We start from the raw sequence: 72,089 nt of genomic DNA, 5'->3' as shown, positions 1-72,089 counted from the left end.
AGTGGCTTCAAAATTCAGGTCTCCCAGGCATCTCTCCATCAGCCGCTGGAAGGTTCCAGGGGCATTAGTCAGTCCGAATGGCATCCTGTTGAATTCAAATAACCCCATGGGGAGTATGAATGCTGTCTTTGCCTTGTCCTGCTCAGCCACTGGTACTTGCCAGTACCCACTTGCTAGATCCAGGGTGGAGAAGTATTTGGCTCGTCCTAGAGCCGTCAGAGACTCCTCGATGCGTGGCAGAGGATATGAGTCTCGCGCAGTGCAAGCATTCAACCGCCAGTAATCCACACAAAATCGAATAGTGCCGTCCTTCTTCTTGACAAGCACCACTGGGGCTGCCCAAGGGCTCTGGCTTCCCCGCACCACTCCGGAATCTATCATATGTTTCAATAGCGTCTTCACTTCCTGGTACAACTTGGGCGGAATCTGTCGATATCTCTCCCGAATTGGTGGAGTGTCCCCCGTCGGTATATCATGTGTGATAGCATTCGTGCAGCCAAAGTCATCGGCGTGGCGGGCAAACGCAGCCTGATTCTCCCACAGCATGGTTTCAACTGCTCGCTGTTGGTCTAAACTGAGAGCCTTAACATCTATCTCCATTTGATCCAAGATGGTTCCCCCATTCCATTCTGGGGTCGGCGCCTCTTCTGCACTGGCAGTAACTGCCAGGGTCCAACCAGCATCCCCTACCGGAGCTAGAGTCACTTCTCTCTGACTCAGGATTTCTCCCTGATGTAGGTACACACGAGCCAGTTCCACCCCTGGCGTCAAGGGAACTTCTAGATATCCCACATTCACAGCTCTTATGGGTACTCGTCCATTCTGGACCACTCCCAGTGTCCGGGCCACCAGGACGTCCTGACCCAGCTCTCCTAGGCCTGTTGGTTCAACGAACACCTCCATGCCTTCAAGATTACGGAAAGTTCCCACGGGTAACGTCAGCACGGTCTCCCGACCAGGGGGAAGGGTGAAGGTAGCCTTTCCTGGCGCTCGGATCGTTCCCACCGCCTGGTGTGCTGGTACACTTTTCTGTGTTCCACAAAAACGGATTAGCCGTTGAAATGCTTTCTGGGTAGGTTTGTGCGGGGTGGCTTGTTTCCAGTAACCCGGCCCCCGTTTGGTGAACATGATCTGATCCAATTCTCGCAGGATATTCATGCCCATTATCACCGGCACATCTTCTTTGAATGTTTCAGGGACCAACAAGATACCTTTCCGCCCCACTTCCTGTCCACATAGCCGTACATTCATCCACACGACCCCTGTGACAGGAATCTGTTGTTGGTTAGTCGCTGTAACCCGGACCAGTGTCTCTCGTTCTGGCTTGGCCAGCGCTTGAAAGTAACGGTAGAAGAATGACTCGGGCATAGTTGTCACTTGAGACCCAGTATCCACTAAGCAGTCGACAGGAACACCTTCGAACTCAGCTCGTATAGTGGGGCACCCTGCGACCAGGTGTTCGGAGCTTTGCTGGGTAACTTGGCTCTCCACCTCCCCTGCAGTACGCCCCACTACTGCAGGGGTCGGTAGTTTAACGGCGGCTCTTGGCGTCCAGCTGGATTATTCCGACACTCTCTGGCGAAATGTCCTAGATCTCCACACCGCCAACACTGTGCCCCTTGACGGCCCACTTTTTGCCTGCGAGTGGGAGGTGCCCTCAGAGCTTGGCTGGATGGCCCCACTGAAGGGTAATGAGGGGCTTGATGGTATGGTAAACTAGCATAAGGGCATTCGGGTGTAGGAACCCACGGAGTCGCCTGATAGGTTTGTTGTCGGGCTGGATAGGCAGCCTCAGTAGTATGGCGCGACTCTATCCGTTTCTCCAGGTGTGTCAACTTTTCGTGCATGGCACTCAGGGAGCTCTGCAAGTCTTGTACCACTCTGACCAGGGCTTCCTCATTTCTTGTAACCCCGGGGGGTGTAACGGTCTGGGTCCGTATTACTCCAGAAGCATAGCCGTCTTCTTTGTTTCGCGTCACGGCCTCTGCCAAAATTTGTCGAAAGGTTAGGGTAGGGTCTACTCTGACTCGTTCCCGCAGAGCCTGTTTCAGGGGATTGCTGTAGAGCCCCAGAATAAATTGTTCCCGCAGTATCCGGTCTATGGGTCCCATGCCAGTAACCCCATCTGCCTCTTTTTTTTGTACCTCGGCCAACACTTCCTGTAGGGCTGTAGCGTACTGAGAGACACCTTCGTCTTCCCGTTGAATCCGGTAAAAAAACTTCGCCCGGAGGTGCCCTGCACTGGCTGTTTCCCCATACATTTCTTCCAGGAATCTCACCATCTCTTGCAATGTATTGCGCGTGGCTTCTGGTTGTAGGAGAACATTTCTTCGGGCCTCACCCTCGAGAGCGGCCAAAGCAATTTCTACTTGTAGTTCTGGGCTGACATTGTAAATCCTAACAGCACTCTGTAACCTTGTCACCCAGTCTGACAATGTCATGTTCTGGCCATCAAATTTGGGTAGCAAGTTGAACAACGTGCCAATAGGAAGGGCCCTTGCAAGGGTTCCACCATTGCCTGAGGTACTCACATTAACATCATGCACATTGCCTTCAGCCGCCTCCATCTCTGTGACTGTACCCTGCTCGCAGCGCCACTTGTAACGGTCAGCAGAGGAAGAGACCGTAGAGCAGGACTCAAGTACAGTGCAGCAGACAAGGAGGCTGAAGTAGAAACCGGCTTTATTAAAGGAGAACTCTAACTGCCGGAGAAGCAGATTTACAATATGAACAGCTTGAGAATTCACAACAAAGATAATGGAAATTTGCATAAAGAAAACAAATGAATCACAAACACAAGTACAGACGATAGCAGGCTACTCTCTTCTAGGTAGTCCTATCTGTCCCCGCTACCCGGGGTGCACCTCTACGGTGCACTAAACTAAATCCTATTCCACTATGTCCTAGCTCCGGTTAGCATCAGTGCACTCACAGTTCGGTGTCCGCACATGCAGGCAGATACAGTCTGGGTCCCGATCTGGTTGGTTGGTTGCTTGCTTGCTTCAGCGTGGCTCAGCTCTGGCCTCTCTTTGTAGTCTCTGTAACTCTGGTTAGAGATAATCAGCAGCTCTGGACGTGTAATCAGGCAGGGCCTGGAATTCACTCACAGTTCCTCTGGTAAGTGCCTCACACTACAGCAGTCTCTCTTCTGCACCAGGAAACATCAGCTCAGTCAGGGAGCAAACACTCCAATGTCTCAGATACTGTGTCACAGCAGGTTGGCAGGGAGAAATCACTCTAATCTTCCCTGTGGATCTCCCTCTCAGTGCACAGCGTCCTTCTTCCTGTGTACTCAGACACCTGCACCCCAGGCTTTCTGCTCAGCCCGGGAAAAACACTTAACTCCTTGTCCTCTGGAAACAACTCCTCACACTGTCCTACTCAGCCACAGTGGCCTCTGGTGGCTGGAGGGAAACATGACAGTCTGCTATATATATATGTGTTGGAAATGTTGCTGGATGATCAGGGCTGCCTCTTACAATTGGATTATTCCTCGGGTGTCGCCAGGGCAGAGAGGAGAAAACCATAATGCATTGTGGGGATGTATTGTCTCTGTAGTGCTGCATGTCTGTCCTGTGTCCCAGTCTCCATTCTGGGCCCCTAGGGGCGTGTCCACCAGATAGGGACCTGCATAAAAATGGGCGGGTAGCCCTCAATAAATCATTCCCTGTTTGACTTTCAAGACGGAGCTTGGTCTCGTTTATGGAGGGATTTATTATTGGGACAGCGCTTTCGTATATTGCTAGCTGTGGAAGGAGTTCGACTGATTACTGATCGGGAGTTGCCACGTTCGTATGCTTCATTCGGGGGGTTGATGATCGGCTGGATTAAAAACTGCATTCCTGGAGAAAGGGGCTTATTCACTAACCAGTGGCGTCATCTACCTGGCGGTGAGTGTCGTAACAATTGGTGGCAAGCAACGGGATGAATCCTACCGCCCAGAAGGCCAGCTACAAATCCCAGGGTGGAGATGCAGTATGAGGAATTAAGACGTGCTACCCTTAAAGATATATTGGAACGCAGAGGACGATCAGCGAGTAATCTCAAGAAGAGAGAGATTATTTCTATATTATTGGAGATGGATGCAGCACAGGGAACGGAGAGAGCTAATGTGCCTGGCATACCTGGATGACATTGCGATCTACAGTGGGTCTTGGGAGGAACACCTAGTACATGTAGGGGTAGTTTTGGATAAAATTCGGGCTGCTGGCCTGACATTGAAGCCAGAGAAGTGCCATCTAGGCATGGCTGAAGTGCAATACCTGGGTCACAGAGTGGGGTGTGGGAGCCAGAGACCGGAGCCGGCTAAGATAGAGGCAGTAGCTAACTGGCCCACACCTATCACTAAGACCCAGGTGTTAGCCTTCCTAGGGACAGCAGGGTATTACAGACGCTTTGTCCCAGACTACAGCACTATTGCTAAGCCCCTGACTGACCTGACCAAGAAAAACCTCCCTAAGCAGGTCCTGTGGTCTCCGGCTTGTGAAGCTGCGTTTCAAGCACTCAAACAGGCTCTTGTAAATGCCCCTGTCCTGGCTGCCCGTCCCTAACAAACGTTTTCTCGTCCATACAGATGCTTCCATGTATGGACTGGGGGCTGTGCTGAGCCAGGTCGGGGAAGATGGAGGAGAGCACCCTGTCGCATATCTCAGTAGAAAGCTGTTACCCCGAGAAGTGAGTTATGCGGCAGTGGAGAAGGAATGCTTGGCCCTGGTCTGGGCATTGAAAAAGTTAAGCCCTTATTTGTATGGACAGGCATTTTCCCTTGTGACGGACCACAATCCCCTTGTCTGGCTTAACCGGGTCTCAGGAGACAATGGGAGACTGCTGCGGTGGAGTTTAGCTTTACAACCGTATAACTTCACCATCAGCTACCGACCCGGTAAGCAGAATGGGAATGCAGATGGATTGTCCCGGCAAACCGACGTTCTTGCTACCTCCTAGTCCGGTCATCCCCAAGTTGACCCGCTAAAGGGTCAAGCCGGGTCTGCCGGAGTGTCCCACAAGGGGGGAGCCGTGTGACAGATCCATCTGTATAGACCTATATTGCTGGTTGGTCTGTTTGCCCTCATTTCGCTGGATTTCCTGTCCGTATGCCCCTGTTCGTGTGTTTCCCCACATACCGATTGGAACTACTGAACAGACGGCCACCCAGGAGAGGAGTGTGCTGCTAGTAACCCAAATGGCCTCATTGTTCACAAAGGACTTGAACCAACTTGACCTCCTGGACTAATTTGTGCCATTGTGGGATATGTTAAATGTCTGTGTATTGAAAAGGGTTGTGACATTGTGTGTGTAAATGGTGATGTCTGTTCTGTTGTCCCCACATGTGTATTGGTGATTTCCCTCTGTCTTGGGAGATAATTGGATTATTCCTCGGGTGTCTCCAGGGCAGAGAGGAGAAAACCATAATGCATTGTGGGGATGTATTGTCTCTGTAGTGCTACATGTGCTACATGTCTGTCCTGTGTCCCAGTCTCCATTCTGGGCCCCTAGGGGCGTGTCCACCAGATGGGGACCTGCATAAAAATGGGCGGGTAGCCCTCAATAAAACATTCCCTGTTTGACTTTCAAGACGGAGCTTGGTCTCGTTTATGGAGGGATTTATTATTGGGAAAAGCGCTTTCGTATATTGCTAGCTGTGGAAGGAGTTCGACTGAATTGCTGATCGGGAGTTGCTACATTCGTATGCTCCATTCGGGGGTTTGATGATCGGCTGGATTAAAAACTGCATTCCTGGAGAAAGGGGCTTATTCACTAACCAGTGGCGTCATCTACCTGGCGGTGAGTGTCGTAACAACACCCATCCTCCTCGGCCTGTTCTCTATATATACACCCCTCCTCCTCCTCGGCCTGTTTTCAATATATACACCCCCTCCTCCTCTGCCTGTTCTCTATATATACACCTCTCCCCCTTGGCCTATTCTCTATATATACACTCCTCCTCCTCGGTCTGTTCTCTATATATACACCTCTCCTCCTCCTCGGCCTGTTTTCTATATATACACCCCTCCTCCTCCTTGGCCTGTTCTCTATATATACACTCCTCCTCCTCAGCCTGTTCTCTATATATACACCCCTCCTCCTCCTCGACCTGCTCTCTATATATACACCCCTCCTCCTCCTCGGCCTGTTCTCTATATATACACTCCTCCTCCTCCTCGGCCTGTTTTCTATATATACACCCCTCCTCCTCCTCGGCCTGTTCTCTATATATACACGCCTCCTCATCCTCCTCGGCCTGTTTTCTATATATACACCCCTCCTCCTCCTCCTCGACCTGTTCTCTATATATACACCCCTCCTCCTCCTCGGACTGTTCTCTATATATACACCCCTCCTCCTCCTCGGCCTGTTCTCTATATATACACCCCTTCTCCTCCTCGGCCTGTTTTCTATATATACACCCCTCCTCCTCCTCGGCCTGTTCTCTATATATACACCCCTCCTCCTCCTCGACCTGTTCTCTATATATACACCCCTCCTCCTCCTCGACCTGTTCTCTATATATACACCCCTCCTCCTCCTCGGCCTGTTTTCTATATATACACCCCTCCTACTCCTCCTTGGCCTGTTCTCTATATATACACACTCCTCCTCCTCGGCCTGTTTTCTATATATACACCCCTCCCCCTCGGCCTGTTCTTTATATATACACTACGCACAAAAAGTTGAGTTTATTTGGCTTTTCGGTGATATCTGCAGAAAACGTAAAAAGTTCCAGCTTCTGATCTCAAACTATTTATTGAAGAAAAAATAAATAAGCCGACCCCAGTGCTGGGTGTACCGCCACAAAATACCAGCGTCTCAAGAACTTTTCCTGTGGCAATTCCAGCTTGACAACGACGTCTCCTGCTGTTCTTAAGTCACCTTATTGTCTCCTAAGACATGGCATATTATCTACAGCAGAGGGAGGGGGTTATATATCATATACGGCAGAGGGAGCGGTTATATATTATATACGGCAGAGGGAGGGGTTATATATTATATACGGCAGAGGGAGCGGTTATATACTATATACGGCAGAGGGAGGGGTTATATATGATATGCGGCAGAGGCAGGGGTTATATATCATATACGGCAGAGGCAGGGGTTATATATCATATACGGCAGAGGCAGGGGTTATATATCATATACGGCAGAGGGAGCGGTTATATATCATATACGGCAGAGGGAGCGGTTATATACTATATGCGGCAGAGGGAGCGGTTATATACTATATACGGCAGAGGAAGGGGTTATATATCATATACGGCAGAGGCAAGGGTTATACATTATGTACGGCAGAGGGAGCGGTTATATATTATGTACGGCAGAGGGAGGGGTTATATATCATATACGGCAGAGGCAGGGGTTATATATCATATACGGCAGAGGGAGGGGTTATATATCATATACGGCAGAGGGAGGGGTTATATATCATATACGGCAGAGAGAGGGGTTATATATTATATACGGCAGAGGGAGGGGTTATATATTATATACGGCAGAGGGAGGGGTTATACATTATGTACGGCAGAGGGAGCGGTTATATATTATATACGGCAGAGGGAGGGGTTATATATCATATACGGCAGAGGCAGGGGTTATATATCATATACGGCAGAGGGAGGGGTTATATATCATATACGGCAGAGGGAGGGGTTATATATTATATACGGCAGAGGGAGGGGTTATATATTATATACGGCAGAGGGAGGGGTTATATATTATATACGGCAGAGGAAGGGGTTATATATTATATACGGCAGAGGGAGCGGTTATATATTATATACGGCAGAGGGAGGGGTTATATATTATATACGGCAGAGGCAGGGGTTATATATCATATACGGCAGAGGAAGGGGTTATATATCATATACGGCAGAGGGAGGGGTTATATATTATATACGGCAGAGGGAGGGCTTATATATTATATACGGCAGAGGGAGAGGTTATATATTATATACAGCAGAGGGAGGGTTTATATATTATATACGGCAGAGGGAGGGGTTATATATTATATACGGCAGAGGGAGGGGTTATACATTATATACGGCAGAGGGAGCGGTTATATATTATATACAGCAGAGGGAGGGTTTATATATTATATACGGCAGAGGGAGGGCTTATATATTATATACGGCAGAGGGAGAGGTTATATATTATATACAGCAGAGGGAGGGTTTATATATTATATACGGCAAAGGGAGGGGTTATATATTATAAACGGCAGAGGGAGGGGTTATACATTATATATGGCAGAGGGAGCGGTTATATATTATATACGGCAGAGGGAGGGGTTATATATTATGTACGGCAGAGGGAGGGGTTATACATTATAAACGGCAGAGGGAGGGGTTATAAATTATATACGGCAGAGGGAGGGGTTATACATTATATACGGCAGAGGGAGGGGTTATATATTATGTACGGCAGAGGGAGGGGTTATACATTATAAACGGCAGAGGGAGGGGTTATAAATTATATACGGCAGAGGGAGGGGTTATACATTATATACGGCAGAGGGAGGGGTTATACATTATATATATACGGCAGAGGGAGAGGTTAATAATTATATAAGGCAGAGGGAGGGGTTATATAATATATATGGCAGAGGGAGCGGTTATACATTATATACGGCAGAGGGAGGGGTTATATATTATATATACGGCAGAGGGAGGGGTTATACATTATATACGGCAGAGGGAGGGTTATATATTATATACGGCAGAGGGAGGGGTTATATATTATATACGGCAGAGGGAGGGGTTATACATTATATACGGCAGAGGGAGGGTTATATATTATATACGGCAGAGGGAGGGGTTATACATTATATACGGCAGAGGAAGGGGTTATATATCATATACGGCAGACGGAGAGGTTATATATTATATACGGCAGAGGGAGGGGTTATACATTATATATATATTATATAATATAGGTTATACATTATATACGGCAGAGGGAGGGTTATATATTATATACGGCAGAGGGAGGGTTATATATTATATACGGCAGAGGGAGGGGTTATACATTATATATATATATATATATGTATATGGTAGAGGGAGAGGTTATACATTATATACGGCAGAGGGAGGGTTATATATTATATACGGAAGAGGTAGGTGTTATATATCATATACGGCAGAGGTAGGTGATATATATTATAAACGGCTAAGGGAGGGGTTATATATCATATACGGCAGAGGTAGGTGTTATATATTATATACGGCAGAGGTAGGTGTTATATATCATATACGGCAGAGGTAGGTGTTATATATCATATACGGCAGAGGTAGGTGTTATATATCATATACGGCAGAGGTAGGTGTTATATATCATATACGGCAGAGGTAGGTGTTATATATTATAAACGGCTAAGGGAGGGGTTATATATTATATATGGCAGAGGGAGGGGTTATATATTATATATATATTAGACGGCAGTGTCAGATATTTTTGTCGATTTTTCACTTATTTTCCTAGAAGAGGACCAGTCCCTTGTCCTTCTACTCATTGTGGCCCCTCAGCCTGTGGCCCCCAGAGGATTTGTCATGCTGATGGAGGTCACTCTTCATGTGGCCTGTGCATAAGCTGACATTGCAGTAACACGCTCCGTTTCTCATTGGTCTGTATGGTGATGTTCCCCTTTTATTTTAGGGGTGTCACGTTTGATTTTTCTGTCCCCCTGTAATTTGGGGATGTCATGTACTTTCTCCTGTCCCCCTGTAATTTGGGGGTGTCACGTCCTTTCTACTGTCCCCCTATAATTTGGGGGTGTAATGTTCTTTGTCCTGTCCCCCTATAAATTGGGGGTGTCACGTCCTTTCTCCTGTCCCCCTATAAATTGGGGGTGTCACGTCCTTTCTCCTGTCCCCCTATAATTTGGGGGTGTCACGTCCTTTCTCCTGTCCCCCTATAATTTGGGGGTGTCACGTCCTTTGTCCTGCCCCCCTGTAATTTGGGGATGTCATGTATTTAGTCCTGTCCCCTTGTTATTTGAGGGTGTCATGTCCTTTCTCCTGTCCCCCTGTAATTTGGGGATGTCATGTACTTCGTCCTGTCCACTCATGGGTGTGTGAAGGACACGGTCTCCATGTCATACAGTGATGTATGAGTGCAGCCGAGCACATTACCGGCTGTCACCTCCGCCACCTTCCCCTGCCTGCGGCCATCAATCTGAGATGTTGTCCCGCTCAATCTGCCCAGTGGGACCCACGAACACGTGAAGGGCACGACATCCATTTCACCTCAGGACCCGAGGGATTCCTCTCATTTCCTACATCTGTTCGTGTCACACAGGCCGCCCGCAGCATTCAGTCCTGGGGCCACCGCTACACACTCGGAAGAAGACTGAAGGTCGCGGCTTCCGGTAACGAGAGAAGCATGGCGTCTGTATGTGTGAGGAGAGAAACATGGCTTCTGTATCTGAGGTAAAGAGAGAAGCGTGGCGTCTCTATCTGTGAGGAGAGAAACATGGCTTCTGTATCTGAGGTAAAGGGAGAAGCATGGCGTCTGTATCTGTGAGGAGAGAAGCATGGCGTCTGTATCTGTGAGGAGAGAAGCATGGCGTCTGTATCTGTGAGGAGAGAAGCATGGCTTCTGTATCTGAGGTGAGAGAGAAGCATGGTGTCTATCTGTGAGTAGAGAAGCATGGCTTCTGTATCTGTGTGGAGAGAAGCATGGCTTCTGTATCTGTGAGGAGAGAAGCATGGCGTCTGTATCTGAGGTGAGGAGAAAAGCATGGCTTCTGTATCTGAGGTGAGGAGAGAAGCATGGCTTCTGTATCTGTGAGGAGAGAAGCATGGCTTCTGTATCTGTGAGGAGAGAAGCATGGCTTCTGTATCTGAGGTGAGAGAGAAGCATGGTGTCTGTATCTGAGGTGAGGAGAAAAGCATGGCTTCTGTATCTGAGGTGAGGAGAGAAGCATGGCTTCTGTATCTGTGAGGAGAGAAGCATGGCTTCTGTATCTGTGAGGAGAGAAGCATGGCTTCTGTATCTGTGAGGAGAGACGCATGGCGTCTGTATCTGTGAGTAGAGAAGCATGGCTTCTGTATCTGAGGTGAGAGAGAAGCATGGTGTCTATCTGTGAGTAGAGAAGCATGGCTTCTGTATCTGTGTGGAGAGAAGCATGGCTTCTGTATCTGTGAGGAGAGAAGCATGGCGTCTGTATCTGAGGTGAGGAGAAAAGCATGGCTTCTGTATCTGAGGTGAGGAGAGAAGCATGGCTTCTGTATCTGTGAGGAGAGAAGCATGGCTTCTGTATCTGTGAGGAGAGAAGCATGGCTTCTGTATCTGAGGTGAGAGAGAAGCATGGTGTCTGTATCTGAGGTGAGGAGAAAAGCATGGCTTCTGTATCTGAGGTGAGGAGAGAAGCATGGCTTCTGTATCTGTGAGGAGAGAAGCATGGCTTCTGTATCTGTGAGGAGAGAAGCATGGCTTCTGTATCTGTGAGGAGAGAAGCATGGCTTCTGTATCTGAGGTGAGGAGAGAAGCATGGCTTCTGTATCTGTGAGGAGAGAAGCATGGCTTCTGTATCTGTGAGGAGAGAAGCATGGCGTCTGTATCTGAGGTGAGGAGAAAAGCCTGGCGCCTGTATCTGAGGTGAGGAGAGAAGCATGGCTTCTGTATCTGTGAGGAGAGAAGCATGGCTTCTGTATCTGTGAGGAGAGAAGCATGGCGTCTGTATCTGAGGTGAGGAGAGAAGCATGGCTTCTGTATCTGTGAGGAGAGAAGCATGGCGTCTGTATCTGAGGTGAGGAGAAAAGCCTGGCGCCTGTATCTGAGGTGAGGAGAGAAGCATGGCTTCTGTATCTGTGAGGAGAGAAGCATGGCTTCTGTATCTGTGAGGAGAGAAGCATGGCTTCTGTATCTGAGGTGAGGAGAGAAGCATGGCGTCTGTATCTGTGGTAAAGAGAGAAGCATGGCGTCTGTATCTCAGGTGAAGAGAGAAGCATGGTGTCTGTATCTGAGATGAGGAGAGAAGCATGGCTTCTGTATCTGAGGTGAGGAGAGAAGCATGGCGTCTGTATCTATGGTGAGGAGAGAAGCATGGCGTCTGTGTAGTGAGGAGAGAAGCATGGCGTCTGTGTAGTGAGGAGAGAAGCATGGCTTCTGTATCTGTGGTGAGGAGAGAAGCATGGCTTCTGTATCTGTGGTGAGGAGAGAAGCGTGGCATCTGTATCTAAGGTGAGAAGCATGGCTTCTGTATCTGTGAAGAGAGAAGCGTGGCTTCTGTGTCTGTGGTGAGGAGAGAAGCATGGCTTCTGTATCTGAGGTGAGGAGAGAAGCATGGCTTCTGTATCTGAGGTGAGGAGAGAAGCATGGCATCTGAGGTGAGGAGAGAAGCATGGCATTTGTATCTGTGAGGAGAGAAGCATGGCGTCTGTATCTGAGGTGAGGAGAGAAGCATGGCATCTGTATCTAAGATGAGTAGAGAAGCATGGCGTCTGTATCTGTGAGGAGAGAAGCATGGCGTCTGTATCTGAGGTGAGGAGAGAAGCATGGCGTCTGTATCTGTGAAGAGAGAAGCGTGACTTCTTTATCTGTGGTGAGGAGAGAAGCATGGCATCTGTGTCTGTGGTGAGGAGAGAAGCATGGTGTCTGTATCTGTGAGGAGAGAAGCATGGCTTCTGTATCTGTGGTGAGGAGAGAAGTGGCATCTGTATCTAAGGTGAGAAGCATGGCTTCTGTATCTGTGAAGAGAGAAGCATGGCTTCTGTATCTGTGGGGAGGAGAGAAGCGTGGCTTCTGTATCTGTGAGGAGAGAAGCACGGTGTGACGAAAGCATCTTCGTCACTGGGATTTGGAGAGGCCTGCTTGCCAGCCTCTTACCCTGTGACTATGGCCCCTGGGACATTATTTGGGCATATTGGATTTTAATGGCACTGGCCTTGAGTCCAGTGTGGGTGGAGGACGGCGAGACCCCAACCTTGGTTCGTGGGGTCTGTGATGTCGAGTGGAGTGCTTGGAGCCCTCAAGAAGCACTAGGAGCATCCATCAACGGAGGTACCCAGTCGGGGTGCTAGGCGTTCCATTACACTGGTGGCAGCGGTGGAATAGCATCCTAGTGTGAGGAGAAGCAGCTCGGAGACACCAGTAACGTGTGGAGTATATTGAGGGCAACGCTAGTATCTGTACAGCGCCCCTGGCTACAGCAGGATGGAATCGGCTAGTCTTCGGACAGCGTTCCATGAGGAGGAGGAGGCGGCTGTGGACTACAGGGATGTAGACAGAAAGGAAGTCTGGTATGATGCCCTGGAAAATGCCCAGCGGAAGCGGGGTGAGAGTCTCCCCAGTTATAAACAGCAGCTACAGAAGCGTGTGGCGATGCGCATGGGTCTCTTGGGAGAGCAGCCCCTGGACGAGTGTGTAACAGAGCTCCAGAGCCTGGTATGTAAGGAGCTTTGGCTAGAGGACGCTTACCATGCCCTAAGATGGCATGTCATTCAACATACCCCCTGGACGACCAAGGACGACTTACCCGAAGGGGAGGATTATGATGGACCTGGATTACTATGGGAGGCCTTGGAGGAGGACATTGATCTTGGCAGCACTGAGGAGTCTAGGTTTTGTGACATCTACGACTACCGGATGGGCATGCATGTTTATGCTGATGCATGGGAGATGAGCAAAGACTATGACCCACCTGGTAACAAGGATGTGGGAGCTTGAGCAGACCTACCAACACCTGCTCAGCTCCGTTCAGCCCCAACCTACCTGACAAGCAGAGCCAGACCTGCCATCCTGCAACTGGGAAGACTGGGCAGCGATACCCCCTGCTTCCCTACCATCGACTGGTTCTGGGAAGACCTCCCGAAGGCAGGTAGAGATGGGACTGAATTCTCTCCACTGATCCTACAGGGATGCTGGGCAGCTGGCCCAGATCCCCAACTACAGCCAGCGTTACCCGGAGTCCAGACAGTCGGTCTGACTCCCCACTGGCAGCTTACCTTACATGGAGACATGACAACAGGCCCCCCTCTCCAGCAGCAGCTGCTCAACCGTGTCATGGGGTAGTGGAAGAGAAGTTAATACCCACTGACCCCCTTTCAGCAGAAGAGCTGGCATCCGGGCAGAGCGATGTAAGCCTCTGCCCGCCACATACCTATAGCTCCATGCCTGGGAACACAAAGGAGATCAGGGGCAGCAGATGTACCCTCTGCAGCCTAGGACAGACTGAACAAAGCTGGACACCCGAGAACTACAGGTGCAGTACTTGGTTGTGGGTGGGCTGCTCGACTAACTCAGGTACTGACTGACAGGAGGTCAAGTACCTGGTTAGTCTCCCCCTGGGAGGGAAGATGTGTGACAAAATTCCGTGTATGGAACGATTTTGGGCATGAGACCATGTGCACGGTGGGTAAAAAATAAGACTTCCAGGAAATACCTGAACCCCTGAATCTGGGTGATTTTTGGATAGTTTGTTCACCCAGTTCGAGGCTATCAGAGGATGTGACTTTTATGGGGATATGTGGTGTTTTGGGGTGTTTTCTGTCTTTGGGAAAAATGTGTGTTTTCTGCCTTTGGGTGATTAAGTCAATTGTGTTTGTTAATTGTGTCACAGGCAATGACCATTGTATTTTGTTAATTGTATCATAGGCAGAGGGAGGTTTGTGTACATTAGCTGGGAGTGTCTAACTGTACAATACTGTGTTGATTGGATGTTGTGACTGTTGTGTCCTGTGCTCCACAAGATCGACGTGGATGGTAACCTGGTGGGGAAAACTGTATATAAGAAATGCCTTTGTGCTCAGACCTGCTTTACCCCTTCATGTAGTCTTGGCTCATGTTTGGGGATGGGATAAACACACTCTTGGGGATTGCCATATTACAATACTCCCCTGAGTATAAGCTCTTGTAAGAGCTTGTTCCTGGTTCCTGCTCTCTGGATTTAGGAGGGGTTCACCCGCTGGAAGCTTAATCCCAGTCTTAGGCCCAGCATGGGTGGAGGACGGTGAGACCCAAACCAAGCTGCAGAGGTTCCTGGGGTCTGTGGTGGTTACGGTGTCGAGCGGAGTGCTTGGAAGCACTCGGAGCATCCATCAACGGAGGTACCCAGTCGGGGTGCTAGGCATTCTGTTACATATGGCTTCTGTATCTGAGGTGAGGAGAGAAGCATGGCTTCTATAACTGTGAGGAGAAAAGCATGGCATCTATAACTGTGGTGAGGAGAGAAGCATGGCATCTGTATCTGTGAGGAGAAAAGCATGGATTCTGTATCTGTGGTGAGGAGAGAAGCATGTCATCTGTATTTATGAGGAGAGAAGCATGGCTTCTGTATCTGTTGTGATGGAGAGAAGCGTGGCGTCTGTATCTGAGGTGACGGAGAGAAGCGCGGCGCCTGTATCTGAGGTGGAGAGAAGCCTGGCTTCTGCATCTGAAGTGGGGAGAGAACCATGGCTTCTATATCTGTGGTGAGGAGAGAAGCATGGCTTCTGTATCTATGGTGAGGAGAGCAGCGTGGCTTCTGTATCTATGTTGAGGAGAGCAACATGGCTTCTGTATCTGAGGTGAGGAGAGAACCATGGCGTCTGTATCGGAGGTGAGGAGAGAAGCATGGCTTCTGTATCTGTGGTTAGCAGAGAAGCATGACTTCTGTATCTGAGGTGGGAGAAAAGCATGGCTTCTGTATCTGTGGTGAGGAGAGAAGTGTGGCTTCGGTATCTGAGGTGAGGAGAGAAGCATGGCGTCTGTATCTGAGGTGAGGAGAGAAGCATGGCTTATGTATCTGTGTTGAGGAGAGAAGCGTGGCTTCTGTATCTGAGGTGAGGAGAGAAGCATGGCTTATGTATCTGTGTTGAGGAGAGAAGCATGGCTTATGTATCTGAGGTGAGGAGAGAAGCGTGGCTTCTGTATCTGAGGTGAGGAGAGAAGCATGGCTTATGTATCTGTGTTGAGGAGAGAAGCGTGGCTTCTGTATCTGAGGTGAGGAGAGAAGCTGGGGTTCTGTATCTGAGGTGAGGAGAGAAGTGTGGCTTCTGTGTCTCTGGTGAGGAGAGAAGCATGGCTTCTGTATCTGTGGTGAGGAGTGTAGCTGGCCAGCTAAGACCTGTTCTAGGTAGCTAATATAACTTGTGTGTTTATACATTTAGACCTGCCAATAACCTAAATACAGTTCCTATTTTTGTGTGTTAAATACAAAAGCAGAGTTATTTTCAGTGACTTCATGTTTGGATGTCATATAACTGTTATATTTTGTGTTCACAGAAGCAGAAAATATATTATGCCTTTAAGATTCATTATATATGTAAGGTAAGCTCAGTAACACAGCAGAAACAACAGCAAGCATAGAGTTAAACTGTTGTTGCTGAGCAGGAGTCTTGACCAATCACAGCCAGCCTCACACACAGCAGGAGATTTGACCAATCATAGCCAGCCTCACACACAGCCTGTGTGGGAAATTCCCCTAGCAGTAGTTGCTGGAATCGTTATTTGCGAAAGACAGGAGCTGAACAGACATTCACTCCAATAAGAGCTGTGTTTTATGGAAGCAGAGAGGCCAAAATAGGTATTTAAAACAGTTATATAATGTTCCTACTGTTAATATAGTGATTAGAACTGTAAACTGAACTGGTTATATGTATGTTTACTTACAGTTCCACCATACAAACTAACTACTGAGCCACACAATCCAAACAAATTGCATACAAATGTGAACTGCTTATACCAGATCATAAGCAATTGTATAGAGCAAACTAAAAACCAAGTAGAGCAAGTTAATTATTGTTTAACCTCAGATACACCTCTCAGAGAGATCATAAACTGCTTAAATAACTTAAAGTGAGAGTACAGGAACTGAAGAGAGAAAAATATCCACCATTTTATGTTGAATGACAAGATTGAACAGTTGAACCACTATCTTATGCATACCGCCATTTTATGAGACTTTATTCAACACGTGTTTTGTACATGGACTTGTTATATATGAAGAAAAGTTGAAGTTAATAAAGAAGTTATTTCAAGCATTTGGTGTGCTCTTTAAACCTACTGTTTCCATAGAACGGTGCTAGAGGAATTACAGAGTAATAGACAGTCTGGTTAGACTAAAAGTCAGAGATATCAAAATTCTTCTAATGCCACAGGCAAAAGGCACTTCATAGTGCTGCGCCTGTCACAGTGGAACTATTACCCTCAGAGGGCTAAGTGATAGCGCTCCTCAACTTGCACAGTAAAGAGCGCATTAGAGCAGCAGAGCGTCCAGCATATACAGCCGAGCAGCAACTGTTCCCTGAGTGAGTAAGCAAAGACACCTCAGCGGAGCTACCATAGAGGCCATAGAACGTGTGCATTAGTCAAACTGCAGCCGACTCTTAAAGTGGCAGAACTGGCAAAGGCAAAATAGTCAGAGAAAGAGCGCCAACCCTCCTGCGATCCCTAGATAGAGAAAGAGACACATGGTGGGAGGCCAAATTCCAGAGCTAGGGTGCCCACACTGCTATCCACGGAGAGACCACGTACTGCAGCCAGCTAGTTTCCCGCCACTAGGCCCAAAGCCTGTAGCAGCGTATCCAAGCCAGCGCATAGCAAGTCTGCACAGAGCATCACAAGTCATCACAGAGCATCGCAAGTCATCACAGAGCATCGCAAGTAATCATGGAGCATCGCAAGCCATCACAGAGCAGAGCTTTATCAAGAAAAGACACGTGTCCTTTAAGACAGACATTTGTTCCTGCTCTTCAGAATAAGGTCAGAGCTTTCTATATTACTTATCATTGCACATAGGTTTTGGTATAAAGTGACATTTTCGCGTTCAGAAATAAGAGACTTTAAAGTAAAACAAAGGACAGTTTGTAGTACACGGACTCTAAAGTATTTAAAGTGAAAGTCATTTATTTCTGCATTTGTCAGTATTGCATTTAAAGCGAAAGGCATTTTATTATTATTATTGATTGTTATAGCATTAAAGTAAAATGTCTGAGCCTAGTATTACCATGCCACTGTTAGAGGATACATAGATAGATAGAGTAGAAGTTGAAGAGCAAGGGAACCTGTCTGAGGTAGAAGAGTCTGATGCAGCACTAGTCTTGCCTCAAACAAATATAGTCCAAACAGATGAACTAAGACGTTCATCACGTGCCAGAAAACCGACCTCAAAGATGCTGTAAAATGTGGAGCAGGAAGCAGCATTAAAAAATAAAAAGTTTGCCCAGATGTATGATAGGGTGGATATCATACATCAAAGACATTCGTAGAAAGCTAAAGCAAGAAAGTATAAAAAGGAACTTGAGTGATATGGTAGAGATGGTAGAAGAATCTGAATCAGAGCTTATGGCAGCATATGTCAACCTGCGGTCGTTTACGACACCTTCAAGATATTGTAAGGAACATGGAATACTGCGGTCACAAAAGATTTGGTAAAGCTCATGAGAGAACTAACATCTGCAGCAAACTATGATGAAGTTAAAGAGAGACTATGCTAAATCCTTAGGTGGTACCACAATCTCAAGTGTGACATCCTTCGCTAGCAGAAGTGCCACCCACATATCAGAGTCCTCAAATACTTCAGCCAAAAGAAAGGAATTAGCTGAACAACTTGCTGTCAAGAGAGCAGAGATTGAGATGGACGCTGCCATCAAGGCACAGCGTCAACTGATGGCTGAAAAGGAAGCTGAAATGGATGCACAATGCCATCAGATGGAAGCTAAAATGGAGGCACAGCTCCATCAAATGGAAGCTGAAATGGAAGCACAGCGCCAACAGATGAAAAGTCTGGAAAGGCAGAAAGAAGCTAAGATCATAGAAGCCAGGCTCAGAGTACATGAGGAGGATATGAGTCAGAGTAGTCATAGGTTCAAATCTGTACTAAGTGAAGAAACAGACTCTTACTTTCCTTCATACGCCCAGGAGAATGGAAGGAAATCTCCATCTTGTAGTGAGGAAATAAGTAATTATCCTTCCATCCCTGCTCAGAAAAACAAAGAGAAGCCTAGTCCAAAGTTAGGAAAAAGGTGTGTGAATTTACCCTCTATCTCTACCGGAAAAGATGAAGAAAGGGACTCACCTAATTCAGAACTAAGTGAGAAAATAGAACCGGATGATTCTATTCCTAGATGCCACGACAATGCTCAGGAGAATGTTACAATCATTGTCCCAGCAAGACCACAGAGAACAGTCCTATCTAGACTTCCCATTCCAGGAACCTACTGTATTTTCTGGAGACGTACTGAAGTTCATAGAGTGGACGGCAAGTTTTGAGATGATCATTGAGCATCATTGCTTCAGTCCAGTTGACAAGTTATTCTACCTTCAGAGATATGTTGATGGAGAAGCGAAGGAAGTTCTTGAAGGTAACTTCTATAGAAAAGACAAAGAAGCCTACAAGCAAGCTTGGGAAAAATTGAATGCAAAATATGGTCATCCTTTATTAGTACAAAGAGACTTCAGAGAGAAACTGAATAACTGGCCTAAAATAGGTCCTAAAGAACACTTCAAACTCCAAAAGTATGGTGACTTCCTGCAAGCGTGCAGCAATGCCATCCCCCAGGACTAGAAGTACTGAACGATTATCTAGAAAACCACAGGATGCTAACTGAGCTACCTGAAGAAGTGGCTTCTAGATGGAATTGCTATATGACTGAACAGTTAGATCTAGGTAAGGACTTCCCAAGTTTTAAAGAGTTCTCTGAGTTCATCAATGAGGGAGCACAGATGGCATGTAATCCAGTAACAGCATCTTACGTCTTAAAATCCTTAGAAGAAAGGCCTGTGAGAGATATAAGACGTGCAAGAGCAACAAGCTTTGCAACCAACACAGCAGCTAAAGGTCCATATACCTACAAGAGCAAGTCCAAAGTTACTAGTATGATCAATAGAGAGACAGAACCGACAAATCTTCAGACTACCTTCAAATGTATGTTCTGTGGAGAGAACCACTCCATACCCAAGTGCCAACAATTGAAGGAGAAGTCCCCAGATAAAAAGAAAAAAATTGTGCTGGATAACCAACTGTGTTCGGATGTCTAAGAAAAGGCCATGGTACTAAGGAGTGTAAGAAAAAGGCCACATGTAGCATTTGCAAAGGATGCCATCCTACACCACTACATGAAAAACATCTAAAGAAGGATAAATCCTCAATACCTAAAGAAACTAAGGAAGGAAATAAAGTATCGGTATTCTCTTGCAGAGTGAAGGAAGGAGAAAGCAATGACACATCAATGGTTGTACCAGTGTGCATTTCAAATCCTAAAAGGAGGAGCAAGAAGGTATACGCCTATGCTCTACTGGATGCCCAGAGTGACGTCACCTTCATTGATCAAGAAATCTGCAAGAAATTACATGTGGCTACAGAACCAGTGAAGGTAAAACTAACCACAATGACGAGGAGAGACACATTAGTGAACTAGTGACCAGTCAAAGGGTCAAAGGACTGAGCGTTAGAGGACTTCATTCAAACTGCACATTAAATCTACCTCCAGCTTATACAAAAGACAATATACCTCTAGATCGAGATCGCATACCTACCTATGCAACAGCCAATGAATGGGAGCACCTATCTGTGAGTTTGGTGTTGGACTGTTGATAGGCTACGATTGTCCCGAAGCCTTGGTACCATGAAAGGTAATCACAGGAGGGAAGGGTGAACCCTACAATGTTCAAACTGATCTAGGATGGGGTGTTGTTGGCGGAAAACAGCAGATCGCAAACTCAAGACAGGTGACAGGATTGTGTCATTGAATATCTGTCCAAGAGTTACCAACTGTAAGTCCAGCAAAAGTAATCAAGATCCTTGAATCCGACTTTGCAGACATAAGTTCTAAAGAAAAGAGTGTATCCCAAGAAGACATAAAGTTCATACACACTCTAGAAGAAAGTATTCAGCAGAATCAACAAGGTCATCTTGAAATGCCCTTACCTTTTAGAGAGCGACCTCGTCTGCCAAATAACAGAAATCTTGCCCTAGCAAGATTGAAACTGTTTGAAGAAAAGGATGGTAAGAGATCTCAAACTTCAAGAATGATTATTTGAATTTCATGGACGGCATTCGTCGAAGAAGGACATGCAGAACAGTTAATAATCAACCTAAAGAAGGAGAGGTGTTGTACATCCCACAGTCAAGGTGTCTACCACTCAAAGAAACCAGATAAGATTAGAGTAGTATTTGATTGTTCAGCAAGTACAATAGGTTTGCATTGACGATCATCTACTAGAGGACCATATCTTACAACACACTCTGCCTGGAGTACTCTGTAGATTCAGAAAGTATCCGTAGGAGGTCATGTGTGACATTGAAAAGATGTTCCACCTAGTTTCATGTGAAGAAGGAAGATAGAGACTTCCTGAGGTTCCTATGGTGGTAGGACGAGATACAGATACAGAGCCTAGCAGAATACAGAATTAAAAGTACACTTGTGTGGAGCAGCACCTCAGGTTGCCGCCAATTATGGTATGAAGACCTGACCGAATCAGAAAAGGATTGCCCATCAGCAGCAAATTTTCTGAAGAAAAACTTTTATGTAGATGATGGTTTCATAAGATTAGAGTCCACAGAATCTGCAATCAAACTAGTGAAAGAAAGTCAAGAGTTATGCGCAAGAGGAAACCTGCGCCTTCACAAATTAATCTCAAACAACAGAGAGGTACTGGAATCCATCAGTGACTCTGAACGTGCAGCAACAATGAAGAATGTTGATCTCAATTTTGATCATCTTCCAGTTCAGAACGTGCTTGGATTGGGATGGAATGTATAGAACGACAAGTTCTTCTTTGAAGTATCTATTGAAGAGAAAGTTGCAACTAGATGTACCATTCTTTCCACAGTGGCTTCTACATATGATCCATTGGGATTGTCGGCCCCAGTTATCCTCAGAGCAAGAGAAATACTACAAGAATTATGCAGACAGCAGTTGGGATGGGACGAGCCCATACATGAAAATTTGAGGTCAAGTTGGGAGAGTTGGATAAGAGACCTGCAAAACTTGAGAGAGGTTCGATATCCAGTTGTTTTGTACCTCATGATTTTGGAAAGTACAAAATAATAGAACTTCATAACTTTTCAGATGCCAGTAGTTATGGTTATGGTCAGTGCTCCTACATCAGAGTAATAGGAGAAGAAAAGATACACAGTGCCCTGATTATGGGGAAGGCCAGAGTTGCACCTACCAGTATTCAGACAATACCAAGACTTGAACTGACAGCAGTCGTAGTTTCAGCATCAGTAAGCAAGTTTCTGAAAGAAGAATTGGAATTGAAAATAGATGAAGAATATTTTTGGACAGACTCACAAGTTGTCCTAGGATACATAAACAACAAAGCTCGAAGATTCCATATCTTTGTCGCCAACAGAGTTGAGAAATTTCGGGAAATAACAAATTCTGAATATTGGCATCACATTGACACAAAGCATAACACAGCAGATCATGCTTCAAGAGGCCTGAATGCAACAGAATTGAAAAATTCTAACTGGTTCACAGGCCCAGCGTTTCTTTGGGAAAAGGAAATCACGCCCAATAAAGGTTACACAGAATTGTCTATGGGTGATCCAGAAGTAAAAGTTGTACAAACATTGAGCACTGCTGCCAAGTGTCAGGATGACATACTTGAAAGACTAGCCAGATGTTCAAAATGGAATACAGTCATAAACGTAGTAGCTCGAATTCAACATTTGGCAAAGGGGATCAGAAAGAAGGAATTGTTGAATGTCGAAGAAAGAATGAAAGCTGAAGAAACAGTCATAAGACTCATTCAACAGAGATTCTACAGTGAAGAGTTGAAGAGACTTAGTCAAGAACCTAAAAAGCTTCCAAACAACCACCCATTGTACAAGCTTAATCTTGTTCTGCAGGATGGTATACTAAAGGTGGTAGTGAGACTGGAAAATTTATCGTTACCTAGCAGAGTGAAGCATCCAGCAATTCTACCCAAAAATTCTACCTTCACAAGATTGAATATTGATCACTACCACAAAGTATCCTTGCATCAAGGAGGAAGCTTTACCCAAAGCTGTTTGAGAGAAGGTGGTTACTGGATTGTGAAAGGAAGAAACGTTATAGCGAAGTATATAAGTAAATGTGTAGTCTGCAAAAAAACACATAGACCTACAGAAGAAGAAAGAATGGCAGATTTACCGGCAGATCGTGTAAACCCATCACCACCATTTCTTTACAGCAGAATGGATTGCTTTGGCCCATTCATCACCAAACAGAACCACAAAGAGTACAAGAGTTATGGACGAATATTTACATGTATAACCTCCAGAGCAATTCACCTGGAAATGTTAGAAGATATGTCAACTGACGCATTCAACACCTTAAGATGTTTCATAGCCATTAGAGGTACTGTCAGAGAGCTTAGATGTGACCAAGGATCTAATTTTGTCAGAGCAAAGAATGAATTGAAGAAAGCTCTAAAAGAGATCAATAAAGAAAAAGTAACTTAGTATTTGTTAGAAAAATAGTGTGATTTTCATATGAATGCTCCACATGCGAGACATACAGGAGGAGTTTGGGAAAGACAAATCAGAACTGTAAGAAATGTGTTCAGTGTTGAAAAGGAACGCCGGAAGAATAGATGATGCTTCCCTTAGGACCCTATTCTATGAAGTAATGTCTATTGTTAACAGTCGTACACTTACAGTTAATAACATCAACGATCCAACAAGTTTGGACCCTTTAACTCCCAACCATCTACTTCACCTTAAGTCTGATTACATACAGCCACCACCTGGCAAGTTTGCCGAAGAGGATTTATATGCCAAAAGGAGATAGCGAAGAGTTCAATATCTATCAGAACAGTTTTGGAATAAATGGAGAAAAGAGTACTTAGCCAATATTTTGCTAAGAAGTAAATGACAAACACCCAGAAGAAATGTCCAAGTTGGTGACATAGTGTTAGTAAAAGAAGAAGAATTACCTAGAAGTCAATGGAAATTGGCCAAAGTTCTAGAAGTTAAAAAAAAATGAAGACAGACTAGTAAGAAGAGGAGACAAGAGGTTACAAATAGGAGACTCAAAACGTGACCAAAAAGGGAAAGCGTCTCACTACTCCACTTAAGTTGGAACGTCCTATACAGAAGTTAGTTGTTCTACTTGAGAGTGATAAAAGACACTTGAGAGTTGAGAACCTGATGAAAATTTCCTCAAATTCATGTTTGTCCTACCACTAAGAACATAGAATTATAGTTAATTTTGATGGGAGTGTAGCTGTCCAGCTAAGACCTGTCCTAGGTTGCTAATATAGCTTATGTGTTTATACATTTAGACCTGCCAATAACCCCAATACAGTTCCTATGTTTGTGTGTTAAAGACAAAAGCAGAGTTATTTAAAGTGACTTCATGTTTGGATGTCATATAACTGATATATTTTGTGTTCACAGAAGCAGAAAAGATAGTATATCTTTAAGATTCATTATATAATGTAAGGTGAGCTCAATGACACAGCAGAAACAACAGAAAGCATAGAGTTAAAGGAAACTTGACCAATCACAGCCAGCTTCACACACAGCAAGAGTTTTTACCAATCATAGCCAGCCTCGCACACAGCTTGTGTGGGAAATTCCCCTTGCAGGAGCTGCTGGAATCATTATTCACCAGAGAGCGGAGCTGAACAGACACACACTCCACTAAGAGTTGTGTTTTATGGAAGCAAGAGGCCATAATAGGTATTTAAAACAGTTATATGATGTTCCTACTGTTAACCGCCTCCGGACCGCCTAACGCAGATGTGCGGTCCGGAGGCGGCAGCCCTGCGCACCGCGACGCATATACACGTCATCTTGCGAGGGCCGGGATTTCCTGTGAACGCGCGCAAACAGGTGCGCGCGCGCTCACAGGAACGGAAGGTAAGCGAGTAGATCTCCAGCCTGCCAGCGGCGATCGCTCGCTGGCAGGCCGGAGATGTGATTTTTTTAACCCCTAACAGGTATATTAGACGCTGTTTTGATAACAGCGTCTAATATACCTGCTACCTGGTCCTCTGGTGGTCCCTTTTGTTAGGATCGACCACCAGAGGACACAGGTAGGTCAGTAAAGTCGCACCAAACACCACACTACACTACACCCCCCCGTCACTTATTAACCCCTTATGAACCCCTGATCACCCATGATCACCCCATATAAACTCCCTGATCACCCCCCTGTCATTGATCACCTACCTGTCATTGATCACCCCCCTGTCAGGCTCCGTTCAGACGTCCGTATGATTTTTACGGATCCACGGATACATGGATCGGATCCGCAAAACACATGCGGACGTCTGAAGTGAGCCTTACAGGGGGGTGATCAATGACAGGGGGTGATCACGCATATAGACTTCCTGATCACTTCCCTGTCATTGATCACCCCCCTGTCATTGATCACCCCCCTGTAAGGCTCCATTCAGACGTCCGCATGTGTTTTGCGGATCCGATCCATGTATCCATGGATCCGTAAAACTCATACGGACGTCTGAATGGAGCCTTACAGGGGGGTGATCAATGACAGGGGGTGATCACCCATATACACTCCCTGATCACCCCCTGTCATTGATCACCCCCTGTAAGGCTCCATTCAGACGTCCGTATGATTTTTACGGATACATGGATACATGGATCGGATCCGCAAAACACATGCGGACGTCTGAATGGAGCCTTACAGGGGGGTGATCAATGACAGGCGGGTGATCACCCATATACACTCCCTGATCACCCCCTGTCATTGATCACCCCCCTGTCATTGATCACCCCCCAGTAAAGCTCCATTCAGACGTCCGCATGTGTTTTGCGGATCCGATCCATGTATCCATGGATCCGTAAAAATCATACGGACGTCTGAATGGAACCTTACAGGGGGTGATCACCCATATACACTCCCTGATCACCCCCTGTCATTGATCACCCCCCTGTAAGGCTCCATTCAGACATCCGCATGTGTTTTGCGGATCCGATCCATGTATCCATGGATCCGTAAAAATCATACGGACGTCTGAATGGAGCCTTACAGGGGGGTGATCAATGACAGGGGGGTGATCACCCTGATCACCCCCTGTCATTGATCACCCCCCTGTAAGGCTCCATTCAGACGTCCGCATGTGTTTTGCGGATCCGATCCATGTATCCATGGATCCGTAAAAATCATACGGACGTCTGAATGGAGCCTTACAGGGGGGTGATCACCCATATACACTCCCTGATCACCCCCTGTCATTGATCACCCCCCTGTAAGGCTCCATTCAGACGTCCGCATGTGTTTTGCGGATCCGATCCATGTATCCATGGATCCGTAAAAATCATACGGACGTCTGAATGGAGACTTACCAGGGGGGTGATCAATGACAGGGGGGTGATCAGGGAATCTATATGGTCACCCACCTGTCATTGATCACCCCCCTGTCATTGATCACCCCCCCCCCCTGTAAAGCTCCATTCAGACATTTTTTTGGCCCAAGTTAGCGGAAATATATATATTTTTTTGTTTGTTTTTTCTTACAAAGTCTCATATTCCACTAACTTGTGTCAAAAAATAAAATCTCACATGAACTCACCATACCCCTCACGGAATCCAAATGCGTAAACATTTTTAGACATTTATATTCCAGACTTCTTCTCATGCTTTAAGGCCCCTAAAAAGCCAGGGCAGTATAAATACCCCACATGTGACCCCATTTCGGAAAGAAGACACCCCAAGGTATTCGCTGAGGGGCATATTGAGTCCATGAAAGATTGAAATTTTTGTCATAAGTTAGCGGAAAGTGAGACTTTGTGAGAAAAAAACAAAAAAAAAATCAATTTCCGCTAACTTATGCAAAAAAAATAAAAATTCTAGGAACTCGCCCCCCTCATTGAATACCTTGGGGTGTCTTATTTCCAAAGTGGGGTCACATGTGGGGTATTTATACTGCCCTGGCTTTTTAGGGGCCCGAAAGTGTGAGAAGAAGTCTGGGATCCAAATGTCTAAAAATGCCCTCCTAAAAGGAATTTGGGCACCTTTGCGCATCTAGGCTGCAAAAAAGTGTCACACATCTGGTATCGCCGTACTCAGGAGAAGTTGGGCAATGTGTTTTGGGGTGTCATTTTACATATACCCATGCTGGGTGAAAAAAATATCTTGGTCAAATGCCACCTTTGTATAAAAAAATGGGAAAAGTTATCTTTTGCCATGATATTTCTCTCACCCAGGTAATTTTTTCTTTTTTCCTTACAAAGTCTCATATTCCACTAACTTGCGACAAAAAATAAAAAATTCTAGGAACTCGCCATGCCCGTCACGGAATACCTTGGGGTGTCTTCTTTCCAAAATGGGGTCACTTGTGGCGTAGTTATACTGCCCTGGCATTTTAGGGGCCCAAATGTGTGAGAAGAACTTTGCAATCAAAATGTGTAAAAAATGGCCTGCGAAATACGAAAGGTGCACTTTGGAATATGTGCCCCTTTGCCCACCTTGGCTGCAAAAAAGTGTCACACATCTGGTATCGCCGTACTCAGGAGAAGTTGGGGAATGTGTTTTGGGGTGTCATTTTACATATACCCATGCTGGGTGAGATAACTATCTTGGTCAAATGCCAACTTTGTATAAAAAAATGGGAAAAGTTGTCTTTTGCCAAGATATTTCTCTCACCCAGCATGGGTATATGTAAAATGACACCCCAAAACACATTCCCCAACTTCTCCTGAGTACGGCGATACCAGATGTGTGACACTTTTTTGCAGCCAAGGTGGGCAAAGGGGCACATATTCCAAAGTGCACCTTTCGGATTTCACCGGCCATTTTTTACACATTTTGATTGCAAACTACTTCTCACACATTTGGGCCCCTAAATTGCCAGGGCAGTATAACTACCCCACAAGTGATCTCATTTTGGAAAGAAGACACCCCAAGGTATTCCGTGAGGGGCATGGCGAGTTCCTAGAATTTTTTATTTTTTGTCGCAAGTTAGTGGAATATGAGACTTTGTAAGAAAAAAGAAAATTAAAATAAAAATCATCATATTCGCTAACTTGTGACAAAAAAGAAAAAGTTCTATGAACTCACTGTGCCCATCAGCGAATACCTTAGGGTGTCTACTTTCCGAAATGGGGTCATTTGTGGGGGTTTTCTACTGTCTGGGCATTGTAGAACCTCAGGAAACATGACAGGTGCTCAGAAAGTCAGAGCTGCTTCAAAAAGCGGAAATTCATATTTTTGTACCATAGTTTGTAAACGCTATAACTTTTACCCAAACCATTTTTTTTTGCCCAAACATTTTTTTTTTATCAAAGACATGTAGAACAATAAATTTACCGAAAAATTTATATATGGATGTCGTTTTTTTTGCAAAATTTTACAGCTGAAAGTGAAAAATGTCATTTTTTTGCAAACAAATCGTTACATTTCGATTAATAACAAAAAAAGTAAAAATGTCAGCAGCAATGAAATACCACCAAATGAAAGCTCTATTAGTGAGAAGAAAAGGAGGTAAAATTCATTTGGGTGGTAAGTTGCATGACCGAGCGATAAACGGTGAAAGTAGTGTAGTGCCGAAGTGTAAAAAGTGGCCTGGTCATGAAGGGGGTTTTAGCTAGCGGGGTTGAAGTGGTTAATATAGTGATTAGAACTGTATACTGAACTGGTTATATGTGTGTTTACATACAGTTCCACCATATAAACGAACTACTGAGCCATACAATCATACAATCCAAACAAATTGCATACAAATGCGAACTGGTCATACCAGATCATAAGCAATTGTATAGAGCAAACCAAGTAGAGCAAGTGAAATATTGGTTAACCTAAGATATATGTGACGGACTGAACCATCACTGGGGCTGTTGGGGAAGCCTGAAGGCCAGCCTCCTTCCTACAGACTATGGACCGAGAACTATGGAGACTGCCTAAGACCTTTTGGAGTTACAAGGAACTATGAACCCTGATTTATGTGTGTCATTTATATGCCACATATTTCCTATTGCCCATTAAAAAGGCATGGTGTGGACTCAGCAACACACAAAGGGTTAACTCTGCACTGAGACTCCCACTGATTGTGTTAGTGATGGGATTAAGATAGTTGATTATAATAGCAGCCGACTCTTAGATGAGTAGATCACCATATGATACACTCAGGAGATAATCAACCAAGCTTTGGCGGTTTATGGGGTCTGCAGTGCTTACGGTGTCAAGTGGAGTGCTTGGAGCCCTCAGGAAGCACTAGGAGCATCCATCGACGGAGGTACTCGGTCGGGGGGGGGGCAGGAGATCCGTTAGAATATACTTCTCAGAGAGATCATAAAGTGCTTAAATAACTTAAAGTGAGAGTACAGATAATGAAGAGAGAAATATATCCACCGTTTTATGTTGAATGACAAGATTGAATAGTTGAACCACTATCTTATGCATACCGCCATTTTATGATACACGTGGCTTCTGTTTATGTGGTGAGGAGAGGATGCTTGGCATCTGTATCTGTGGTGAGGAGAGAAGCATGGCTTCTGTATCTGTGGTGAGCAGAGAAACGTGGCTTCTGTATCTGTGGTGAGGAGAGAAGCATGGCTTCTGTATCTGAGGTGAGGACAGAAGCATGGCATTTGTATCTGAGGCGAGGAGTGAAGCGTGGCTTCTGTATCTGTGGTGAGGAGACAAGCATGGCATCTATATCTGAGGTGGGGAGGGAAACGTGGCTTCTGTTTATGTGGTGAGGAGAGGATGCTTGGCATCTGTATCTGTGGTGAGGAGGGAAGCATGGCTTCTGTATCTGTGGTGAGAAGAGAAACGTGGCTTCTGTATCTGTGCTGAGAAGAGAAGCATGGCTTCTGTATCTGTGGTGAGAACAGAAACATGGCTTCTGTATCTGTGGTGAGGAGAGAAGCATGGCTTCTGTATCAGTGGTGGAAAGAGAAGCATGGCTTCTATATCGGAGGTGATAGAGAAGCATGCCATCTGTATCTGAGAGGAGAGAAGCATGGCTTTTGTATATGTGGTGTGGAGAGAAGCGTGGTTTCTGTTTCTGTGATGAGATGAGAAGCAAGGCTGGTGAAGCATGGCTTCTGTATCTGAGGTGAGGGGAGAAGCATGGTGTAACGGACCGTTTCAGCAGACAAGGGGTTAAAATCCGTTTAGGCGATATGCCCCTTTCTGAGAGACAGGCACAGCTACTGCAGAACACCAAACACCCGAACTGGATACAAAATAGCACTCCAAACTGGAACCTCGCGAATAGCTGCCAGCAGACAAACAGGAAAAGCATACAATCAGCTTACACTCCTGGCAATCAGTCTCTAACAGCATACAGGGAATCCCCCCAATAACGAGGCAAGGCTCCGTGTTGAGGGTCAAGCAGTAGTCTGACTGTACTTCAGGTACAGCCTCTTTTATTCATAAAAAACAAACATAGTACTGCCCACAGGGTTTTGAAATCCAACCAATCAATATCTTACAACACACACAATGCAAGTACAGCAACCAATCGTTCCCGCCCCCTAGAGGACCAGAAGGGAGACTGCGACACAGAACAGATACAACACATCCCCACAATGCATCATGGTTTCCTCCTCTCTGTCCTGGAGACAACCGAGGGCAATCCAATTATCTCTCAGGACAAAGGGAGATCGCCAATACACATGTGGAGACAACAGGACAGACATCACCATTTAAACACACAATGGGACAATGGCACAATGGGATAATAGAAACATACCCAGCATATTCCTCCCAAGCTGACAAGTTACACTTATTATAAATTGTTACAACTTTGTGAGGTTACATTGTCCATACATATAACTTACATCAATTTAAACAGTATAACTTGGGGACAAACCTAACCAAAATTCACCTGAATAGGTTCAGGGGTTTAAAAGTTAGTATGGGCCATAATCCTGAGGCAAGAGGCGTTTAAACAGGCCTCTCCAAAACCCAGTGGCGAGGTTGTAATCTGAGGTAAGGAGAGAAGCATGGCGTATGTATCTGAAAGGAGAGAAGCATGGATTCTGTATTTGTGGTGAGGAGAGAAGCATTGCTTCTGTATCTGAGGTAAGGAAAGAAGCGTGGTTTCTGTATCTGTAGTTAGGAGGGAAGCGTGGCGTTTGTATCTGTGCTGAGGAGAGAAGCATGGCTTCTCTTTTTGAGGTGTGGAGAGAAGCATGGATTCTCTATCTGTGGTGAGGAGGGGAACGTGGCTTCTGTATCTGAGGTAAGTAATGAAGCATGGCTTCTGTATGTGTGGTGAGGAGAGAAGCATGGCTTCTATATCGGAGGTGAGGAGAGAAGCGTGGCTTCTGTATCTGAGGTGAGGAGAGAAGCATGGCTTCTGTATCTGAGGTGAGGAGAGAAGCATGGCTTCTGTATGTGTGGTGAGGAGAGAAGCATGGCTTCTATATCGGAGGTGAGGAATGAAGCATGGCTTCTGTTTCTGAGGTGAGGAAAGAAGCATTGCTTCTGCATCTGAGGTGAGGAGAGAAGCATGTCTTCTGTATCTGAGGTGAGGAAAGAAGCGTGGCTTCTGTATCAGAGGTGATGGAGAGAATTGTGGCTTCTGTATCTAAGGTGAGGAGAAGCTTCTTTTTGAGGTGTGGAGAGAAGCATGGCTTCTGTATCTGTGGTGAAGAGAGCAGCGTGGCTTCTGTATCTGTGGTGAAGAGAGGAGCGTGGCTTCTGTATCTGTGGTAAGGAGAGAAGGATGGCTTCTGTATGTGTAATGAGGAGAGAAGTGTTGCTTATTTATATGTGGTGAGGAGAGAAGCAAGGTGTTTGTATCTGAGGTGAGGAGAGAAGCATGGCTTCTGTATCTGAGGTGAGGAGAGAAGCATGGCTTCTGTATCTGTGGTGAGGAGAGAAGCGTGGCTTCTGTATCTGTGAGGAGAGAAGCATGGCTTCTGTATCTGTGGTGAGGAGAGAAGCATGGCGTCTGTATCTGAGGTGAGGAGAGAAGCATGGCTTCTGTATCTGAGGTGAGGAGAGAAGCGTGGCTTCTGTATCTGAGGTGAGCAGAGAAGCATGGTATCTGTGTCTGAGGTGAGGAAGGAAGCGTGGCGTCTGTATCTGAGGTGAGCAGAGAAGCATGGTATCTGTGTCTGAGGTGAGGAGAGAAGCCTGGCTTCTGTATCGATGGTGAGAAGAGAAGCGTGGCTTCTGTATCTGTGGTGAGGAGAGAAACATGGCGTCTGTATCTGTGGTGAGCAGAGAAGCGTGGCTTCTGTGTCTGAGGTGAGGAGAGAAGCCTGGCTTCTGTATCGATGGTGAGAAGAGAAGCGTGGCTTCTGTATCTGTGGTGAGGAGAGAAACATTGCTTCTGTATCTGTGGTGGGAAGAGAAGCATGGCTTCTATGTTGGAGGTGATAGAGAAGCATGCCCAGGGGCGGGCTGGGCCGGGGGGCAGGGAGGCAATTGCCCCCCTGGCCGCCCTAAAAAAAACAGCCACTGGGCCGTCTTTAACAAAAAAAATGATTTTTTTAATTTTATTTTTATTCCTCAGGGCAGCACCGCCGATCACCACAGGCAGCGCGGCCCTGTATGTAATTGCGGGAGGCAGCAGTGGCGGCGGGCAGTGGAGATGACTGCTTCCATTGTGGAAGCGGTCATCTCCATATTCATCTGAATGGCAGTCCTCAGGACAGCGATACAGACGGCTGTGCTGTGGGGCAGGAGAAGGAGAGGCGTGTCCCTCCCCTGTTCTTCTGATAGGCCGCAGTCACTAATGCCTGCAGCCTATCAGAGGCCGTCTCAGGCATCGCAATGACGTCATTATCATTGCGCCGTCTGAGTCGGGCAGCGCACAGCAGGGGCACAGGCCGGAAGAGGGCTCCATCGCTGCTGATGGAGGTAAGTAGTGCTTTTTTTTTTTTCTTTGTGAGGGAAGCTGTCACTATGGCTATGGGGGAGCTGGCACTATGGGGGGAATGGCACTATGGGGGAGCTGGCACTATGGCTATGGGGGGGCTGGCACTATGGGGGCTGGCACTATGGGGGTGCTGTCACTATGGCTATGGGGAGCTGGAACTATAGGGGGCTGGCACTATGGGGGAGCTAGCTATATGGGGGGACTGGCACTATGGGGGGAGCTGGCACTATGGGGGAGCTGTCATTATGGCTATGGGGGGGCTGGCAATATGGGGGAGCTGTCACTATGGTTCTGAGGGAGCGGGCACTATGGGGGGGCTGGCACTATGGGGGGACTAGCAATATGGGGGGACTGGCACTATGGGGGGGAGCTGGCACTATGGGGGAGCTGTCACTATGGCTATGGGGGAGCTGGCACTATAGGGGGTTTTCACTATGGGGGGCTGGCACTATGGGGGAGCGAGCAATATGGGGGGCTGGCACTATAGGGAGGAGCTGGCACTATGGGGGGGGAGCTGGCACTGAGGGGAGCTGGCACTATGGGGGCATTTCTTACTGGCACATTATGGGGGGCACCATGGGGGAGAGGAGCACTATGGGGGTATCTGGGGGCTCTAAATGGGCTTTTTTAATTATTGGCACATTGTGGGGGCACTATAGGGGAGAGTGGCACTATGGGGAATCTGGTGTCACTATAGTGGCATTATTTGGGGGCACTATGGGGAAGTGGGGGCTCTAAAGGGGTCTTTTTTATTGGCACATTATGGGGGCACTATGGCATTTGGTGGCACTAAGGGGGCATTTTTTACTGGCACATTATGGGAGGCACTAGAGGGGAGAGCGGCACTATGGGGAATTATTGGGGGCACTATGGGGGAGTGGAGCACTATTGGGGCATATGGTGGCACTAAGAAGGGGCATTCTTTTACTGATACATTGTGGGGGAGAGGAGCACTATAGGGTCATCTGCTGGGGGCACTAAGAAGGGGCATTTTTTGTTACTGGCATATTATGGGGGACACTATGGGGAAGGGGGAGAGGAGCACTATGAGGGCATTTACTGGGGCACTATATAGGGGTATTTTATACTGGCATACATTATGGGGACATTAGCTCAACTGTGGGCACTAAGCGGGGGTATTTCATGTGCTGTCATATTATAGGGAGAATTATTACTACTAGGGGGTATTATGGGGAGCTTTACTACTACTGGGGGGCTATGAGGAACATGATTACTAGGGCACTATAGGGGCATTATTACTACTAAGTGTGCTCTGGCAGAGAATTATTCCTATTGGTGGGATTTTGGGGAGCACTGTTACTTTGGGGGCACCCTGGCATAGTATCAACTTAGCACAATTATTTTTGGGGGCACATTATCTTTATACTATTAGTGTCTGGGTGCAGTTATTTTTTAGAGCACTATGAGCCAATAATTGTCTAAGGGGGCACTATCTGTGTGGTAGTAGTATTTCCAGGGGGACTGTTCCTGCAGTATAGTATTGGGGGCACTATCTGTGTGGTACTAGTATAGTATTGGGGGTGGCAGGAAAGGGTGTTCAGAAGATGTGAAGATGATGGAAATGTGGGAAACTAATGACTGTTTGTCAATCTCTGCAGAGACGGGAGATGGCAGAAAAATCATCATGGCGGTCTGGTCTGAATGGAGAAGATGAGGAAAGAGAATGTCTACAACAAAGGTGACATCACTGGATGTAAGAGGTAGGGGGCGCTATGTAGGAGAGGAGATGCCCCGGCTCCTCCCCCTGACATTTGCAGAAGGAGGATTCAGAGATGGGTGAGGACGGTCAAGGGGGGCAGCAGGCCCGTGTGGCAGATGGTGGGGGGAACCACAGGCCTTGAGCAGGATCTGGGGAGGGAGGAGAGTGGAGGAGCTTCCTGGCTGCAGCCGGCTGTCTATTGTATAATGTGAAACAGGCAGTGCAGCCAGGACGCCCCCCCCCCCTCTCCGTATGATGTGTAGAGACAGGCCGCAACTATAGAATGTCAGCTGTACAGTGTTTGTTGGGAGTGGCCTATTATATGTAGGAGGGGCTTTTAATAATTGGCGGGGCTAAAATGGGCCACTTGACTGGATTTGCCCCCCAGTACTAATGCTGCCAGCCCTCCCCTGAGCATGCCATCTGTATCTGAGAGGAGAGAATATGGCTCCTGTATCTGTGGTAAGAAAAGAAGCATGGCTTCTGTATCTGTAATGAGGAGAGAAGCGTGGCTTCTGTATAGGAGCTGAGTAGAGAAGTGTGGCTTCTGTATCTGTGGAGAGGAGAAGATGCGTGGCTTCTGTATCTGAGGTGAGGAGAAGCGTGGCTTCGGTATCTGTGGAGAGAAGAGAAGCGTGGCTTCTGTATCTGGGGTGAGGAGAGAAGCCTGGCTTCTATATTTGTGGTGAGATGAGAAGCATGGCGTCTGTATCTGAAATGATGGAGAGAAGCATTGCTTTTGTATATGTGGTGTGGAAAGTTGCATGGTTTCTGTTTCTGTGATAAGGAGAGAAACGTAGCATCTGTATCTGTGGTGACGATAGAAGCGTGGCTTCTGATTCTGAGGTGAGGAGAGAAGCCTGGATTCTGTATCTGAGGAGAGAAGAGAAGCCTGGCTTCTGTATTTGAGGTGAGGAAAGAAGCATGGCGTCTGTATCTGTGGTGAGGAGAGAAGCATGGCGTCTGTATCTGTGGTGAGGAGAGAAGCATGGCTTCTGTATCTGAGGTGAGGAGAGAAGCATGGCGTCTGTATCTGTGGTGAGGAGAGAAGCATGGCGTCTGTATCTGTGGTGAGGAATGAAGCATGGCGTCTGTATCTGAGGTGAGGAGAGAAGCATGGCGTCTGTATCTGAGGTGAGGAGAGAAGCATGGCGTCTGTATCTGAGGTGAGGAGAGAAGCATGGCTTCTGTATCTGTGGTGAGGAGAGAAGCATGGTGTCTGTATCTGTGAGGAGAGAAGCATGGCGTCTGTATCTGTGGTGAGGAGAGAAGCATGGCATCTGTATCTGTGGTGAGGAGAGAAGCATGGCGTCTGTATCTGTGGTGAGGAGAGAAGCATGGTGTCTGTATCTGTGAGGAGAGAAGCATGGCGTCTGTATCTGAGGTGAGGAGAGAAGCATGGCGTCTGTATCTGAGGTGAGGAGAGAAGCCTGGCTTCTGTATCTGAGGTGAGGAGAGAAGCATGGCTTCTGTATCTGAGGTGAGGAGAGAAGCCTGGCTTCTGTATGTGTGGTGAGGAGAGAAGCATGGCGTCTGTATCTGAGGTGAGGAGAGAAGCATGGCTTCTGTATCTGTGGTGAGGAGAGAAGCATGGCGTCTGTATCTGTGAGGAGAGAAGCATGGCCTCTGTATCTGAGGTGAGGAGAGAAGCATGGCGTCTGTATCTGTGGTGAGGAGAGAAGCATGGCGTCTGTATCTGTGGTGAGGAGAGAAGCATGGCGTCTGTATCTGAGGTGAGGAGAGAAGCATGGCTTCTGTATCTGTGGTGAGGAGAGAAGCATGGCGTCTGTATCTGTGAGGAGAGAAGCATGGCCTCTGTATCTGAGGTGAGGAGAGAAGCATGGCGTCTGTATCTGTGGTGAGGAGAGAAGCATGGCTTCTGTATCTGAGGTGAGGAGAGAAGCATGGTGTCTGTATCTGTGAGGAGAGAAGCATGGCGTCTGTATCTGTGGTGAGGAGAGAAGCATGGCGTCTGTATCTGAGGTGAGGAGAGAAGCGTTGCTTCTGTATCTGAGGTGAGGAGAGAAGCATGGCTTCTCTATCTGTGGTGAGGAGAGAAGCATGGCGTCTGTATCTGAGGTGAGGAGAGAAGCATGGCTTCTGTATCTGTGGTGAGGAGAGAAGCATGGCGTCTGTATCTGAGGTGAGGAGAGAAGCATGGCTTCTGTATCTGAGGTGAGGACAGAAGCATGGCGTTTGTATCTAAGGTGAGGAGAAAAGCATGGCGTCTGTATCTGAGGTGAGGAGAGAAGCATGGCTTCTGTATCTGTGGTAAGGAGAGAAGCATGGCGTTTGTATCTAAGGTGAGGAGAAAAGCATGGCTTTTGTATCTGTGTTGAGTAGGGAAGCATGGCTTCTGTATCTGTGGTGAGGAGAGAAGCATGGCTTATGTATCTGTGGTGAGGAGAGAAGCATGGCGTCTGTATCTGAGGTGAGGAGAGAAGCATGGCGTTTGTATCTAAGGTGAGGAGAAAAGCATGGCTTCTGTATCTGTGGTGAGAAGAAAAACATGGCTTCTATATTGGAGGTGATAGAGAAGCATGCCAACTGTATCTGAGAGGAGAGAAGCGTGGATTCTGTATCTGTGGTGAGGTGAGAAGCATGGCTTCTGATTCTGAGGTGAGGAGAGCAGCCTGGATTCTGTATCTGAGGAGAGAAGAGAAGCCTGGCTTCTGTATTTGAGGTGAGGAAAGAAGCATGGCGTCTGTATCTGTGGTGAGGAGAGAAGCATGGCGTCTGTATCTGAGGTGAGGAGAGAAGCATGGCGTCTGTATCTGAGGTGAGGAGAGAAGCATGGCGTCTGTATCTGAGGTGAGGAGAGAAGCATGGCTTCTGTATCTGTGGTGAGGAGAGAAGCATGGCTTCTGTATCTGTGGTGAGGAGAGAAGCATGGCGTCGGTATCTGAGGTGAGGAGAGAAGCATGGCGTCTGTATCTGTGGTGAGGAGAGAAGCATGGTGTCTGTATCTGTGAGGAGAGAAGCATGGCTTCTGTATTTGAGGTGAGGAAAGAAGCATGGCGTCTGTATCTGTGGTGAGGAGAGAAGCATGGCGTCTGTATCTGAGGTGAGGAGAGAAGCATGGCGTCTGTATCTGAGGTGAGGAGAGAAGCATGGCGTCTGTATCTGAGGTGAGGAGAGAAGCATGGCTTCTGTATCTGTGGTGAGGAGAGAAGCATGGCTTCTGTATCTGTGGTGAGGAGAGAAGCATGGCGTCTGTATCTGAGGTGAGGAGAGAAGCATGGCGTCTGTATCTGAGGTGAGGAGAGAAGCATGGCGTCTGTATCTGAGGTGAGGAGAGAAGCATGGCTTCTGTATCTGTGGTGAGGAGAGAAGCGTGGCTTCTGTATCTGTGGTGAGGAGAGAAGCATGGCGTCGGTATCTGAGGTGAGGAGAGAAGCATGGCTTCTGTATCTGTGGTGAGGAGAGAAGCATGGTGTCTGTATCTGTGAGGAGAGAAGCATGGCGTCTGTATCTGTGGTGAGGAGAGAAGCATGGCGTCTGTATCTGTGGTGAGGAGAGAAGCATGGTGTCTGTATCTGTGAGGAGAGAAGCATGGCGTCTGTATCTGAGGTGAGGAGAGAAGCATGGCTTCTGTATCTGAGGTGAGGAGAGAAGCATGGCGTCTGGAGGGGCCCCCCCAGAGCGTATAGCTTGGGGGGCACATGGTGGCAGGGGCACTAGAGTAATTTTATTAAAGAATTTAAGGTTTTTTTGGGTTAAAAGGATGGTTTTTTTGGTGTTTCTCTGTCTCCCCCCCCCCCCCCTCCCCTGTTTCTTTTACTTCAAATTCTAGGTATCCTGACAGGAATCCAGCTTGGGCTGGTTCCCTTAGTGATCTGCCTGGATACGGGATGCTGGGAACAGCTGTCGGGATTGGCCAGCTGTTTCTGAAGCGGGAAATGCTGAACAGCTGATTGGCAGCTGTCAGATTTGAGCGGGAATCAGCGTGGATAAATTGACAGCGCACAGGTGCCCAGCTGTCAGTTCAAGTGGAGCAGCCTGAAAGGAGCAGCGCCCCGCCCTCCCTCCCCCTTTTTTATCGTCGTGTTGCTTATCTTGGGGGTGATCGGTCACCCAGCTCGTGCTGGGTGGACTTAATGGTCCATAAAGAGTTAATGAGTTTTGAAGTATTTATTCAAATTATTTATATTTTATGGTTGGTTATTTATTGGTATTTAATGATTCAATATTTGGTTTATTTGGTATGATAAATTGGTAAAACCCCAAATAAAGCAACACGGCCTATTTCTTCCAAACTGATTTGTCTCATGTTCATTTATTTATTTGGTAAAAGTTATAGGTTCAGTAAAATGTGTCCTCTGCCACCCATGTATCTGAGGTGAGGAGAGAAGCATGGCTTCTGTATCTGTGGTGAGGAGAGAAGCATGGTGTCTGTATCTGTGAGGAGAGAAGCATGGCTTCTGTATCTGAGGTGAGGAGAGAAGCATGGCTTCTGTATCTGTGGTGAGGAGAGAAGCATGGTGTCTGTATCTGTGAGGAGAGAAGCATGGCTTCTGTATCTGTGGTGAGGAGAGAAGCATGGCTTCTGTATCTGAGGTGAGGAGAGAAGCCTGGCTTCTGTATCTGAGGTGAGGAGAGAAGCATGGCTTCTGTATCTGTGGTGAGGAGAGAAGCATGGCTTCTGTATCTGTGAGGAGAGAAGCATGGCGTCTGTATCTGAGGTGAGGAGAGAAGCATGGCGTTTGTATCTAAGGTGAGGAGAAAAGCATGGCGTCTGTATCTGAGGTGAGGAGAGAAGCATGGCGTTTGTATCTAAGGTGAGGAGAAAAGCATGGCTTTTGTATCTGTGTTGAGTAGGGAAGCATGGCTTCTGTATCTGTGGTGAGAAGAAAAACATGGCTTCTGTATCTGTGGTGAGAAGAGAAGCATGGCTTCTATATTGGAGGTGATAGAGAAGCAAGCCAACTGTATCTGAGAGGAGAGAAGCGTGGATTCTGTATCTGTGGTGAGGAGAGAAGAATGGCTTCTGTGTTTGTAGTGAGGAGAGAAGAATGGCTTCTGTGTTTGTGGTGAGGAGAGAAGCATGGCATCTGTATCTGAGGTAAGGAGAAAAGCATGGCGTCTGTATCTGATGTAAAGAGAGAAGCATGATGTTGGTATCTAAGGTATAAAGAGAAAAGTGGCTTCTGTATCTGAGGTGAGGAGAGAAGCCTGGCTTCTGTATTTCAGGTGAGGAGAGAAGCATAACGTCTGTGTCTAATTTGAGGAGAGAAGCATGGTGTCTGTACCTGACATGAGAAACGTGGCTTCTGTTTTTGTGGTAAGGAAAGAAGCATGTATTTTGTATATGTGGTGTGGAGAGAAGCGTGGATTCTGTGATGAGGAGAGAATTGTGGCGTCTGTATCTGAGGTAAGGAGAGAAGCATGGCGTCTGTATCTGATGTAAAGAGAGAAGCATGATGTTGGTATCTAAGGTGTGAAGAGAAAAGTGGCTTCTGTTTCTGTGGTGAGGAGAGAAGCGTGGCCTCTGTTTTTATGGTAAGGAAACAAACTTGGCTTCTGTATCTATGGTGAGGAGAGAAGCATGGTTTCTATAGCGGAGGTGATAGAGAAGCCTGGCTTCTGTATCTGAGAGGAGAGAAGCATGACATCTGTATCTGTGGTGAAGAGAGAAGCTTGGCTTCTGTATCTGTGGTGAAGAGAGAAGCGTGGCCTCTGTTTTTGTGGTAAGGAGAGAAGCATGGCTTCTGTATCTGTGGTGAGGACAGAAGCATGGCGTCTGTATCTTTGGCAATGTGAGATGTGTGGCTTCTTTATCTGTGGCAAGAAAAGAAACGTGGCTTCTGTATCTGTGGTGAGGAGAGAAGCATGGCTTCTGTATCTGTGGTGATGAAGAGAAGCATGGCTTCTGTATATGTGGTGAGGAGAGTAGCGTAGTTTCTGTATCTGTGGTGAGGAGAGAAGCGTGGCTTCCGTATCTGAGGTGAGGAGAAGCGTGGGTTCGTTATCTTGGTGAAAAGAGAAGCGTGACTTCTGTATCTGGGGTGAGGAGAGAAACGTGGTTTCTATATCTGTGGTGAGGTGAGAAGCGTGGCTTTTGTATCTGAAATGATGGAGAGAAGCATGGCTTTTGAATATGTGGTGTGGAGAGAAGCTTGGTTTCTGTGATGAGGAGAGAAGCGTGGCATCTGTATCTGTGGTGACGATAGAAGCGTGGCTTCTGTATCTGAGGTGAGGAGAGCAACCTGGCTTCTGTATCTGAGGAGAGAAGAGAAGCCTGGCTTCTGTATTTGAGGCAAGGAGAGAAGCATGGCGTCTGTGTCTAATTTGAGGAGAGAAGCATGGTGTCTGTACCTGACATGAGAAACGTGGCTTCTGTTTTTGTGGTAAGGAAAGAAGCTTGGCTTCTGTATCTGAGGTGTGGAGAGAAGCATGGCTTTTTTATCTGTGGTGAGGAGAGAAGCTTTGATTTTGTTTCTGAAATGATGGTGAGAAGCATGGATTTTGTATATGTGGTGTGGAGAGAAGCGTGGATTCTGTGATAAGGAGAGAATTGTGGCGTCTGTATCTGAGGTAAGGAGAGAAGCATGGCATCTGTATCTGAGGTAAGGAGAGAAGCATGGCGTCTGTTACTGATGTAAAGAGAGAAGCATTATGTTGGTATCTAAGGTGTGAAGAGAAAAGTGGCTTCTGTTTCTGTGGTGAGGAGAGAAGCGTGGCCTCTGTTTTTTTGGTAAGGAAAGAAGCTTGGCTTCTGTATCTATGGTGAGGAGAAAAGCATGGTTTCTATATCGGAGGTGATAGAGAAGCCTGGCTTCTGTATCTGAGAGGAGAGAAGCTTGGCTTCTGTATCTATGGTGAGGAGAGAAGCATGGTTTCTATATCGGAGGTGATAGAGAAGCATGCCATCTGTATCTGTGGTGAAGAGAGAAGCTTGGCTTCTGTATCTGTGGTGAAGAGAGAAGCGTGGCCTCTGTTTTTGTGGTAAGGAGAGAAGCATGGCTTCTGTATCTGTGGTGAGGACAGAAGCATGGCGTCTGTATCTTTGGCAATGTGAGATGTGTGGCTTCTTTATCTGTGGTAATATAAGAAACGTGGCTTCTGTATCTGTGGTGAGGAGAGAAGTGTGGCATCTGTATCTGTGGTGAGGGGAGAAGCATGGCTTCTGTATCTGTGGTGATGAAGAGAAGCATGGCTTCTGTATATGTGGTGAGGAGAGTAGCATATTTTCTGTATCTGTGGTGAGGAGAGAAGCGTGGCTTCTATATCTGAGGTGAGGAGAAGCGTGGGTTTGTTATCTTGGTGAAAAGAGAAGCGTGGCTTCTGTATCTGAGGTGGGGAGAGAAGCATGGCTTTTATATCTGTGGTGAGGAGAGAAGCTTTGCTTTTGATTCTGAAATGATGGTGAGAAGCATGGATTTTGTATATGTGGTGTGGAGAGAAGCGTGGATTCTGTGATAAGGAGAGAATTGTGGCGTCTGTATCTGAGGTAAGGAGAGAAGCATGGCATCTGTATCTGAGGTAAGGAGAGAAGCATGGCGTCTGTTACTGATGTAAAGAGAGAAGCATTATGTTGGTATCTAAGGTGTGAAGAGAAAAGTGGCTTCTGTTTCTGTGGTGAGGAGAGAAGCGTGGCCTCTGTTTTTTTGGTAAGGAAAGAAGCTTGGCTTCTGTATCTATGGTGAGGAGAAAAGCATGGTTTCTATATCGGAGGTGATAGAGAAGCCTGGCTTCTGTATCTGAGAGGAGAGAAGCTTGGCTTCTGTATCTATGGTGAGGAGAGAAGCATGGTTTCTATATCGGAGGTGATAGAGAAGCATGCCATCTGTATCTGTGGTGAAGAGAGAAGCTTGGCTTCTGTATCTGTGGTGAAGAGAGAAGCGTGGCCTCTGTTTTTGTGGTAAGGAGAGAAGCATGGCTTCTGTATCTGTGGTGAGGACAGAAGCATGGCGTCTGTATCTTTGGCAATGTGAGATGTGTGGCTTCTTTATCTGTGGTAATATAAGAAACGTGGCTTCTGTATCTGTGGTGAGGAGAGAAGTGTGGCATCTGTATCTGTGGTGAGGGGAGAAGCATGGCTTCTGTATCTGTGGTGATGAAGAGAAGCATGGCTTCTGTATATGTGGTGAGGAGAGTAGCGTATTTTCTGTATCTGTGGTGAGGAGAGAAGCGTGGCTTCTATATCTGAGGTGAGGAGAAGCGTGGGTTTGTTATCTTGGTGAAAAGAGAAGCGTGGCTTCTGTATCTGAGGTGGGGAGAGAAGCATGGCTTTTATATCTGTGGTGAGGAGAGAAGCTTTGCTTTTGATTCTGAAATGATGGTGAGAAGCATGGATTTTGTATATGTGGTGTTGAGAGAAGCGTGGATTCTGTGATGAGGAGAGAAGTGTGGCTTCTGTATCTGTGGTAAGGAGAGAAGCATGGCTTCTGTATCTGTGGTGAGGAGAGAAGCATGGCGTCTGTATCTGTGGTGAGGAGAGAAGCCTGGCTTCTATATCGGAGGTGATAGAGAAGCATTCCATCTGTATCCGAGAGGAGAGTAGCATGGATTCTGTATCTGTGGTAAGGAGAGAAGCATGGCTTCGGTATCTGTGGTAATAAGAGATGCGTGGCTTTATATGTGGTAATAAAAGTATCGTGGTTTCTGTATCTATGGTGAGGAGAGAAGCAAGGCGTCTGTTTTGGAGCTGAGTAGAGAAGCATGGCTTCTGTATCTGTGGTGAGGAGAGAAGTATGGCTTCTGTATCTGTGGTGAGGAGAGAAGCCTGGCTTCTGTATCTGTGGTGAGAAGAGTAGCATAGTTTCTGTATCTGTGGTGAGTAGAGAAGCGTGGCTTCTGTATCTGAGGTAAGGAGAAGCGTGGCTTCGGTATCTATGGTAAGGAGAAAAGCGTGGCTTCTGTATCTGGGGTGAGAAGAGAAGCCTGGCTTCTAAATCTGTCGTGAGGTGAGAAGAGTGGCTTTTGTATATGAAATAATGGAGAGAAGCATGGCTTTTGTATATGTGGTATGGAGAGAAGCGTGTTTTTTGTTTCTGTGATGAGGAGAGAAGCGTGGCATCTTTATCTGTAGTGATGATAGAAGCGTGGCTTCTGTATCTAAGGTGTGGAGAGCAGTCTGGCTTCTGTATTTGAGGTGAGGAGAGAAGCATGGCGTCTGTACCTAAGGTGAGAAGAGAAGCATGGTGGCTGTATCTGAGGTGAGAAGCGTGGCTTCTGTAACTGTGGTGAAAAGTGAAGCATGGCGTCTATATCTGAGGTGGGGAGAGAAACGTGGCTTCTGTTTCTGTGGTGAGGAAAAGAGCTTGGCTTCTGTATCTGAGGTGAGCAGAAAAGCATGGCTTTTGTATCTGTGGTGAGGAGAGAAGCATGGCTTATGTATCTGAAATGATGGTGAGAAGCATGGCTTTTGTATATGTGGCGTGGAGAGAAGCGTGGTTTCTATGATGAGGAGAGAAGCATGGCTTCTGTCTCTGTGGTGAGGAGAGAAGCATGGCTTCTGTCTCTGTGGTGAGGAGAGAAGCCTGGCTTCTGTATCTGTGGTGAGGGGAAGAAGCCATGGCTTCTGTATCTGTGGTGATGGAGAGAAGCATGGCTTCTTTATATGTGGTGAGAAAAGTAGCATAGTTTCTGTATCTGTGGTGAGTAGAGAAGCGTGGATTCTGTATCTGAGGTGAGGAGAAGCGTGGCTTCGGTATCTGTGGTGAGGAGAGAAGAGTGGGTTCTGTATCTGTGGTGAGGTGAGAAGCGTGGCTTCTGTATCTGAAATGATGGAGAGAAGCATTGCTTTTGTATGTGGTGTGGAGAGAAGTGTGGTTTCTGTATCTGTGGTGAGCAGAGAAGCGTGGCTTCTGTATCTTTGGTGAGGAGGGAAGCCTGGCTTCTGTATCTGTGGTGAGCAGAGAAGCGTGGCTTCTGTATCTTTGGTGAGGAGAGAAGCATGGCTTTTGTATCTCTGATGAAGAGACAAGCATGGCTCCTGTATCTGTGGTGAGGAAAGAAGGTTGGCTTCTGTATCTGTGGTTAGAAGAGAAGCATGGCGTCTGTATCTGAGGTGAGGAGAGAAGCATGGTGGCTGTATCTGAGGTGAGAAGCGTGGCTTCTGTAACTGTGGTGAAAAGTGAAGCATGGCGTCTATATCTGAGGTGGGGAGAGAAACGTGGCTTCTGTTTCTGTGGTGAGGAAAAGAGCTTGGCTTCTGTATCTGAGGTGAGCAGAAAAGCATGGCTTTTGTATCTGTGGTGAGGAGAGAAGCATGGCTTATGTATCTGAAATGATGGTGAGAAGCATGGCTTTTGTATATGTGGCGTGGAGAGAAGCGTGGTTTCTATGATGAGGAGAGAAGCATGGCTTCTGTCTCTGTGGTGAGGAGAGAAGCATGGCTTCTGTCTCTGTGGTGAGGAGAGAAGCCTGGCTTCTGTATCAGTGGTGAGGGGAAGAAGCCATGGCTTCTGTATCTGTGGTGATGGAGAGAAGCATGGCTTCTTTATATGTGGTGAGAAAAGTAGCATAGTTTCTGTATCTGTGGTGAGTAGAGAAGCGTGGATTCTGTATCTGAAATGATGGAGAGAAGCATTGCTTTTGTATATGTGGTGTGGAGAGAAGTGTGGTTTCTGTATCTGTGGTGAGCAGAGAAGCGTGGCTTCTGTATCTTTGGTGAGGAGGGAAGCCTGGCTTCTGTATCTGTGGTGAGCAGAGAAGCGTGGCTTCTGTATCTTTGGTGAGGAGAGAAGCATGGCTTTTGTATCTCTGATGAAGAGACAAGCATGGCTCCTGTATCTGTGGTGAGGAGAGAAGCATGGCTTCTGTATCTGTGGTTAGAAGAGAAGCGTGGCTTCTGTATCTGAGGTGAGGAGAGAAGCATGGCGTCTGTATCTGAGGTGAGGAGAGAAGCCTGGCTTTTGTATCTGTGGTGAGATAACAAGCATGGCTTCTTTATCTGTGGTGAGGAGAGGAGAATGGCTTTTGTATCTGTTGTGAGATGAGAAGCATGGCTTCTGTATCTGTGGTGAGGAGAGAAGCATGGCGTCTGTATCTGAGGCTCAGGAGAGAAGCATGGCGTCTGTATCTGAGGTGAGGAGAGAAGCATGGCGTCTGTATCTGAGGTGAGGAGAGAAGCATGGCTTCTGTATCTGTGGTGAGGAGAGAAGCATGGCGTCTGTGTCTGAGGTGAGGAGAGAAGCATGGCGTCTGTATCTGAGGTGAGGAGAGAAGCGTGGCTTCTGTATCTGTGGTGAGGAGAGAAGCATGGCGTCTGTGTCTGAGGTGAGGAGCGAAGCATGGCGTCTGTATCTGTGGTGAGGAGAGAAGCATGGCGTCTGTGTCTGAGGTGAGGAGAGAAGCGTGGCTTCTGTATCTGAGGTGAGGAGAGAAGCGTGGCTTCTGTATCTGAGGTGAGGAGAGAAGCATGGCGTCTGTATCTGAGGTGAGGAGAGAAGCATGGCTTCTGTATCTGTGGTGAGGAGAGAAGCATGGCTTCTGTATCTGTGGTGAGGAGAGAAGCATGGCGTCTGTGTCTGAGGTGAGGAGAGAAGCATGGCGTCTGTATCTGAGGTGAGGAGAGAAGCATGGCGTCTGTATCTGTGGTGAGGAGAGAAGCATGGCGTCTGTGTCTGAGGTGAGGAGAGAAGCATGGCATCTGTATCTGAGGTGAGGAGAGAAGCGTGGCTTCTGTATCTGAGGTGAGGAGAGAAGCATGGCGTCTGTATCTGAGGTGAGGAGAGAAGCATGGCTTCTGTATCTGTGATTAGAAGAGAAGCATGGCTTCTGTATCTGAGGTGAGGAGAGAAGTATGGCTTCTGTATCTGTGGTGAGAACAGAAACATGGTTTCTGTATCTGTAGTGAGTAGAGAAGCATGGCTTCTGTGTCTGTGGTAAGAAGAGAAGCGTGGCTTCTGTATCTGTGATTAGAAGAGAAGCGTGGCTTCTGTATCTGTGATTAGAAGAGAAGCGTGGCTTCTGTATCTGTGATTAGAAGAGAAGCATGGCTTTGTTGGTGAGGAGGATAAGTTTCCTGCTCCTACTCCAATATGTCCATCCTGCCATATCTCCCACCGCCGTCCTCCTGTCCTGGCTGTTAGGCAGCTGTCTGCAGCTGGGTCCCTCCTCCACTGATCCCAGCAGACAGACAGACAGACAGCAAGTTCTAATCTTCACTTTTATTATTCCAGGTTTAGTGTTCCTTTAAAGAGGTTCTCCAGGATTGTGATATTGACGGCTATGTTCAGGATAGGTCTGATCAGCCGCATGAAGAGGCTGCAGCGCTCTCTGAGTTAAATGTGATGCTACTTTCATCAGTGACGTGGCCTGGGTGTATATTTTTTAAGTAAATGGGTTGATGTGTAGTACCAAGCACAGCCACTATGCAATGGTTGGCGCTTTGCTTTGTGGCACTCACTGGAGCCATGGATTCCTTAAGCAGCTCATTGAAGGGGTGCTGGCAGTTGGACCCCCATTAATAGCATAGGAAAATCCTGGAGAACCCCTTTTAGGCCCCGCTTACAGGATGGCTGAGACTGCACACAGTGACATACAATGACATGTTAAAATCTGATGCTGATGGTAGGATACAAGGCATAGCAATGGTGGAGCAAGAACAATCAGCGGTGCATCATACATTCACATGACAAGGGATTTCTCGTCCAGGGACTGCCGGGGGCGCTCTAGACGTCTACAGACACCACAATAACATTCACAAGGCCTGTAGCACATAATGTGTGGTTCTGGTCCTCAAATAGTCTTTACAGTCCATTGGCAGTCCAGCACCATCAGTTGGGTAACGTGTCCAGTCCTAAGGAAGCCGCGTGTTGCTTCGCACGGAGCCTCAAATTTTCAATACTTGTGGTTTTGCTGTTGAGACTTGGAAGGGTCCCGGGACTCTGCAGAATGGGAGAGGACCAGACCTGCTGAGCATGGGACAAAGACTGGTAGTACGACTGACAGTGCAAGGTGCTGAGTGGTGCCATTCCCACATTCATGCCCAGGTATGGCACAGCTGGTGGACTGGCCATATCAAAAGACGAGTAATGCACCAGGTTGTTGGCTGCCATGTGTTGCCGGAACTGTTCTTGCAGGCGGAACAAGCTTAGCGGAGAGGATGAGTAGGAATGAGTCGGAGGAAGACAATTACTGGAACTTGGGGCCACAGTACTGCTGCCCGGGGACTCTGCAACAGAACAAACCCTCAGTTATTACCATACACACAATGCCTTCTATATCGCTGCTCTGGGTGTGGTGAATGCCAGGGGTCTATATGGTGCTTAATATACCATCACATAGAGAGGTTGTCAGCCGAAATAGTGGACTCTTAATATCCCGTCACATAAAGACGTTGTGAGCCGAAATGGTGGACTCTTAATATCCTGTCACATAGAGAGGTCATGAGCCGACATGGCGGACTCTTAATATCCCGTCATATAGAGACGTTGTGAGCCGACATGGCGGACTCTTAATATCCCGTCGCATAGAGACGTCGTCAGCCGACATGGCGGACTCTTAATATCCCGTCATATAGAGACGTCGTCAGCCGACATGGCGGACTCTTAATATCCTGTCACATAGAGACGTCGTCCGCCGACATGGTGGACTCTTAATATCCTGTCACATAGAGAGGTCATGAGCCGACATGGCGGACTCCTAATATCCCGTCACATAGAGAGGTCATGAGCCGACATGGCGGACTCTTAATATCCCATCACATAGAGACGTCATCAGCCGACATGGCGGACTCTGAATATCCCGTCACATAGAGAGGTCGTGAGCCGTCATGGCGGACTCCTAATATCCCGTCACATAGAGAGGTCATGAGCCGTCATGGCGGACTCTGAATATCCCGTCACATAGAGACGTCGTCAGCCGACATGGCGGACTCTTAATATCCCGTCACATATAGACGTCGTGAGCCATCATGGCGGACTCCTAATATCCCGTCACATAGAGAGGTCATGAGCCGACATGGCGGACTCCTAATATCCCGTCACATAGAGACGTTGTGAGCCGACATGGCGGACTCCTAATATCCCGTCACATAGAGAGGTCATGAGCCGACATGGCGGACTCCTAATATCCCGTCACATAGAGAGGTCATGAGCCGACATGGCGGACTCTTAATATCCCATCACATAGAGACGTCATCAGCCGACATGGCGGACTCCTAATATCCCGTCACATAGAGAGGTCATGAGCCGTCATGGCGGACTCTGAATATCCCGTCACATAGAGAGGTCGTGAGCCGTCATGGCGGACTCCTAATATCCCGTCACATAGAGAGGTCATGAGCCGTCATGGCGGACTCTGAATATCCCGTCACATAGAGACGTCGTCAGCCGACATGGCGGACTCTTAATATCCCGTCATATAGAGACGTCATCAGCCGACATGATGGACTCTTAATATCCTGTCACATAGAGAGGTCGTGAGCCGTCATGGCGGACTCCTAATATCCCGTCACATAGAGAGGTCGTGAGCCGTCATGGCGGACTCTTAATATCCCGTCACATATAGACGTCGTGAGCCGACATGGCGGACTCTGAATATCCCGTCACATAGAGAGGTCGTGAGCCGTCATGGCGGACTCCTAATATCCCGTCACATAGAGAGGTCATGAGCCGTCATGGCGGACTCTGAATATCCCGTCACATAGAGAGGTCGTCAGCCGACATGGCGGACTCTTAATATCCTGTCACATAGAGACGTCGTCAGCCGACATGGCGGACTCTTAATATCCCGTCACATAGAGACGTCGTGAGCCGTCATGGCGGACTCCTAATATCCCGTCACATAGAGAGGTCGTGAGCCGACATGGCGGACTCCTAATATCCCGTCACATAGAGAGGTCATGAGCCGTCATGGCGGACTCCTAATATCCCGTCACATAGAGAGGTCGTGAGCCGTCATGGCGGACTCTGAATATCCCGTCACATAGAGAGGTCGTGAGCCGTCATGGCGGACTCCTAATATCCCGTCACATAGAGAGGTCGTGAGCCGTCATGGCGGACTCTTAATATCCCGTCACATATAGACGTCGTGAGCCGACATGGCGGACTCTGAATATCCCGTCACATAGAGAGGTCGTGAGCCGTCATGGCGGACTCCTAATATCCCGTCACATAGAGAGGTCATGAGCCGTCATGGCGGACTCTGAATATCCCGTCACATAGAGAGGTCGTGAGCCGTCATGGCGGACTCTGAATATCCCGTCACATAGAGAGGTCGTGAGCCGTCATGGCGGACTCCTAATATCCCGTCACATAGAGAGGTCGTGAGCCGTCATGGCGGACTCCTAATATCCCGTCACATAGTGACATTGTGCAGAGTCTCCATTGCACCAGATCCTTTGTGTCACTCACCTGTTTTGGGACTTGCTCTCTTATAGTTGGGGACTTTGGATTCTGAGGGTGAAGGTTTTGCGGTTTCTTCCTCCTGCGGGCCCCTGGACTCCTCCTCTTTGTCGGTTTGCTCCTCGGCTGCAGACTCGCTGGCGGACTGATCGGATAGTGCTGAGTTCAGCTCCGGTTTGCCGGACTTGGAGTCACAGCTGGGCGTTGCAGGCTCCGCAGGGGCGGAATCAAGTTTGGCCTCACTGCTCCCTGTTTCAGAGTCTTTGTGTTTCTGTAGTTGCTCTTTCTGGAGACTTCGCTGCTTCTTGCGGAATTTGGCTCTTCTATTCTTAAACCAAACCTGCAATGTAATAAGACTCAGTATGTTCACTTGGTACATCACACGTAGCGTACATCACACATAGAGTACATCACACGTAGATCACACATAGCGTACATCATAGATAGCGTACATCACACGTAGATCACACATAGCGTATATCGCACATAGCATACATCGCACATAGCGTACATCGCACGTAGATCACACATAGCGTACATCGCACATAGAGTACATCGCACATAGCGTACATCGCACATAGCGTACATCACACATAGAGTACATCACACATAGCGTATATCGCACATATCGTATATCGCCCATAGCGTACATCACACATAACGTACAAAGCGTACATCGCACACAGAGTACATCTAGCGTACATCGCACATAGCGTACATCACACATAGCGTACAGCGCACATAGAGTACATCACACATAGCGTACATCACACATAGCGTACATCACACATAGCGTACATCACACATAACGTACATCACACATAAATTACACATAATGTACATCACACATAGATTACACATAATGTACATCACATGTAGGTCACACATAGCGTACATCGCACATAGCGTACATCGCATGTAGATCACACATAGGGTACATCAGAAGTAGATCACACATAGCATACATCACACAGCGTACATCAAACGTAGATCACATATAGCGTGCATCACACATATCATACATAGTGTACATCAGCATACATTACATATCAAACACAGCATAAATCACACAGTACACATCCCACATGGCATACATAATAAATAGCACACATCAGACATACAATACACCGCACACAGTAATCATTATACACGCTCCACTTCCTAGCGGTCAGCTGTCACGGCCGGGGTGTACCTGCACTCTGGCCTCAGGTAGGTTGGTGCACATGGCCAGTCTCTCCCGCATCACTACATCAGGATAGTGCGTCTTCTGGAAAGTCTTCTCCAGAGCTTCCAGCTGCTGCGCAGTGAACGCCGTGCGACTCCGGCGCTGTTTGCGATGCTGGGACCCGTATCGGGCTTCCAGGATGATGTCTTGAAATGTACAGCCGTTGGAAGATAAAATGGGCCAATTTAATTACAGGAAGAGACTGATGACTTCTGCTAGCTGACAACACCCAGGCCCCACCATCTTACCAGCAAGTCTCTCTGCCAGGGTCAGCGCGTGCACCGAGGGGCGGTAGTCGGGCGTATGCTGCGCCTGCTGTGCTGCCTGCTGGTGCAGGTTGTACATGGCACTGAGCGAGTTCATAGCGTGCAGGGAATATCCATTCACCCCATAATGCTGCATGGCTGCACCTCCTGGGGAGAGACAAGTATAACCGTGATCAGGGAAACATGACTGCCGCAGAAGAGTGTCAGCTCATAGGGCTAGTCATAGTTACCATAATATACTAGGGTCCCCAATGTGCCTGCAGGGAACCCCATTATCCAACATCTACAGCAGGTTTCAGAGTGACTGGTGCCAGAAGGGACTTCATCATACAAGACATACACTGAAAACGCCAAGACACCTGCTGTCACCGGGACCACCCAAACACCTGCATCCACCGAGACCACCCAAACACCTGCTGTCACCAGGACCACTCAAACACCTGCATCCACGAGACCTCCCAAACAACTGCCGTCACCGAGATCACCCAAACACCTGCATCCACCGAGACCATCCAAACACCTGCTGTCACCAGGACCACTCAAACACCTGCATCCACCGAGACCACCCAAACACCTGCAGTCACCGAGATCACCCAAACACCTGCATCCACTGAGACCATCCAAACCCCTGCAGTCACCAAGACCACCCAAACACCTGCATCCACCGAAACCACCCAAACACCTGCATCCACCGAGACCTCCCAAACACCTGCAGTCACCTGCTGTCACCAAGATCACCCAAACCCCTGCAGTCACCGAGATCACCCAAACACCTGCATCCACCGAGACCATCCAAACCCCTGCAGTCACCAAGACCACACAAACACCTGCATCCACCGAGACCACCCAAACACCTGCATCCACCGAGACCACCCAAACACCTGCATCCACCGAGACCACCCAAACACCTGCAGTCACCTGCTGTCACCAAGATCACCCAAACACCTGCATCCACCGAGACCATCCAAACACCTGCTGTCACCAGGACCACTCAAACACCTGCATCCACCGAGACCACCCAAACACCTGCAGTCACCGAGATCACCCAAACACCTGCATCCACTGAGACCATCCAAACCCCTGCAGTCACCAAGACCACCCAAACACCTGCATCCACCGAAACCACCCAAACACCTGCATCCACCGAGACCTCCCAAACACCTGCAGTCACCAAGATCACCCAAACACCTGCATCCACCGAAACCACCCAAACACCTGCATCCACCGAGACCTCCCAAACACCTGCATCCACCGAAACCACCCAAACACCTGCATCCACCGAGACCTCCCAAACACCTGCATCCACCGAGACCACCCAAACACCTGCATCCACCAAGACCACCCAAACACCTGCATCCACCGAAACCACCCAAACACCTGCATCCACCGAGACCTCCCAAACCCCTGCAGTCACCAAGACCACCCAAACACCTGCATCCACCGAAACCACCCAAACACCTGCATCCACCGAGACCTCCCAAACACCTGCATCCACCGAAACCACCCAAACACCTGCATCCACCGAGACCTCCCAAACACCTGCTGTCACCAAGATCACCCAAACCCCTGCAGTCACCGAGATCACCCAAACACCTGCATCCACCGAGACCATCCAAACCCCTGCAGTCACCAAGACCACACAAACACCTGCATCCACCGAGACCACCCAAACACCTGCATCCACCGAGACCACCCAAACACCTGCATCCACCGAGACCACCCAAACACCTGCAGTCACCTGCTGTCACCAAGATCACCCAAACACCTGCAGTCACTGAGACAACCCAAACACCAACTGTCAATGAGACCACCCAAATGCGGGCTGTCACCGAGACCACCCAAACACCTGCTGTCACTGAAACCATAACTTTTCAACAGCGCTGTACAGACATTCCCATCACTTATATATCACTGACATATTCCACAGCGCTGTACAGACATTCTCATCCCTGATATATCACTGACATATTCCACAGATATTCTCATCCCTGATATATCACTGACATATTCCACAGATATTCTCATCCCTGATATATCACTGACATATTCCACAGTGCTGTACAGACATTCTCATCCCTTATATATCACTGACATATTCCACAGTGCTGTACAGACAGTCTCATCACTTATATATCACTGACATATTCCACAGATATTCTCATCCCTGATATATCACTGACATATTCCACAGTGCTGTACAGACATTCTCATCCCTTATATATCACTGACATATTCCACAGTGCTGTACAGACATTCTCATCCCTTATATATCACTGACATATTCCACAGTGCTGTACAGACATTCTCATCCCTTATATATCACTGACATATTCCACAGCGCTGTCCCCAGTGGGTCTCACAATCTAAGTTCCCTACCACTCACTATGTGTGTTGGAGGAAGCCCACAGGAGAACATACAAACTCTAGGCAGATGTTGCCCTTGGTCACATTTGAACCCAGACACGGTTCGCCATCATCACGATTTTGGGATCTGCTGGACATGTGGGTCAATGCTTGCTCTTTTCCACTGACTGCCTTTGCATTATACGGTCGGATCTTCTGTGGCTGTTGGTAATTAAGGCTCCCCCTGGTAATCCCCCCCCCCCCCATTGTTAATGCCATTAGCAGGCGCTCTATTGTGGGGATTGTGATTGTGAATGGAAATCTCGTTAGAAGAGATAAAAGAAGAGACTGATTAGTGATGATGAGAGGAGTGCAGGAGCGGAGCAGTGATCCCAGTACTACGCCTGTCGATATCTGTCTGTCTCTCAGGGGTTCGCAACTTCTGGCATTTCAGTTATTGTGAAACTACAACTCCCAGCATGCTACATTTACTTCTATGAGAGTTCTGAGAACAGTAGAGCAAGTGTGCATGCTGGGAGTCGTAGGTTATTCACAACTGAAGTGCTGAAGGTTGCTGATCCCTGGTCTGTCTCATACCTACCCACATTGAATTGAAAAGGTATTCACATCCCTTGATGATGATCTTTTCCACATTTTTTCCCATTACACCCACAAACTTAAATGTATTTTTCTGGATTTTATGTGATCGACCAACACAAAGTACAAGTCTGTGTGAAGTGAAGAGAAAATGGTTTGCACAATGTTTAAAGAGGACCTTTAACCCAAAAATGCCATGCAATCTGAAACCAGCATGTTATAGAGCAAGAGAAGCTATCAGTACAGGAGGAGGAGTTATCAGTGACAGCTATCAGTACAGGAGGAGGAGTTATCAGTGACAGCTATCAGTACAGGAGGAGGAGTTATCAGTGACAGCTATCAGTACAGGAGGAGGAGTTATCACTGACAGCTATCAGTACAGGAGGAGGAGTTATCAGTGACAGCTATCAGTACAGGAGGAGGAGTTATCAGTGACAGCTATCAGTACAGGAGGAGGAGTTATCACTGACAGCTATCAGTACAGGAGGAGGAGTTATCAGTGACAGCTATCAGTACAGGAGGAGGAGTTATCACTGACAGCTATCAGTACAGGAGGAGGAGTTATCAGTGACAGCTATCAGTACAGGAGGAGGAGTTATCAGTGACAGCTATCAGTACAGGAGGAGGAGTTATCAGTGACAGCTATCAGTACAGGAGGAGGAGTTATCAGTGACAGCTATCAGTACAGGAGGAGGGGTTATCAGTGACAGCTATCAGTACAGGAGGAGGAGTTATCAGTGACAGCTATCAGTACAGGAGGAGGAGTTATCAGTGACTGACAGCTATCAGTACAGGAGGAGGAGTTATCAGTGACAGCTATCAGTACAGGAGGAGGAGTTATCAGTGACAGCTATCAGTACAGGAGGAGGAGTTATCAGTGACAGCTATCAGTACAGGAGGAGGGGTTATCAGTGACAGCTATCAGTACAGGAGGAGGAGTTATCAGTGACAGCTATCAGTACAGGAGGAGGAGTTATCAGTGACAGCTATCAGTACAGGAGGAGGAGTTATCAGTGACAGCTATCAGTACAGGAGGAGGGGTTATCAGTGACAGCTATCAGTACAGGAGGAGGAGTTATCAGTGACAGCTATCAGTACAGGAGGAGGAGCTATCAGTGACGACAGCTATCAGTACAGGAGGAGGGGTTATCAGTGACGCTATCAGTACAGGAGGAGGAGTTATCAGTGACAGCTATCAGTACAGGAGGAGGCTTATCAGTGACTGACAGCTATCAGTACAGGAGGAGGGAGTTATCAGTGACAGCTATCAGTACAGGAGGAGGAGTTATCAGTGACAGCTATCAGTACAGGAGGAGGAGTTATCAGTGACAGCTATCAGTACAGGAGGAGGGGTTATCAGTGACAGCTATCAGTACAGGAGGAGGAGTTATCAGTGACAGCTATCAGTACAGGAGGAGGAGTTATCAGTGACAGCTATCAGTACAGGAGGAGGAGCTATCAGTGACTGACAGCTATCAGTACAGGAGGAGGGGTTATCAGTGACTGCTATCAGTACAGGAGGAGGAGTTATCAGTGACAGCTATCAGTACAGGAGGAGGGGTCATCAGTGACAGCTATCAGTACAGGAGGAGGAGTTATCAGTGACAGCTATCAGTACAGGAGGAGGAGTTATCAGTGACAGCTATCAGTACAGGAGGAGGAGTTATCAGTGACAGCTATCAGTACAGGAGGAGGAGTTATCAGTGACAGCTATCAGTACAGGAGGAGGAGCTATCAGTGACTGACAGCTATCAGTACAGGAGGAGGAGTTATCAGTGACTGACAGCTATCAGTACAGGAGGAGGAGTTATCAGTGACTGACAGCTATCAGTACAGGAGGAGGAGTATCAGTGACAGCTATCAGTACAGGAGGAGGAGGTTATCAGTGACAGCTATCAGTACAGGAGGAGGAGTTATCAGTGACAGCTATCAGTACAGGAGGAGGAGTATCAGTGACAGCTATCAGTACAGGAGGAGGGGTTATCAGTGACAGCTATCAGTACAGGAGGAGGAGTTATCAGTGACAGCTATCAGTACAGGAGGAGGAGCTATCAGTGACAGCTATCAGTACAGGAGGAGGGGTTATCAGTGACAGCTATCAGTACAGGAGGAGGAGTTATCAGTGACAGCTATCAGTACAGGGGGAGGAGTTATCAGTGACAGCTATCAGTACAGGAGGAGGAGTTATCAGTGACAGCTATCAGTACAGGAGGAGGGGTTATCAGTGACTGACAGCTATCAGTACAGGAGGAGGAGTTATCAGTCTGACAGCTATCAGTACAGGAGGAGGGTTATCAGTGGACAGCTATCAGTACAGGAGGAGGAGTTATCAGTGACAGCTATCAGTACAGGAGGAGGAGTTATCAGTGACAGCTATCAGTACAGGAGGAGGGGTTATCAGTGACAGCTATCAGTACAGGAGGAGGGGTTATCAGTGACAGCTATCAGTACAGGAGGAGGAGTTATCAGTGACAGCTATCAGTACAGGAGGAGGAGTTATCAGTGACAGCTATCAGTACAGGAGGAGGAGTTATCAGTGACAGCTATCAGTACAGGAGGAGGGGTTATCAGTGACTGCTATCAGTACAGGAGGAGGGGTTATCAGTGACAGCTATCAGTACAGGAGGAGGAGTTATCAGTGACAGCTATCAGTACAGGAGGAGGAGCTATCAGTGACAGCTATCAGTACAGGAGGAGGAGTTATCAGTGACAGCTATCAGTACAGGAGGAGGAGCTATCAGTGACAGCTATCAGTACAGGAGGAGGAGCTATCAGTGATAGCTATCAGTACAGGAGGAGGAGCTATCAGTGACTGACATCTCTCTCTCTCTTTGGACACTTATACACACAGTGCTATCAATCACTGATAACCCCTCCTGCCTGTACCGATAGCTATTCACAGAGGTAGAAAAAAGCTGACATATAGTGACGATAGAGCATGCTTGGCCGAGTACCGCATGTGATTGTGCGCCATGCTTGAGTCTCTTCCCCGCACGTTTTTTGCCTGCTACGCACCAAATAAACGTGCAGGTAAGTACTGCCCTCACTGTAATGCCAAAGCCATGTTGGTTACTGGCACTACAGTGATTGGCAGGCAGGAATGATCCATAGGGTGTTATATAGCACCCGATGATGCGGGTTCGGCTCATTGGAAGTCAGGGAGAGCTGAGCGTACGAAGGACAGACAGTGTGGGGAGTGTAATAGGACTATTGTGTGTGACAGCAGCAATATATATTTTTAGCACATCCTGCGCAAAATACTGTGTAATAGTCCGCTGCGGACAGTTAAATTATTCGCGCCACATCTCCTGTGTAAAGTGTGCGCATCCCTAAAATATCTGACATACAGTGTACTCTTTCCGTAGACGTTGTGCGCTTCTGACAGTGACCTTACCAGGGCCCCATCTGCAGTGTAACGTGTGCGCTTCAAAAATGTATCTGTGACATACAGTGCACTTTGTCAGCTTTGAAACCATACTCCCCCCGGAACCCAAAGACTTTGGTCTCCTGGAAGCAGCTGGTGGGTCATGGGAATAACGCCGCCGGATCGCCGGTCATCATTTATGGTCGGAACTGCGACGGTATCTGATCATTGACTTTCGTTTTTGATTAATGAAAATATTCTTGCCAAATGCTTTCGTTTTGGTTCGTCTTGCGCCGTCCCTCTTAATCATGGCCCCAGTTCCGAAAGCCAACAAAATAGAACCGGAGTCCTATTCCATTATTTCTAGCTGAAGTATTCAGGCGACCCGGCCTGCTTTGAACACTGTCAATTTTTTCAATGGTCAGCTAAGCAGCAGGCCCTCAACCGTGTTTTAGAAGGTCAGCTCAGCAGCAGATGCTAACATATAATATTTTACAGGGTCAGCTCATCTGCAGGCCCTCACCTACAATCTTTTACAGGGTCAGCTCACCTGCAGGCCCTCACCTACAATCTTTTACAGGGTCAGCTCACCTGCAGGCCCTCACCTACAATCTTTTACAGGGTCAGCTCACCTGCAGGCCCTCACCTACAATCTTTTAGAGTGTCAGCTCACCTGCAGGCCCTCACCTACAATCTTTTACAGGGTCAGCTCACCTGCAGGCCCTCACCTACAATCTTTTAGAGTGTCAGCTCACCTGCAGGCCCTCACCTACAATCTTTTACAGGGTCAGCTCATCTTCAGGCCCTCACCTACAATCTTTTACAGGGTCAGCTCACCTGCAGGCCCTCACCTACAATCTTTTACAGGGTCAGCTCACCTGCAGGCCCTCACCTACAATCTTTTACAGGGTCAGCTCACCTGCAGGCCCTCACCTACAATCTTTTAGAGTGTCAGCTCACCTGCAGGCCCTCACCTACAATCTTTTACAGGGTCAGCTCATCTTCAGGCCCTCACCTACAATCTTTTACAGGGTCAGCTCACCTGCAGGCCCTCACCTACAATCTTTTACAGGGTCAGCTCACCTGCAGGCCCTCACCTAATTATACCTAATAGGTAATTTGAGCACATGCTGCCTTGCTTGGATGTGGTAGCCGTTTCTCAGGTTCCCTCTCCGGAATCTAACACTGATTCCCCCTTACCCGTGGTTGGTGCTGAAAATGACATCGAAAGTTGATAGGGCAGACATCCCAATGGATTGTCACCATCATGGGGACGTGCGATCGGCCCGAGGTCATCAAAGCAACAGCAGGCCCTTGCTCCAAATGTTTTTGAGGGTCACCTGCAAGCCATCAATCATAACTTTTTAAGGGTGTGTATGATGCCCTCCTTTATGTGGGATAAAGAGTGTATTGGAGTGCCGGTTTCTTGTAATTTTTGGCAGCCCTTTCACTTAGTGCATAGGCTTTATGAGTGTAGGAGTCCCACTACCTGAACTATTGTACCACAATGTGAATGAGGCCCTCCATTATGTGGGAGCGACTTCCATTGAGCGTGGGTGCTCAGTAGAGCCCCCGAGCATCTCGAGGTGTTCGGCCTGAGCACCCCAGCTCAATTAACACGACAGAAATATAAAATGTATAAATTACACTATTACTAATGAGGTGACTTCTGAAGGCGACTGGTCACACTGGATCTTATTTAGGGGGGCTGAGAACATATGCACACTGCATTGGATATTTCATCGATTTCATTTAATGTTTGTGTGTCATTAAAAGATATCGACAGTGTCCACTATAACAGTGACCTCCACAGCGCCCTGCCCCCTTAACAGTAATATCCACAGCACCATCCCCTTTAACAGTGACCTCCACAGCAGCCTTCCCTTTATTAGTGACCTCCACAGTACCCCGTCTCGTTAACAGCCATTTCCACAATAACTCGCCCCATTAACACCGACCTCCATAGCGGACCGTCCCCTTAACTGTGACCTCGACAGCACCCCGCCCCATTAACACTGATCTCTATAGCGGACCGTCCCTTTAACTGTGATGTCGACAGCACACCGCCCCTTAACACTGACCTCCATAGCGGACCGTCCCCTTAACTGTGACCTCTACAGCACCCCGCCCCTTAACACTGACCTCCATAGCGGACCGTCCCCTTAACTGTGAAGTCGACAGCACCCCGCCTCTTAACACTGACCTCCATAGCGGACCGTCCCCTTAACTGTGCTGTCGACAGCACCCCACCCCTTAACACTGACCTCCATAGCGGACCGTCCCCTTAACTGTGACCTCGACAGCACCCCGCCCCATTAACACTGACCTCCATAGCGGACCGTCCCCTTAACTGTGACCTCTACAGCACCCCGCCCCTTAACACTGACCTCCATAGCGGACCGTCCCCTTAACTGTGAAGTCGACAGCACCCCGCCTCTTAACACTGACCTCCATAGCGGACCGTCCCCTTAACTGTGATGTCGACAGCACCCCACCCCTTAACACTGACCTCCATAGCGGACCGTCCCCTTAACTGTGAAGTCGACAGCACCCCGCCCCTTAACACTGACCTCCATAGCGGACCGTCCCCTTAACTGTGAAGTCGACAGCACCCCGCCTCTTAACACTGACCTCCATAGCGGACCGTCCCCTTAACTGTGATGTCGACAGCACCCCACCCCTTAACACTGACCTCCATAGCGGACCGTCCCCTTAACTGTGATGTCGACAGCACCCCACCCCTTAACACTGACCTCCATAGCGGACCGTCCCCTTAACTGTGATGTCGACAGCACCCCGCTCCTTAACACTGACCTCCATAGCGGACCGTCCCCTTAACTGTGATGCCAACAGCACCCCGCCCCTTAACACTGACCTCCATAGCGGACCGTCCCCTTAACTGTGCTGTCGACAGCACCCCACCCCTTAACACTGACCTCCATAGCGGACCGTCCCCTTAACTGTGACCTCGACAGCACCCCGCTCCTTAACACTGACCTCCATAGTGGACCGTCCCCTTAACTGTGATGTCGACAGCACCCCACCCCTTAACACTGACCTCCATAGCGGACCGTCCCCTTAACTGTGATGCCAACAGCACCCCGCCCCTTAACACTGACCTCCATAGCGGACCGTCCCCTTAACTGTGCTGTCGACAGCACCCCACCCCTTAACACTGACCTCCATAGCGGACCGTCCCCTTAACTGTGACCTCGACAGCACCCCGCTCCTTAACACTGACCTCCATAGTGGACCGTCCCCTTAACTGTGATGTCGACAGCACCCCACCCCTTAACACTGACCTCCATAGCGGACCGTCCCCTTAACTGTGATGTCGACAGCACCCCGCTCCTTAACACTGACCTCCATAGTGGACCGTCCCCTTAACTGTGATGTCGACAGCACCCCGTCCCTTAACACTGACCTCCATAGCGGACCATCCCCTTAACTGTGACCTTGACAGCACCCCACTCCTTAACACTGACCTCCATAGTGGACCGTCCCCTTAACTGTGATGTCGACAGCACCCCGCCCCTTAACACTGACCTCCATAGTGGACCGTCCCCTTAACTGTGATGTCGACAGCACCCCGCCCATTAACACTGACCTCCATAGCGGACCGTCCCCTTAACTGTGACCTCTAAAGCACCCCGCCCCTTAACACTGACCTCCATATGGACCGTCCCCTTAACTGTGATGTCGACAGCACCCCGCTCCTTAACACTGACCTCTATAGCGGACCGTCCCCTTAACTGTGACCTCCACAGCACCCCGCCCCTTAACACTGACCTCCATAGTGGACCGTCCCCTTAACTGTGACCTCCACAGCACCCCGCCCCTTAACACTGACCTCCATAGTGGACCGTCCCCTTAACTGTGACCTCTACAGCACCCCGCCCCTTAACACTGACCTCCATAGCGGACCGTCCCCTTAACTGTGACCTCGACAGCACCCCGCCCCTTAACACTGACCTCCATAGCGGACCATCCCCTTAAGTGCGACCTTGACAGCACCCCGCCCCTTAACACTGACCTCCATAGTAGGCCCTACCCTTAACTGTGACCTCGACAGCACCCCACCCTTTAACACCGACCTCCATAGTGGGCCGTACCCTTAACTGTGATCTCGACAGCATCCCGCCCCTTTAAAAGTGACCTCCACAGCAGCCACCCCTTCATTAGTGACCTCCTCAGTACCCCATCTCCTTAACAGTGATTTCCACAACACACTGTCCCCTTAACAGTTGCCTCCACAGCAATCTTCCCCTTAACACTGACCTCCATAGAGGACCGTCCTCTTAACAGTGGCCTCCACAGCAGCCTGCCCTTAGGGTGGCCAGAGGTCCGGTTTCAGGCCCCCTGTCCTCTGTCCGGCGCAGGGCCTGGACAGACACAGGGATGTTCTTTTGAGCAGCTCACTCTCGGACATCAGCACTGTGCTGTCTGACAAACACATGGTGCAACAGCACTCTACAAACCAAAAGTAGAGTACAAATGATGTCGACAGCACCCCGCTCCTTAACACTGACCTCCATAGGAGGACCGTCCCCTTAACTGTGACCTCGACAGCACCCCGCTCCTTAACACTGACCTCCATATGGACCGTCCCCTTAACTGTGACCTCGACAGCACCCCACCCCTTAACACTGACCTCCATAGCGGACCGTCCCCTTAACTGTGACCTCGACAGCACCCCACTCCTTAACACTGACCTCCATGGTGGACCGTCCCCTTAACTGTGATGTCGACAGCACCCCGTCCCTTAACACTGACCTCCATAGCGGACCGTCCCCTTAACTGTGATGTCGACAGCACCCCGCTCCTTAACACTGACCTCTATAGCGGACCGTCCCCTTAACTGTGACCTCCACAGCACCCCGCCCCTTAACACTAACCTCCATAGTGGACCGTCCCCTTAACTGTGACCTCTACAGCACCCCGCCCCTTAACACTGACCTCCATAGCGGACCATCCCCTTAACTGTGACCTCTACAGCACCCTACTCCTTAACACTGACCTCCATAGCGGACCGTCCCCTTAACTGTGACCTCTACAGCACCCCGCCCCTTAACACTGACCTCCATAGCGGACCATCCCCTTAACTGTGACCTCTACAGCACCCTGCCCCTTAACACTGACCTCCATAGTGGACCATCCCCTTAACTATGATGTCGACAGCACCCCGCTCCTTAACACTGACCTCCATAGCGGACCGTCCCCTTAAGTGCGACCTCGACAGCACCCCGCCCCTTAACACTGACCTCCATAGTAGGCCCTACCCTTAACTGTGACCTCAACAGCACCCCACCCTTTAACACCGACCTCCATAGTGGGCCGTACCCTTAACTGTGATCTCGACAGCATCCCGCCCCTTTAAAAGTGACCTCCACAGCAGCCACCCCTTCATTAGTGACCTCCTCAGTACCCCATCTCCTTAACAGTGATTTCCACAACACACTGTCCCCTTAACAGTTGCCTCCACAGCAATCTTCCCCTTAACACTGACCTCCATAGAGGACCGTCCTCTTAACAGTGGCCTCCACAGCAGCCTGCCCTTAGGGTGGCCAGAGGTCCGGTTTCAGGCCCCCTGTCCTCTGTCCGGCGCAGGGCCTGGACAGACACAGGGATGTTCTTTTGAGCAGCTCACTCTCGGACATCAGCACTGTGCTGTCTGACAAACACATGGTGCAACAGCACTCTACAAACCAAAAGTAGAGTACAAAAGTATTGTTAGGATCTGGACTTGAACCTGGGACCTCTGCTGTGTCTGGCGGTGCCTCTACTTGCTGAGCCACCTGAAGTGCTGGACAGTTCCTTAGACTATTCTGCTGTGGGAGCTATTCTTTCTCAGCGAATTGGAGAAAGAATGCAGCTTCATCCTTGTGCTTATTTCTCTCGACTGATGTCTCCAGCCGAGAAGAATTATGACATTGGAAACAAGGAGCTGCTGGCAATTAAGCAAGCATTTTCTGAGTGGAGGCATCTGCTGGAAGGGACTAAGCACCCTGTAACCGTTCTCACGGATCACAAAAATTTTGAATTTATTCGTTCTGCCAAGAGGTTGTCATCTAGACAAGCACGTTGGACCCTATTCTTCTCGAGGTTCAATTTTGTTATCTCGTACCTCCCTGGGTCAAGGAATGGTAAGGCTGATGCCCTGTCACGGATGTTGTCTGGGCCTCTCCAGGAAAGCAACTCTGAATGTACGATCCTGCCTCAAAAGAACTTTCTAGGGGCCATGAGTTCTAAGACCTTTCTTAATCTTCTCAAGAAGGGGTATGAGAATGACCCACTTCTTAATCATCCTCCTAAAGACTTTAACCTCAAGTACAGCAACGGTTTTTGGACTCAAGCGCATTGCCTCTATGTACCTGAATCAGTTTGAGTAGAAGCCCTCAGGTTGGTTCACGACTCTAAACTTGCTGGTCATTTTGGGGTTTCTAAGACAGAGGAACTCTTATCACGTTCCTTTTGGTGGCCTGGGTACAAGAAAGATGTCAAGAGTTATGTGGCTTCGTGTCGAACCTGTGCTCGCAATAAGACACCCCGATCGTCTCCTCTGGGGTTACTTCAACCACTGCCTGTTCCATCAAGACCATGGGGGTCAATTTCGATGGACTTTGTGGTCGACCTTCCCCTTTCTAAAGGGATGACCACCATCCTGGTAGTTGTGGACCGTCTCACTAAAATGGCTCATTTTATTCCAGTTAAGGGGGTACCCTCTGCCGAACATACTGCAGAAGTAATGGTCCGGGAAGTTTTTAAACTACATGGAATTCCTAATGATGTGGTGTCTGACAGAGGAGCACAGTTTACCTCTAAATTTTGGAGAAGTTTTTGCTCAGCGTTGGGTGTAACAATTAATCTGTCCTCAGCTTTTCATCCACAGTCTAATGGTCAGACCGAGAGGACCAATCAAACCTTGGAGCAATACCTTCGATGTTTTGTGAGTTATCTTCAGGATGATTGGGTGGACTACCTTCCTACGTCAGAGTTTGCTTATAATAACTCTAAACATGGCTCCACTTCCCAAAGCCCCTTTTTCCTAAACACTGGGTATCATCCAGTTTTTATTCCAGGTCTACCTATTTCAACTCCAATTCCTGCTGTTACAGACAGATTAACTTCATTACAGGAGATCCAGGAGAAATTGACGGATACATTGAAGGAGGCTCAGGAATATTACAAGAAAGCTGCTGACAGACATCGGAGATCAATCCCCACCTTTCAAGTAGGTGACAAAGTTTGGTTATCTACCAAAAATTTGAAGGTTCAGGTTCCATGTGCTAAGTTGGGTCAAAAGTTTGTGGGACCTTTTGAGATTTCTGCTCAAATCAACCCGGTCACTTTTCGCCTAAAACTTCCCGACAATATGAGGATTCACCCTGTTTTTCATGTATCGCTACTTAAAACGTTTCATGAAAATACTTTTTCTGGAAGAATTCATCCTCCTCCTCCACCTGTTGAAGTACAGGGTGAAGAAGAATTTGTGGTGGAAAAAATTCTTGACTCCAGGATCTTTCGGAAAAAATTACAATATCTGGTTCAATGGGAAGGATATGGGCCAGAAGAAAACTCTTGGGAGCCGGATGAGAATGTTCATGCCCCTAGATTAACAAAGGAATTCCACCAGAGGTTTCCTCACAAACCTGGCCCTAAGACATCCAGGGGATGTCCTGGGAGGACGGGAGTACTGTTAGGATCTGGACTTGAACCTGGGACCTCTGCTGTGTCTGGCGGTGCCTCTACTTGCTGAGCCACCTGAAGTGCTGGACAGTTCCTTAGACTATTCCTTGAATGATCTTGTCTTGAATCTTGTTTGCCTTGAACCTTGAACCCCTTGCTCCTCCCATGAACTTCCTGATTTAAGCCATGTCTCTGCACTTCCTGGTTGCCAGATTATTGTGCCTTTACCAGCCAATATTTTGCTCTTGTCTATACTGCTGCCGACCTTATCTCTGCTACCATCCGTTACTGACATTTGGCTTGTTCCTCGACTACGCTCCTGCTTAATCCCAACCTGCATTTGTTACCGACTTTGGCTTGTTATTCAACCACGCTTCTGCTTGATCCCTGTCTGCTATATCTGCTACTGGACCTCAGCTTGCTCACCTCCTGCTGGGGCTATCCTGAGGACCGCGACCTGGTACTAACACGCAGCAAAGTCCATCTCCACCATCAGGAGCTCTGGCGAATACCGGTTAGTACTTAGACCCCGCACCTCAGGTGAACCAGGGTGACCAGTGTGAATATCTGCTCCGCTGCTATAGCTACTGGCCTCCGAGCCTGACTCCAGACCGTGACAAGTATATTACATTGCAAATGCTGTGCTAATAACTTAGAGATGCTTGGCAAATACATTTTGTACAAAATCATTTGAGCCCGTCTGCCGCACGCCAAGGTGACCTCTATAAGACGGGTCCTAGCACTAAAGCTCACCTGTTGGGTGCCATAACAGCGACCATGAAATCCAGGAAGTGCAGGTCCCACAGGTGAGCTTTAGTGTTAGGACCCGTCTTATAGAGATCGCCTTGGCGTGCGGCAGACGGGCTCAAATGATTTTGTACAAAATGTATTTGCTAAGCATCTCTAAGTTATTAGCATAGAATTTGCAATGTAATATACTTTTGTACTCTACTTTTGGTTTGTAGAGTGCTGTTGCACCATGTGTTTGTCAGATGTATATCTGCAGCCACATCAGCAACGTGCACCTGCGCATTGGGATGTGCTGACCCCCCCCCCCACTGTGCTGTCTGAGCATGAGCTGCAGGGAGAAAGTCACCCTCTCTCGGATCCCCTACAGCTGACAGAAGTTGATTTTTGCCTTCATTTTTTAAATCCCTGTTGGCTGCGGAGTGGGGGTGTGGCTTAGCAGGACCTGGGGGTGGGGTTTTTAAGTCCGTCCTGCCCCTGAACTGTGACCTCCACAGCACCCCGCTCCCTTAACAGTGTCATCCACAGCGCCCTGCCCCTATAAAGCTAACCTGCAGCAGTGAAGAAAAATGGCTGGGTTGTTATGGAAACCTGGTGTAAAACTGTGTGTATGTGGAGACTAAGGGCCTGCAAGCCTCTCTTGGCTGATAAGGGTTATGTGACCGTGTGAAGGCAGTGGGGATATGAAGATAAAGACCTGCAGGCTTCTATTGGCTAATGTAGGTCATGTGATGTGCCATATTAGCATTTTTTGGGAATATCTCAGGAACTAGAGAGCTGTGACTGTAGTGTCCCACTAGGTAGGAGTGGGCACTACACAAGGGTCAATTGGGCCGTGTGTTACTCCTAAGGGACAGTGGCATTATATGTAACTATGCATCTTAAGGTATTTTCTATATGCTTTTATATGTATTGTTCCCCTGTGACATGTATAGCAGGCCTATGGGGGTGTAGTGTAGCATCCTAGACACTAGAGGGCGATAGGGAGCCCCTAGTATAAATGTTCAGGCCCAGACAGGGAGGAGTCAGTCTGTAGTCAGGAGTCTGTGGAGACAGAAGTGAGAGGGCACCAGCCAGAGACAAGCTGAGGGCCTCCTCCTGACATGCAGCTGGACAGCTCAGGCTTCTAGTTGCCACCAGGAGTCTGTGGAGACAGAAGTGAGAGGGCACCAGCCAGAGACATGCTGAGGGCCTCCTCCTGACATGCAGCTGGACAGCCCAGGCTTCTAGTTACCACCAGGAGTCTGTGGAGACAGAAGTGAGAGGGCACCAGCCAGAGACATGCTGAGGGCCTCCTCCTGACATGCAGCTGGACAGCCCAGGCTTCTAGTTACCACCAGGAGTCTGTGGAGACAGAAGTGAGAAGACACCAGCCAGAGACAAGCTGAGGGCCTCCTCCTGACATGCTGACAGCCCAGGCTTCTAGTTGCCACCAGGAGTCTGTGGAGACAGAAGTGAGAGGGCACCAGCCAGAGACATGCTGAGGGCCTCCTCCTGACATGCTGACAGCCCAGGCTTCTAGTTGCCACCAGGAGTCTGTGGAGACAGAAGTGAGAGGGCACCAGCCAGAGACATGCTGAGGGCCTCCTCGTGACATGCAGCTGGACAGCCCAGGCTTCTAGTTGCCACCAGGAGGCTAGTGAAGGATTCCAGTCTGCCTGAAGATCCTGAATCCAGTTAGCTAGTAGCAGAGTTTGCCTCCTGGGAGAAACCTGCAGTACCCTCAAGCCAAGTAGAGCCAGTGTACCAGCTAGATGCAAGTAAGCTGAAGGGCAGAAGAGTCATAAATATACAGCAAGGATAAATACTGGAGGAAGATTATTTGCCAAGGATACAAGCCAGCATCTGGGCGTCCGGGCCTTGGGATAAAAGCCAGACAGGAGGAGTTCTAGGAACAGTGTACTCTATATCTGAGGAGAAGGTACAGCCTGATCTGAGTGTATATTATTATTACCCTCGGAGTATCTTACAAGATTATACCTGCCAGTATTGAGAAAAGCCTGCTTGTGAAGCACTTTGTGCAATAAGATGGTAATACAGTCCCTTGCATCAAGTCGGACTGTTCCTCAGTAAAGCGAAGTTTGGTTCACCATACCATCTGTGTACCTCACTTATTACAACTATAAACCAGTGTGCCACCGTTACAGGCACTGGCGTCACGATCCTTAAAGGGACCTTGCCCCAGGCACTCGAAACACCAGGGCACCTCATTCACCATCAGGCCTGGTCCCCACATACAGAGTGTGCCCCAGAGGACCCCTGTGCCAGCCTCTCCTTCACTGCCGCATGCCTGCCCAGGGGTCTCCTCCAAACAGTGAGTAACCGTTGATTGCCCATAACCGCGACCTCACTTCGCAATACCCTGCAGGTCTGGCGTGCTGCATGACCCCACAAGGTTTCTTTCCAGGTAGCAAGCGATGTGTATACCGAGTGTTGTAGAAATGGATGGTTGTGTTTTGGAGTGACCGCGGAACATACATACATACTATAAGGGATCGATCTCTCTCAGGGGGTCGTCATCACACATTTCCTCTCAGACAACGGATTCCATGTCCAAACGTTCCTTCTATTTGGCGCTCGTCACATCATATGTCCGAGTTTTGACATCACTCGGCACTTTGAAGTTGCAGCTTCAGCTCACACCGTGTTACGTCCCCACCACACAATAAACCCGCGCCCGGCTAGGCGCTCACTAAACAGAGGTTTCCCTAACTCCCCTCTAAGACGCAATTCACATTGTACGGTATTCACTTCGGTCCGACAGCCTCCCTGCTGTCAACCAATGCAAACCACCAGTCCTCGTGGTGGAAGCAGTGAAATACCTTGGGGGGCTTGGGTCCAGCAGTCCTCCTGACTCTGACCTTGTGACACTTCTCTTCCTTAGGCGTCGCGGGCGTCCCCCCCAAACTCATGCTTCCTAAGTCTTGTGGTCCCAGCCCTCCTGGCTGGAGCTACACAGAGGCTCTGCAGGCCTCTGTTCCCAAATCCTCTGCTCTATCACTCTGAGGATCGTTTTATGTGATGATCACACCTGGTCTTACCTTTAGATCTGGTGATTGTGGGGAAAGCCCTGAAAATCCTGACATCCATCTCCTCTCATAGCTATGAGGCCTGTCACTGCCTCACAATACATACACACATACAGTCCATACATACAGTCCACACATACATACAGTACATACACACACAGTCTATACATATACAGTACATACATAAATACAAACAGTACATACATACACATACACACATACAGTACATACATAGTCCGTCCATACATACACACACATACAGTCTATACATATATACATACAGTACATACACATACAGTACATACATAGTCCATACATACACACATACAGTACATACATACATTCCATACATACACACATACATTCCATACATACACACATACAGTCCATACATACACACATACAGTCCATACACACAGTACATACAAACAGTACATACATACAGTCCATACATACACACATACAGTCCATACATACAGTCCATACATAGTCCATAAAAAACATACATACATTCCATACATACATTCCATACATACAGTCCATACATACAGTCCATACATACATAGTCCATAAAAAACATACATACATTCCATACAGTCCATTACAACACACATACAGTCCATTACAACACACATATAGTCCATACATACTCACATACAGTCCATACATACAGTACATACAATCCATACATACAGTACATACAGTACATACATACAATACACACATACAGTACATACAGTAAATACATACACATACAGTCCATACATACACACATACAGTTCATACATACAGTCCATACATACACAATACATACAGTCCATACATACACACATACAGTATATACACACACATACAGTCCATACATAAACACATATACATACGGTCCATACAGTACATACATACAGTACATACAGTCCATACATACACATATACACGTACAGTACATACATACACACATACATACACACAATACATACATACAGTACATACAATACACACATGCATAAAGTACATACACACACACACACATACAGTATTCCGCTGTGCGCTGTGTAACCTTAGCGCGGCCCCGGGCTGTGACACCAGGAGCGCAGTGTGCGCAGGACGCCATTATGGAGTAGTAGTGACCCGGCCTCCAGATCCTGACGCTACTGATTTATAATGGGCAGCGTCCCTCATATGACATGACACTTGAGGGACAACAAAGTCAATTCTGTACAATACGTAACCTGAGGACTAACAAGACCTTCCCTGTCACAGCTCCTGGTTCTGTGAGGGGGTCCTACGCTGGGCCCCCAAGATGGTGACTTCACTGTGAAAACCAGACAATTGTGTCTGTGTACTTGTGGACAGGAGGCGGAGGTGACGCAGTCACCTGTAACTCGATAGGACTCAGCTAATCAGCTTTATGCAGTGAGTTGTGAGGATTAGGAGGAGATCTTGGCTTCAAGCACAGGCTTCATTGTTCTGGGACCTTGTGGTGAAATGCCTGACTCTTCCCTGGGGTCCAGAGAGCACCATGAGCCTCCTCCATGGTTTTATTACAGTAATTCACCTCCTCGGCTGTAGCTTAGAGGCATTCTGTGTGACAAAAAAGAGTGGGACTCTCAGCTCTATAATATTAGAGGCTGGACACCAAGGCTGAAGAGCAGGAGAAGCAATGCATGGACTGAAAGGCTGGGCTGGCCAGGGGTTGCTGACACCCCATCCCCTCCCCCCCAGATTCACCTCATCATCAGACCACACACACCTGAACACAAAGCGATAATCCACCCTGCCCGAAACCTGAGAACGTCTCATGAAAGCTTCACATGACATGGAAGATGTCCATCAATATTACTGCTCGTAATAATGCCCAGACTAGAGACGGCTCCTCTAATTTCTAGAGTCTGTACAATTACCCGAGGTATTATGTTCATGTTTCCAATGTATACATACAGTCAGGTCCATAAATGTTGGGACATGGACACAATTCTAACATTTTTGGCTCTATACACCACCACAATGAATGTGAAATGAAACGGACAAGATGTGCTTTACCTGCAGACTGTCAGCTGTAATTTGAGGTATTTACATCCAAATCAGGTGAACGGTGCAGGAATTACAGCTATTGTTAAGGGACCAGAAGTAAAGGGGACAATTGTCTCCTCAGCTGTTCCACGGCCAGGTGAGTGTTATTCCCTCATTATCCCAGTTACATTGAGAAGATAAAGGGTCCAGAGGTCATTTCCAGTCTGCTATCTGCATTTGGAATCTGTTGCTGTCAACTCTCAAGATGAGATCCAAAGAGCGGTCACCATCAGTGAAGCCATCATTAGACTGAAAAAAACACAGCAAACCCATCAGAGAGATAGCAAAAACATCAGGCCTGGCCAAAACAACTGTTTGGAACATTCTTAAAAAGAAGGAACGCACGGGTGAGCTCAGCAACACCAAAAGACCCAGAAGGCTACGGAAAACAACTGTGGTGGATGACCGAAGAATTCTTTCCCTGGTGAAGAAAACGCCCTTCACAACAGTTGGCCAGATCAAGAACACTCTCCAGGAGGTAGGTGTATGTGTGTCAAAGTCAACAATCAAGAGAAAACTTCACCAGAGTGAATACAGAGGGTTCACCACAAGATGGAAACCATTGGTGAGCCTCAAAAACAGGAAGGCCAGATTAGAGTTTGCCAAACGACATCTAAAAAAGCCTTCACGGTTCTGGAACAACATCCTATGGACAGATGAGACCAAGATCAACTTGTACCAGAGTGATGGGAAGAGAAGAGTATGGAGAAGGAAAGGAACTGCTCATGGTCCTAAGCATACCACCTCATCAGTGAAGCCTGGTAGTGGTAGTGTCATGGCGTGGGCATGTATGGCGGCCAATGGAACTGCTTCTCCTGTATTTATTGATGATGTGACTGCTGACAGAAGCAGCAGGATGGATTCTGAAGGGTTTCGGGCAATATTATCTGCTCATATTCAGCCCAATGCTTCAGAACTCATTGGACGGCGCTTCACAGTGCAGATGGACAATGACCCAAAGCATCCTGCAAAAGCAACCAAAGAGTTTAAGGGAAAGAAGTGGAATGTTCTGCAATGGCCGAGTCAATCCCCGGACC

General features: G+C 47.8%; 1 protein-coding gene across 2 annotated transcripts; it reads right to left on the bottom strand.

Moving 5' to 3' along the window:
- Positions 1 to 47,154: 47,154 nt before the first annotated feature.
- On the bottom strand, positions 47,155 to 51,352 carry DMBX1 (diencephalon/mesencephalon homeobox 1). 2 transcript variants are annotated; one of them, XM_044272873.1, is made up of 4 exons: positions 51,199 to 51,352; positions 50,918 to 51,096; positions 49,735 to 50,065; positions 47,155 to 47,552 (listed from the first exon to the last, which is right to left on the bottom strand). In XM_044272873.1, exons 1-4 carry the CDS (start codon positions 51,350 to 51,352, stop codon positions 47,155 to 47,157), a joined length of 1,062 nt encoding a protein of 353 aa, XP_044128808.1. The 2 variants fall into 2 exon arrangements, with proteins under 2 accessions (XP_044128808.1, XP_044128807.1); XM_044272872.1 differs by having other exon boundaries at positions 50,918 to 51,113; positions 51,201 to 51,352.
- Between the last annotated feature and the right edge of the window lie 20,737 nt (positions 51,353 to 72,089).

This window comes from Bufo gargarizans, unplaced genomic scaffold, assembly GCF_014858855.1.
Source record: "Bufo gargarizans isolate SCDJY-AF-19 unplaced genomic scaffold, ASM1485885v1 fragScaff_scaffold_157_pilon, whole genome shotgun sequence".
Lineage (NCBI taxonomy): Eukaryota > Metazoa > Chordata > Amphibia > Anura > Bufonidae > Bufo > Bufo gargarizans.
Note: the sequence above shows the minus strand (reverse complement) of the source record. Positions and strands in the feature narration are given on the sequence as shown.

Coding starts and splice junctions, on each gene's coding strand:
- DMBX1 (XM_044272872.1), bottom strand. CDS start 51,352: ATGCAGCATTATGGGGTGAATGGATATTCCCTGCACGCTATGAACTCG. Junction 51,114..51,200: donor ACCCTGGCAGAGAGACTTGC/TGGTAAGATGGT, acceptor TTTATCTTCCAA/CGGCTGTACATTTCAAGACA. Junction 47,553..49,734: donor GAGAGCAAGTCCCAAAACAG/GTGAGTGACACA, acceptor GTTCTGTTGCAG/AGTCCCCGGGCAGCAGTACT.